General features: G+C 43.2%; 6 protein-coding genes and 1 pseudogene across 7 annotated transcripts; 5 read left to right on the top strand and 2 right to left on the bottom strand.

Annotated features, from left to right (window-relative positions):
- The first annotated feature begins 2,298 nt into the window (after positions 1-2,298).
- Positions 2,299-5,786, top strand: LOC6541833 (protein toll). Its single transcript, XM_001969581.3, has 2 exons — positions 2,299-3,344; positions 4,404-5,786. Exons 1-2 carry the CDS (start codon positions 2,299-2,301, stop codon positions 5,743-5,745), a joined length of 2,388 nt encoding a protein of 795 aa, XP_001969617.1. The 3' UTR covers positions 5,746-5,786.
- Positions 5,787-10,309: 4,523 nt separating this feature from the next.
- On the bottom strand, positions 10,310-12,041 carry LOC6543322 (very-long-chain (3R)-3-hydroxyacyl-CoA dehydratase 3). The gene is made up of 4 exons (XM_001969580.3): positions 11,861-12,041; positions 11,427-11,778; positions 11,019-11,364; positions 10,310-10,952 (listed from the first exon to the last, which is right to left on the bottom strand). The coding sequence occupies exons 1-4, from the start codon at positions 11,939-11,941 to the stop codon at positions 10,616-10,618; spliced, it is 1,116 nt and encodes a 371-aa protein (XP_001969616.1). The 5' UTR covers positions 11,942-12,041; the 3' UTR covers positions 10,310-10,615.
- Positions 12,042-13,950: 1,909 nt separating this feature from the next.
- LOC6541646 (heat shock protein 60A) lies at positions 13,951-15,897 on the bottom strand. Its single transcript, XM_026978603.1, has 2 exons — positions 15,834-15,897; positions 13,951-15,767 (listed from the first exon to the last, which is right to left on the bottom strand). Exon 2 carries the CDS (start codon positions 15,735-15,737, stop codon positions 14,055-14,057), a length of 1,683 nt encoding a protein of 560 aa, XP_026834404.1. The 5' UTR covers positions 15,738-15,767; positions 15,834-15,897; the 3' UTR covers positions 13,951-14,054.
- Positions 15,898-16,627: 730 nt separating this feature from the next.
- Positions 16,628-17,066, top strand: LOC6542235. The gene is given in 2 exon segments (XM_015159465.1): positions 16,628-16,999; positions 17,001-17,066. Coding segments are annotated over 2 exon segments (438 nt in total).
- A 1,707-nt stretch (positions 17,067-18,773) lies between these two features.
- Positions 18,774-19,205, top strand: LOC26527015 (eukaryotic translation initiation factor 2 subunit 1). The gene has a single exon (XM_015160101.2). The coding sequence runs from the start codon at positions 18,825-18,827 to the stop codon at positions 19,188-19,190; it is 366 nt and encodes a 121-aa protein (XP_015015587.2). The 5' UTR covers positions 18,774-18,824; the 3' UTR covers positions 19,191-19,205.
- Positions 19,206-33,674: 14,469 nt separating this feature from the next.
- On the top strand, positions 33,675-57,571 carry LOC6542033 (mucin-5AC). 2 transcript variants are annotated; one of them, XM_015159466.2, is made up of 6 exons: positions 33,675-35,598; positions 55,000-55,107; positions 55,702-55,900; positions 55,964-56,142; positions 56,199-56,358; positions 56,416-57,571. In XM_015159466.2, the coding sequence occupies exons 1-6, from the start codon at positions 34,366-34,368 to the stop codon at positions 57,504-57,506; spliced, it is 2,970 nt and encodes a 989-aa protein (XP_015014952.1). In that variant the 5' UTR covers positions 33,675-34,365; the 3' UTR covers positions 57,507-57,571. The 2 variants fall into 2 exon arrangements, with proteins under 2 accessions (XP_015014952.1, XP_001969610.2); XM_001969574.3 differs by lacking the exon at positions 33,675-35,598 and adding an exon at positions 43,682-43,838.
- On the top strand, positions 42,358-43,215 carry LOC113564071 (annotated as a pseudogene).
- Positions 57,572-60,587: the final 3,016 nt, after the last annotated feature.

The raw sequence follows: 60,587 nt of genomic DNA, 5'->3' as shown, positions 1-60,587 counted from the left end.
ATGCACTTGCATAGATAACCCGCATAATCGGATAATTGGATTTTATTTGATCGCTTTGTGGTAATAAAGTTCCATTTAGTTATAACTGAACATTTGCAAATCGGATTTATTTTGCTTAATTGGCATTACTATTTGCGAATGTGTTTATTTCCAATCGTTTACAATTAAAACAAGATAGAAAGCTATAGCCCAGTTACCCGACTATCAGATAGCCATTACTCAGCTGGTGGAAAGAAAAATTGCAGATTTTTTTATTGGTAAGAATTACGACTGAAATTAAGAAGAAAAAAAGTGGACGTGGCAATAAGAATTTTGGCAAATCTATAGAAATTTACAAGATAACAATAATCTATAATTAATATACGTGCATAAACATTGTATATCAAATTTATAGCCTAATTATTTTGTTTGTTGTAACATATCCTTGTGAACTTATTTAGCAACCATTCAAACCGTTTAAATAGGTTTCCCCACGAAATAAAGTTGAACTAGACTCCAGTTAGCTAAATGCAAAAGGCACAGCCCGCAAAGAGCTAAAAACACAACATTTTCAGCAATTCGTAAGAGCACCTACTTCCATCGTCACAAGCTCATAAAACAGAATGTGTGATAGCCTATGTAGGCGGACAAAAAGGTGCACCACGCTGCCTATGTGTTTTGCGGACCATGGTGCGTATGCGTAATACGCTGGCGAGTGGCATGGGAAGTCCTTTGGCATCGTTGACTGCCGCTTGTGTAATTGGGCGTGTAATTGTGTTTGCCTTTTCACATTTAGTCGGGCCCAAAAAAGGTCACTTTTGATGTGTGTCCTGTGGCGATGCTGCACTGCATGAGTAGAGCGGGCACACCCAATTAAAATGTCGCTCAAAACTTTTGGCCACTTTTGGCCCAACGTCCCTGGCGGGAGCGAAAAACTGTTAATTGAGTTTCTGTCCGCCAACGCGAAATGAATTATGAGCAACTTATAATGAAGACGGCTCAACTTGAGCGCAGCAACTTTTGGCAACTCGACAATGGGCCAAAGTCCATAATGACGGGTTGTCCTTGGCGCGTTCAAGGCCGCATCCTTCGACGCAGCGATTGAAGTGATTGACTTGGCCCAGCACAGCCCTTATTTATTTTTGAGCGTCTGGCCGACTCTCCAGATGTCGAGGCTCGATAAGCTCCGCGTGGCATGCCACACACCTGTCAGGATGTGTCAGGATATGTTCCATGCGTGACAGTTCAAGGCGCGGCTTAGGGCGAAATATTGGGTCCTCTCATCGAATATTCATAGCGGGCACCTTCTTTAATGGATGAAAACAGTTTAATACCCATGAGTTATTTATTTTCCTGTTAAGGCCCCACGACTAATATCCCGAATAAAGGATATTAGCGGGTTACGCTTCTAAGAGTATCAATTCTAGAAACTGATTAGTTTGGGATATAGTTCTGTAAATTAAGAACATAAAGAGCCCGAAACTATGCCACTAAGATAGAATATACCCAAAATCTTTTTTTGTTCGCTGACTCACGAAGATTGTTTTCTGTGAACGTGCAAACACTTGAAAGTTGCCGCTGAAAGTTGTCACTACGAAATACAAAAATGTATAAACACTTCTTATCGGCGGATACGAAATGCAGAAACAACGAACATGAGCGTGCTATTAACATTATGACATTTGGGCATAAATAAATTCCGCCAGATAGCCAAAGTATGGTATTAAAAATACGTTATCGTTAAATTTATGTGTCTTGGAAATTAAGATGAATGTCGACTTAGTTGTATTGAAATGATTCATGTGGTGCCAAATACCCATGATAGTGCCAGTGATGGGTATCTGCACGAAATCGGCGGAGCTTTAGTAATACATTTTTTTATATTTTTAAAGTACAAAGTCCATTTTGGGAAAACTACCCTCGTTTTTTTACCAAACCATTTTACAATGGTCTTGAACCTTGCGACCCATAATTAAGATACTATCCAAGGGTGAAAATCGTCGAGTGATTGCCGTCTGCCATCTCTATTTTGATAAAGGCGCCTCACATTTCGGCCATGTCAATGGCGCTCTCAACTGCGATAGAGGTCGTGATAAGAAACCACAGAAAAAAATAGAAAGCCGTCTGCAGGCCAATTGGCTTGGCCTGATAAGCGAGTTGGCTGATTGGCGGGGACCCCAAACAGCTGTGATTCAGTCAACGCCGAACATTTGTTGTGTCCACATATCCACGTCGCAATTCCAGCTCGTCGCGAAACCAGAAACCCAAATAATCATAATTGCTAAATGCCAAGAAACGGCCAAGTGAAGTGTCCGCGACATGTTAAGCTATTTGCCGGTAGCGTGGCTCTTTCTAGCCCTCCTGGTGCTCCGTGCCGCCACGGGCCAGATCATTCCACTGCCCACCTTTTGCTTGGGCCTTAGTCCACAGTGCACTTGTGCCGCCGAGGCGAATGTGGTGCGGTTCCACTGTCCGGATGAGTATGCCATGCTGCTGGAGGTTTCCGAGCCGGGAGCCTCGCTATACATGAGCTACTACTCCTGCACCGATTTGCATTGGCTGCCGCGCTTCAACATCAGTTCGCTGGTGAAGATCGAGTTCGATGCGTACATCTTCTGGCCGGAGGAATTCCTGAGTGGCTTACTCGAGGCCTTGGGTGTGCAGACAGTGAAAGCGATTATTTTCCGCGACCGAACCTTGGAAACGGTAGTCACCCGCGATGTCCAGAACTCGGCCGATGGGTATATGGAAACTTCGCAGCCCAGAAACATTACCACCTGGCACTTTGGCTCCGTTTCCGGCCTGAAGAAGTTCAAGTTCTACAGCCAAGTGCCCATGCTGCAGGAGTCCATATTCCACGGATTCGACACCCTGCGGGATCTGCAGCTCAGCGTGAACGTGACCACGCTGCCGGAGAAAATGCTGTCCACGGTGAATGGAACTCTGAAAACGCTGACCATCGAGAGTCCGGGCATCGTGTCATTCGGGAATCCACTGCTCTGCGAGCTGCAGCAACTGCGCAACTTGAGTCTCGCCCTCGTGGCTCCGTCTCATGCACGCGATAAGCAATTGCAGCCGCACTTTTTCGGTTCCATGAAAAATCTGGAGGAGGTGCGACTGGCGTCCGCAACCAGTAGTGTGAATCGCACCATGTTTAAGGGCACCAACAAGCTGCAGCTGATCAAGATGAATGGCAACGACGATCTCACGGAGCTGCCCGGGCTAATTTTCCTGGATCAGGTCAATCTAAAGACCCTGGACCTATCCTGCAATGCGATCGGCACTCTGCACGAGGATGTCTTCAAAGGCCTGGGGAATCTAACCCTGCTGGATCTGTCCAAAAATAGACTGACTAACTTGTCGAGGTGGGTGAAAAGCTTGCTTGCGCTGATTAATAGATGGCCCACCCAGCGATAGTCTGCGGACTGGAGAACTTGCTTCTAGCCAAAGTAATTAATCGAAGGCACTCTTCTCAGCCTTATCGCTGTGGTTTCCCTTATCAATCCGGGCACGGTTAATAGCTGAACGAGTGTTCTGTGTCTCCCCTCGCAGACAAGTGGGGTTATCGGTCCTATCGTTCAGATACTAATTGCAGTATTATTATTACAGTAATGTGCCGCTTGGCACCAGAAAGTATGCCGAACATTATTAATTGATTGATCCCCATCTAATAGTGGTAATTTATGCACCTTTTCGGAATCTCTAAACCATTTGTTTATAAACACTGTCTTTCTGAGAACCCATAAGTAACGTAAGACGTATTTTATTTATAGCATTTCTTGTCTGTGGCAATCTTATTGTCGTTTGATAAGATGTGGTCGAACAGAAATTAATTAGATATTTTTCCGACTGATAGAATGATAAAATGTTCACTTTTAATATAATACTGATAATAATATTATATGAGTAATATAGAAATTTACAATCAATTTGATAAAAAACATAATTTTTATACTGATTTGCTTTCCTAACACTATGTTGTAGACTTTATTTGTAGTTCCTAATTGTTTTAGCAACATTTTAATAATTTAATTAAGTAGAACATGGATTTTAAAAGGGGTTGTATATTAAACATTCATGCATACTCGATGTGGCAAACATTTACGCTTTAATCGCCTCATATGTTTATTAAGGCATACCACTTAAAAAAGAAACGATTTTCATATGTTTAAACAAATTGTAAATAACATGTTAGAATTACAAAAATAATTGCATTAGATTTATGTAAGCTAGCACATTTTGTAGGTGTTTTTTTTACCTCCAACTGGTTGAAAAGGCTTTACCATTTTGTGAGCGTACTTACCACGAATTCAAAGCATTAGAACACTTCTTTCGGAGTTGTAGATTACGGTAGCCCCACTTGGATCCCGGTACTCCATGACTAATGCCAATCTAATCCTTCTGCGCTCTCCTCCATCCTGCAGCACCATTTTCGCCCCATTGAGCTCGCTGAACGTTCTGCGTCTGAACAAGAACTCGCTGACCGCAATGTCGCCGAGTGTGTTCCAGGATGTGGTCAGTCTGAACTACATCGAGATGGTGCAAACCCAGTTCTACGGGGCCACGCTCCAGATGAACTACGAGGCGGTGGTGTGCACCAATGATGAGACCTGCCAGTACAAGTCGGCGGAGTGGCAGTGCGATCCCCGGTGCATCTGCTGGGTGCAGCGGAGCATCGGCAGTCTGATCGTGGATTGCCGCGGAACCAGCCTCGCGGAGCTGCCCGATTTGCCGCGCACCACGCTGCTGAGCACGGTGCTCAAGGGGGGCAACAATAGCCTCACCAGCCTGCCCAGCGTGAGCGAGCACAGGGGTTACGCCAACGTGAGTGGCCTCTTCCTGTCGGACAATAACCTGACCACCCTGGGAACCGGCGACCAGTTGCCCGAGAATCTCACGCACCTGGACGTGCGAGGCAATCAGATTCAGTCCATCAGCGACGAGTTCCTATTATTTCTGCAGCAGCCGAAGAACACTATTACGCTGTCGTTGTCGGGAAACCCCATCTCCTGTGGCTGTGAATCCCTGCAGCTTCTGTTCTTCGTGCGCACCAATCCCCAGCGGGTGCGGGACATCGCCGATATTGTGTGCACCAAGCAGAGGAAGTCCTTCCAGCAGATGGAGGCCTTCGAGCTGTGTCCTTCATATGTGCTGCTAATCAGCTGCGTGATCGGTGGCCTGGTGATCATCATCTGCCTGATCACCGTATTCTACCTGATGTTCCAGCAGGAGCTGAAGATCTGGCTGTACAACAACAATCTGTGTCTGTGGTGGGTCTCCGAGGAGGAGCTGGACAAGGACAAGACCTACGACGCCTTCATCTCGTACTCGCACAAGGACGAGGAGCTGATCAGCAAGCTCTTGCCCAAGCTGGAGAGCGGTCCGCATCCCTTCCGCCTATGTTTGCACGATCGGGACTGGCTGGTGGGCGACTGCATTCCGGAGCAGATCGTGCGCACCGTGGACGATTCGAAGCGGGTGATCATCGTGCTGTCGCAGCACTTCATCGACTCGGTGTGGGCCCGCATGGAGTTCCGCATCGCCTACCAGGCCACATTGCAGGACAAGCGGAAGCGGATCATCATCATCCTCTACCGGGAACTGGAGCACATGAATGGCATCGATAGCGAATTGCGGGCATATCTCAAGCTGAACACCTACCTCAAGTGGGGGGATCCGCTCTTCTGGAGCAAGTTGTACTACGCAATGCCGCACAATCGCAGGGTTCTGAAGGGCCAAAAGAAACATGCGGGTCCGCTAATCTGAGGCTTGAATAAAATTGCAGATATTTTAGTTGAATATACTCACTCGTGGTGAGGCAAAAAGCTAACAACGCCTTAAAAGCTAATCCACATGCCTTGCTTAAAATTCTAAATTATTTTAAATATTTAAAAGTATTGATACATACTTGTACACATAAGTAATTTAACTTATTCTTAAACAAACTGATGACTACGATTTCGTTCCAATTTTTCGGAAACAATATATTTACAAAATAATTTTAAAAGCAATATTTACAATATCAGCATTAAAATATCAATTCACAGTTTCTAAAACTTAATTAAATCATTCTATGAACAAACTGGCAGTTAATCCTTTTGTTTCGACAAATTCGATTTTGCTTTCATCTTTGAGATAGCAAGAGCCTTAAGTTGAATAATAAATTGTCGAGGTAATTAACTCAGCCGTTAGCATCAACATTAATCGAAGACACAATCGCTCGATTGCCTATTAATCAATTAGCTCAATTAAAATGATGATTAAGTGATTATTGCAGCTTCGGATGAATTTATGACACTTACACGTATGTATTATACGAATTTTTTTCCTCCAATGGCATAGACTGGTTAAGAAAGGTCAATAGAAGTGTATATACAAGTTAGAAACTGCCAGACACTGAAAATACAATTATTTCCACATGCCTTAGCTGCTTTATAATGCAAGTTACACAGAACTCTAAAGAATATCAAATTAATCACGTTTAAAAAGCTTTTCATTCGTGTAAATTTTTAATACACCGAGGGACCACAAAGTGGACACAGTTTGAGCCCTCGCCCAAATATCCCAGCTGGCTTAGGCTTTTGATGAGCTGGTCCTTGTTGGGGCTTCCTTTTGTTTCCAACAATGTATTCTGCCCGGATTGTGTCATTTTTCGCATGAGATTTTAATTAAATTTTAAACTTCAAAACATTCGGGTGCTTTGGGTGGCGAGATAAAAAGCCTATTAGCCTTAAATGAATTGTAACAGCTGATGTGTGCATAAATGAACATGAATTGCTGCTCTTCTGCATGACTAAAAATTAATTCTGCCAGCGCTGTATGCTTTTATACCACATTAATGTTTGCCAAAGTCACCACATCATAATCATTGGCATTCGTGGCAATAATATTGGCAATTTATACGCACAAAGAGGTCCGTTCAATAAACTTTCTTAAATATTTATTCAGTCACATGCTCAAAGCAGCCCCCATTGCCTCCTCTTCAAACTCTAATTATCCACTTCAGTAATTGCGCTGGCCTTCATTGCTCAGTTGAGGCGCGCACTGGAACCCTTTCCTCAAACAGGCCGTTTCGGCCCAAAGTGGTGAGCCAAGCCAATTCCCAGCCAGATATAAGTGAAAGTATATGTAATGGCCAAAAGGGCAGAGAAAAACATTTGGCCAACTTGCGCGCCATACACTGTCAGCCCTTTTTCTGCCGCACGATTGCGTGGCCTTTTGTCCACCCACCAGCCACCTTCAATGTGGGCGGTGGGTGGTTGGGTGGTGTTGCAGGACGTCTTTGAAGATTCATTGCCTGCTGGCCCGCTGGCCAACACTTTGTGGGCGAGTCGAATAAAAGAGTGAGGGTCACAGGGCAAGGGACAGAGCTAAAAACACTTATTTATGACGCTCAGTCTCTAAACTTAAAAATTGAAATATTTGCACTATCCTTTCTGCAAAAAATATCTTGGAGGAGTAAAAAACATACAAGTTAAATTATATCTATAAGCGAAAGGGCTTAAACTACAACTTTATCTTTAACAACTGCGCTCTACGATAAATTACTTTTTAAAGCCAACTGAAAGGCAGAAATTCAATCTTTTTGCAATTCAACATTGTGATTCGCTGTGAGTTTCAATTTTGATTGTATAAATGCTCAGTTGCATTATATTTCGCTTTGCCATTGTGCCCGTCTATAGGTTCGTAAGTGATGACATTTGTAGCCGCCATTGAATAATCATCTGTGCTCATTTTTCATAAACTTACACTGAAGGTTGAGTCCTGGAGTCTGGGTAGTTATCACAAACATCTGTTCGCCACTGCTTTTCATTTATCACGAGTGCTGCGAAGAAAACTATAATAAAACCGATGCTGCCCGTTCCCAGGGCTTTTGGCTACGTGATTCAAAGGCCAACCGTTGCCCACTTTACTTTCGCAGTGGCAGAAACTCAAGCCGGGATTCCCTGGCGTTGAACTACTTAGTAGCCATAAAGCAAGGATGTGTGGCTCACCAGGGGCTGGGATGGGATGGTGTGTGTGCCATCAATGGATTTCTGGCCTGGCGCCACCAGCAGCAACTCGAACCGAAGGCGGATGCAAAATGCTAAATTGTTGCTGGCTCTGAGTCAGCTTTTGGTGGCTCCATCGACGATGTCCCCAGCCATTTGAGCACACAAATCATTGCAAATGCATGCGGCATATAGTATTTGCTGATACTTGGCCACAGTCATACACGTACTATGCATGGCTTTATTACATTGCATTTTATTGCCTTTCATTGCCGGCTTTCTCGCCACTTTCAATGTATGCCGATTGTTTAGCTTACTTTTCAATGCCCCATAAGCGCCCAACATTTTCAGTAATAGCCAGCAGCTCAGTTGGCAATGACAAAGTGCCAGAAATCCACTCGAGTTAATTATTTGTTAATAAGCTTATACATGTAATTACTGCGAGTTCCTTGACGCACATTTGAAATCCGGCACCCGTTGTGCTTCTTTAAATGCAATAAACTTAGTGAAGCTTTCGGCACTTTGCTGTGCGGTATGTGGCTCCAACCCCGTTGTGGTTATGTCCTGCAATTAGTGGAAGTTTTATTGCACACTTTCGTGCCATGTGGCCCGGCCAGGAAATGCATTTCGATGTCCGACACAAAGAGGTCATTAACAAGTGCAGAGTTGGTCGGGTGCGGTTTCCTTTTCTTCGGTTTCTCTGCCCTCCACGCGCCAACCGATGCACTCATTATATATTGACAGGAAATCACACCATTGCCCTGGGATACAGATGGCCTACAAAACAAGCATGCGAATAGGTTCAAGACTGCACTCCATTCTGCTATGTGAGCACAAAGAAGTCTCTTTGCTCCAAGTCAAGTCATGTTTAGTAGAAATTGCATTTTCTAGAATGATTTCCCATGAAAACCCAAGAACTTATACTTAAATGAGTATAATTTGTTAAATCTATGTTTCGAAATGCTGCAAGCTATTTGGTGTAAGTATCGTAGGCGTATACGTAATATACTCCTAAATACGAGCACACTTCCTAATTTACACCTATTATTTGGCTTAACAGATTCTATGTCCACTGTCCTCTTGCTTGCCGCCTGACTGGTTGGTATTGGATTTCCCCCATCGCCTGGCAACCAGGCGCACTTATCTTTGATTGCGTGCAATTTACGCTGGGCCAATTGTTCATATTTTTGGTTTCGGGCGCGTGGCTAAGCTCCTGACCTTGCCCAGTGGGCGGCTTGGTCAGAGGCGCGGTTGATAAATGACCACCACGAAGGGGGGCCCGAAATGCAGGGGCGCAGGTCCAGTGAAAAACTACAGAAGGCGTTAAATCATGAATGCAGGCAACTGCTGAAGGCTGCACTGCCTCATCCCCCCACCCGAGGAGTGCTGTCAGATGGGATAAATCCGCACATTTTTCAGACACCGATGGCCGGCTAAACCGCTGGCTCCACTTCGCTCAGTGGCCGAAAATCAATCGCACTCGGCATTAATCAAAAACCCATTTATCAGCAAGTGTGCAGGCCTTTCTCCCGGAGGTTTATTAGCTGCCGGCTGGCCACGGTCGGTGATTAGTTGAGCGTTAACCCCGGGTCGGCACAGTTCCATACGGGAGCCACAAAAATCGAAGAATTCGAACAAGAAAAGTGCAGGCGAGCCGCGCGAATGTGCAAATTGCAATGAATATTTCACGCGAAATGGGACTTGATGGGGATAAATTTCGCTGGCTTGTTGGACGAATTGGCCGGCCGGTCGGGAATCATTAATATCGCCAACTGCGGGTGACAACTGCCAGCTGCACTATCGTCAAATCCATTAGTGCTCCACTTAGTTGGAGTCATGTGAAGAAGGTGTCAGCACGCTCACTTAGCAAGCCACAAACGCTATTCGACCGGCTGCCTGTCCACCCAGTTTCAATTTATGTTCGGAACAGAACGGGAATACGGATATAGTCAAAAGGGTATCCACGTAATACTTTCCATAAATAATATACGCCTGCATGCGAGGCGCGCTTAAAGAAATGACTAAGTTGGGAGCTGCCAGTGAGCTTCCGCTGGAATTCAAAGCCAGTTCCGGGTCAAGTGGATCAGCAGCTAGTTGTGCATCGTCCTCGTGTGCAAATTGGATTACCCATCAAACGGGAAAGGAGGCACAAGAGCCAATGCCTGACAGGATGCTTACCCTCAGTGCGCGGGGTCTTTTGGTATGTTGAAAATCATATGAAATCCACTTGGTTGTTGGATTTGCCTCGACTATCAGATACATTTTCCTCAGCCCAAGGTAGTGCTAAGGAGTTTGAGAACAGATAAACTTATTCCAACACTTCCAAAAGTTTGCCAATATCAAGTTTTCATTTAAATTTATACTTATGCATATTGAGTAAAACTGCCAAACCACGAAGAATGGCACTAGAAGTATGTAACTATTTTAGATGGTTAAACACTCCTAGGCTTAACATAAAAGATTATTTTCTCGAATATGAGTGAAATGGAAACAACTTACATTCGCATTATGATAGAAAATTTTAATGAACGTCAATGATTCAAAGTGTGGTGGATGTAGATATTTCTTTGGGCTTTGGGCTTACGCTAATCGAAAATAGGAAGTCGTACTGCCAACCGTCTACCTTAAAGCAGGCAGTGTGTTGACTAGTCGGCGTGAAGGTGCTGGCGGCGCTTGGCGCGTCCCTTTCCGAGCTTTTTGGACCTGAGCTTGGCCATGTGCGACATAACTAGGTAGCTGCCCGGCAGGATCAGCAGCATTATGTATATTTTCAGGAAGAGAACCATGTCAAAGGTGATGTTCCAGGAATTAGGCATTTCCACGGTAAACCGCTTCGTCTCTTCGATGTAGGGAATATTACGTAGTACGATGATGCCCTCGCACAGGATGCCCATGGGATAGAGCGGTATCCAGATGGTGTACCTGAGCCAGGTGAGCAGGCCCACCTCGCGGCCAAGCAATTGCGCCAAGTAGTAGGGATATCTAGTGGGGTTTAGTTTGGTTGATAAGACGTTTATCCATATGCCAATTAACTCGCTGCACACTCACCGCACCAATTCGACCAGCGACCATATTATAAAAACGTAGAAAACCACGGGCTTGGCGTACATGCGCGGTTCTATGTCGATCATGAGAAACAGGATGAAGTTTCGTCCGGACACCTGGAAGAACGGCACCATAGGACTGCCCTTGGTGTAGCCGAACATGGGGTGCATCACCTCCAGATACTGCAGCAGCTGGATAAACTTGAAGGCGTTGCCCACATTGGCGTAGGTTTTGGCAATGCTATCGACGCCATCGCGGTAGTAGAGTACTCCCATTACCACCATGATATACAGGTAGCCCACGAACATGGCCAGGTTGTAGAAGATCATGTACACCTTCTTGGTTTTCTCTGTGGGATGAACGGGAGTTGTGATTACTCAATAAATGCAAATGGCGTACAATCGCTCTAACCCTTGATGTAGCCCAGCTCGTGCTTCTGGAGATCGGCGTACTCCTTCTCGTAGTCCTGGCGCACATCGCGCGGCTTCTCCTCCACCTCGCCGTCGTCCTCGGTGCGCCAGCGGTCGAAGTCGATCTTGAGCCAGTGTGGCTTCTGAGGAGTGGCCACCAGGCGGGGCCACCACTCCGGCTCCAGTTTGCGGATCTGCAGCTCGATCTTGTTGTCGCTGACCACGAAGGCGGCATTCTCGTCGTCGATCAACGCGTAGAAGTGCAGCTCGAACTTGTAGGCATTCACTCCACGGGCTCCGTGCCCGTTGGCACTGAAATTCACCGAAACCGGCGAAAAGTCCGCGATGGCGCCCTGAAATGCATTTTCAGTTACCATTATTGATTTTTCGCTTCGCTCGCTGCTGTTGTAGCTATGCAAATGCAAGCCCACTTACCTTGGCATCTTTGAGGTCCACTTTCAGTAACAGGGTTTGCTTGGTCTGCGACCAGTAGACCAGCGGACTGAGATTTGTCATTTGGTCTTATCAAACAAATAATAACATCTCCAAACCGAAAATAACCTTTGATTTCGCTGCGAATGCGTTTTGCAGCACTGCCTGTGTGACCGCACAACGGGTGTTGGAGAACCCTCCAATCTGGTATATTTCAGATACCAACAGCATTTCCCGGCTAGCTGGTGGGAGACTTTGATGAAAATGGTGCGGAACTTAGCTTGCTTTTCGATTTGATTTCTTATTGGAATTTCAGCCGTTATGTTTTTAATTTCCCAACGGAATTTTAAACACAACTTAAATACATTCAAAACAAAATATGTTTTTTGTGAAAGCTAAAATCAGAATATTTCGAAAAAAGCTTAATTAATTTTATTGCAATGCAAAGTCTCTATATTAACTAGTCATCACATATTTGCTTATACCGTAATACTGTGAAGGTTAAAATAAATAAAAAATTGCAGTTGTATTTAGAAGTTTTTTGTTTTTTTTGCCATCCTTCTTCACATGTGTAATAATAACCTATTACATTAGTTTAAGCTGTAAGGTAGTTCTAATTTTCAGAAAAACAAGTCTAACATATTGCTGTGTATTTTTCTTTGGTGAGAATTTCGGGTCATTTGATTTATGAGCCGCCACCGCGAAAGTCGGAAGTTGTCAGACAACGGGCAAAACAAAGCCGAATAAGTGGGAAAGTCCTCGGAATCGCCGAGGGTGTGTTGGAGTATCGGGCATATATATCTATATACATGTATATATACCTTCTGTAGTGCCAGACATGGGCGCACTGCTGTTGTCCTGTGAGCTTCCTTCCTTTTTGGGCGGGTGGCGTTGCTAAAACAAAAGGCGACAACTTGTCAGGCTTGTTTTGCCATTGGATTTTGTAACTGGAGCAAGCACAAATGAAAACGAAATGGAGCATACGTGAGCTAGGCATAGGAATGCAGGAAGTGCCCTTGCTAATCCCGATGGGTATTACTATTTTCTACATCTCTTTCACAGCCATCACAACCAGCACAATCCCATATCATTTTGCACAGAGGCGTAGGCCAAGAATCGGGCGGCGGAAAAGAAAATGCTGCGGTTTCTCAAGAACCGCTAGACACGGCGTCTGCCCAGGCACCGCTATCGAACCGCCCATCTATCTATATGTATATGCTTAGCTGTATCTGTATCCGTATCCGTATCGGTATCTGTATCTTCGCGTCAAGGTAAGTCTACTCAGTAAGCTCCTTTATAAGATTACCGTTCGAAACATCGTAAGTGTTGCAAAGTTCTCAGGCACCTCGAGAGAAAAAAAACAAACTCCTATTTTTCTTATCCGTGAAATTGTATTGATTTGGCTTTTAAGAGGGCCCGCTGTGCATTATTGATGAATGCAATTTTGTCGCCAGCGAAAACGAACAACGACCCTTTGTGGCACTGACCCTAAAATATCCCATGCTGTTTAATTATGCATGCTCGGCCTGTATGGGAAGGTCAACCTCCTAAGTAAACAGATGTTTCACTTGACCAGTCCATCGTGGCGTATACTTGATGCGAACTGACGCACTTAAGCGCCCCTAATCACCGTTAATGACAACGCTGTATATGCGTGCCCAAACGACACATAGAACCTGTACGTAACGCCCATATATCTTGATAAATAGGAATACGCTGACATTTCCTCCCCCCCAAAAAAACACACCCAAGCCACAAATGCTTTCATATTTTGTTTGTTGTCCATTGGCGCCCGAACAAAGCGCAGCAAATGGTTAAGGTCAAGTTGAGCCGGAGTCGGAGGACGTCAAGTTATGACTGAGTGTTTGTGGATGGCAAGGAGGCGGATCCGGAGTCGAAAGAGGGGGTATATTGAATGTGGCATGCGTGTTCATATATGTTCTAATTAGGGATTCGACAAGGAAACAAGTCATAAATGGTAGGGCATCAGGAAATACACTGCAAAAGTTATCAGCTTGATAATAATACTAATACGGAATACCCTTTCTGAAATGTATTTATATTCTGAAAAAAAATGAGCATGAGAAATAATAAACATTCTAGTAACATATTAAATTTTCTATTCTGTAACAGTTGCACAATTGTTCTCCTAGGTTTCCGAAATGTGTGCATTCTTCCTCAAGATGAACTATCTTAACTACATTCCAACAAGTTTGGCCAGATCGCGTGTCACCTGATTGTTGGGAATTTTCGATTTTGTGGGTTGCCTAGTGATGAGCACCTCGGTGGTGGCCAAAAGGGAGGCAATTCCGGCGGCAGCCGTCATGGCAGATTGCATGACTTTTGTGGGATCCACGATTCCACGGAGCACAAGATCGTCAAACTCGCCGGCGGCTGCATCATATCCGTAGCTGCCACTACTCTCCAACACCCGACGCAGAACCACATTGGGGTCCACTCCAGCATTGCGGGCGATTGTATAGCAGGGTAGTCGTAGAGCATCCTTCACAATCTCCCTGCCCACCTGGTGCTCCACTATCTCAGTTGGCGGCAAGCCTTCCAGAGCTGGAATGCACCGTAGATAGGCGGTGCCTCCTCCGGGAACAACGCCATCACTGATGGCCACTCGAACCGCATGAAGGGCATCATTGAAGCGATCCTTTCGCTCGCTCACCTCCAGTTCACTGGTGCCGCCCACAAAAATGGTGGCCAGGTGGCCCTGCAAGCGTCCCAGTCGCGTTTTCAGCCGGTCCACTTCCTCATCGGTGACAGCCTCATCGATCAGCTCACGAATGTGCTGGATGCGGCACTCCAGCTGCTCCTCGTTCACATTGATCGGTTGCAAGAGGTGCGTTTCCTTGGCGTCCACCACCACCTCCAGCACTTCACCCAGATCCTCCTCTCTGAGATCCGTCAGCCTGGAGGCGTCCTCCAGGAGATCGCCGCCCGTAGCAAAAGCCAAGTCCTCCATTTCTTGGCACTGCTCCTCACCGAAGCTTGGGGCCTTCACTGCACAGACCTGAACACGACCTTGCAGATGATTTAGCACCAAGATCTTTAGCAAATCGCTGCCAAAATTTTTGGCAATGATCAGAAGGGGTCGTTCTTTCAGTCTGGCCAACTCCAGAGCGGGCAGGATCTGTTCCACTTGATCAATCTCTGCCAGTGTGAGCAGCAGCATGCAATTCTCCAGTTGCAGGGTATCGCCATTCGATTGTTTGGCAAAGAATGGCGAACAGTAGCCCGTGGCGAGGGTTACACCCTCCTGGATCTTAACCTCATCAAAGGGACTATGGGATTCCTTTAGCAGGATGACGCCGCTTTCGCCCAGCTCCAAAATCACGTCTCCAATCAGCTCCGCCAGCCGTTCGTCTCCGTTCAGGGCCACCTTCGCCACCGCTTCCACCTGTCCAATGGTATCCACCGACTGAGACATCTCACCTAGAGCCTCGCAGACAGTCCGCGATCCCTCGAGAATGCCCTCCCGCAGCAGTTGAACGTTCACCTGGCCCTGGCGCAGCACATGCATTCCCTGGCAGGCTATTCCACGGGCCAGAATAGTGGCCGTGGTGGTGCCATCGCCCACCTTATTGTTGGTATTGTTGGTGGCCTGGCGCAGCAATTGCACACCCATATCCTGGCGGCGATTGCCCAGCTGCACGTTGTTGGCCACCGTGATGCCATCCTTGGTGATCCGCGGCGATATCAGCAGCTGTTCGATGAGCACGTTCCTGCCCTTCGGGCCCAGAGTGGTGGCCACCGCGTTGGCCAGGACGTTCATGCCCTGCAGGAGCAGGCAGCGCGCCTCAGCTCCAAAGCGAATGTCCTTGGCGTAGGAGCGCACGCCCGCCCCACCACTCCGGCCCAATCTGCTCAGCATCCTGATTCCAGATCCTTGATACTCACGTTGCTTGTCGCAATTTTTAGGGAACTTCTAATTTACGTTTGTCAAAAGCTTTAACTGAAATTTAATTACCTTTCAATCGGTAAACTGGGGAAAATGCCACTCTAGGGGAGCTCTGTCATTTTCGACGTGTAACTCAGCGAAATGTAATCAAGTAACTACTTATACAACTGAGACCACAAATATTATTTAAAGGGTGTACAGAAGTCGCCAGCGGCAATATGGCGCTTTATTATGTTCCAACTTGTTTTCCGTTTCGTCATTTTATTTTAACAACAAATATTACATTTGCGCCATGTTTCCTGCTTGTTTTTCGGCTTTCGCTTATTAAATGTGGCGTGCACGTGTTGGTAAACTGAGGCACACAGACGCGGCACTCACACTAGCGCAGACACGACAGTCGCCACACCAACACAGGCGCAGTTCGGAGTCGCACAGACACGCTCGGCAGACAATGTGATTCCGCCATTAATATTAACGTTAAAGGACCAACAACAAAATGCTCATCAAACATGCGGCGTTTAGTAGGCGCACACACACACATACACTACACACACGCTTATAAAAGGACAACTGCCTGCGCGCGTGTGTGTGTGTGAGAGAGTGAGCGAGAGCGCTGTCGGGCATTTCCTCTCGTCTTTCGCCTCTTTCCGGTGCGTTGAATGTTTCGCTTTCCGTTTTCGTTCGCTGCTTGTTTTTTCTTTTTCCACTTTTTTTCGGTGTCTTTCAGTTGGCGTCGAGCGTTTCCTTAAGGCAAACGCAGCTTTGATTTGCCCGCCGCGTGTGCTGCTCCGCGCAAGGAAATATATTTCGAAAATAACTGAATATTCGTGTGTGTGTTTTCCGATCACTGATACCTGCTGATAATGGCTCTGGTGGCCCATCGGATGATGCTGCCAGCGCGGCATCGACGCAGCACCACCCAGCAGGTGGCCCGCAACAAGGTGGGCGTGCTGCTGGTTCCCAGTGTGGCGGATTACTACGGCGCGGAGGTGGCACCCGGCATGGCCACGCCCCTGCCCACTCCGGCCGCCTCCCAGCTGCAGCTGCCACAGGATGCGGCAGAGGCATCGGGCGATGGCAGCGGCGCAAAAGTGAGTGCAACAAGTCGGTGCAACGACCCACATTCGGTTGACTGTGCATGGAAATGGCAGGAATTTCCTCCGGGGATTTCCCCCAAAATAGCAGCCTCGCTTTCTCGTTTTTCTTTCTCCTACGGCTTCTGTTTTCGCCTTCTGCTTTTTTTTCTCCGACTGGCGCCAGCTTTATTTGGTCAAATGTGTGCTGTGCGATTTTGGGGCATAGTTGTGTTGTTCTTGGTCATGGTCGGGATTAGAAAAAAACACTTTTACTTAATCAAGTATACGACATGTGGCCGTCAGGCCATAAGGAATATTAAAGTGGGCCATATACATAGGCTCGAAAGATGAAAGATAGTTGGAAATACAAAAGCCATGTTCTTTTCCGCCTCAAACAATTTTGAATTTAATAATTGTGATAATTACATAAATTAGGCATGTAACATCCAAAAACCTGGTACATTTGGATAGTGTTATATTTTATTAATATTCGGGTTGCTTTAAGAATATAAAAAACTGCTTAAAAAGTGGTTAATTGATTCTAGAGTATACTTACTGCTTATATGCCAGCAAACCAATTAAAAACCAATTGTATCTGATTGTACGCCCGGTATTTGATTAAAAGTTCCGAAGTGCGTGACGCTAAATTGTTTTTTACGCCTTCGCCTGCTCCACAAATGGAATTTTTAATCCTTGGTGGCACTGTCGATGTCCTTAATTGAATGGGCTGTACTCTGTGGCTTTGGGTTTGGCTTTGGGCTGGCTTTGTTTTGGTTGTCGGACGCAATGGCACCTTTCATTATTCCGATGTTACCACGCGTGATGAACTTGTCGCCGACCACCACTGCACAGTAGTCCATAATTTATTTAGCCCAAAGGCTGGTCGCGGGGTGGTGGCACTGACACCGGTTATATTAATCAATAATTTCAGCTCTAATGCATGGCCTTGACATGGCATAAATAGAAGCAACCAGCTTGAATTAGCCAAGTTCGTTAGCCATTTAGCCTGCATAAACTGCCGATTAATACAATTAGGTTAACTGGATCCTTTCGACCTAAAGCTGTTTTCTTAAAGAATTTGAGTATTTAGCTTTGACGAGCAATTGTTTGAAGATATTCAAAGGTGTTTATATACCCGTGGATACTTTAAAGATGTGACATATTATATAAAATAATTATTTCAATGCACCCTAGCACGTGCTGATCCTTTTGGTCAAAAGGGAGTAAAATCCTTCATAAACAGAGCCTATCCCAACAATACAGTTGCAAATGAAAACTCACCACAATGAAGACAAGAACCTAAAAAGCTTTTCCAGTTAGCTTACAAGGCCCAAAGCACCGTAGCTTTCCAGAAAGCACCTACTGTCCCTTTAGCTCCATTTTCCTGGCTTCCTACCCGAATAATAGAACCCTGGGTTGCCAAAAGCACTACGTGGTTATTCGACAACGAACAGCTTACACTGACCAACTTGTTGATGCCTCGACAAAATGCACATTTGTTTATGTTTATTGCGGTTTGTCCGCCGTCAATTATTTGTTATGACGGGAAAATATACGTATAGAGTTGAGCAATCCCATGAAGAAGTATAAATCCGCTGGCAGCCTATTTCTGTTCGAGCCATCGGCGGAGTAGGCTGCTGCTCCCTCTACTTCTACTCAGCCAAGCTGGCTTCCCATGCAAGTAAGGATTTCGAGCCAGCTGCCTATGTGGAAGTCAGCAATGGTAGTCGACACAACGCGGAAAAATCGCCTGGCGGCCGGGAAAATGAGATCATCAGGTCGGCTGCGAAGGAGCACGAAAGGGAAATGCGACAGCGATTTGTGGAGAGCCCCAGCTGTGATCGTGACCAAAAATTGAAACAAAAAAATTAAGACGACTAAGTAAACATGGAAAAATTTGTTTTAAATATAAGTGGCATTGGGTAATATTTTCCATATCAGTAGACAGTCGGCTTGTTTTTGACCTACTCGAATTCTTTCCGAAATGTTTTCCACCTATTCGAGCATTGATGTGGGCGCCAACGAGGAAGTGGATCATACTCAGCAGGAGTTTTCTTCAAAAGCCGAAGAGGATGTGCAGTCAATCATCCGTTTGGCCCACCAGGAGCACGAGGCTCTAATACAAAAAAAGGTCATGAGCGCGATGAAGCAACGCGAAGAGGAGTTGGCCAAGCTGTGGGACAATAGACCGTCATCATCAAGTTTGGCCCAGATCAAGGCTATTCAGGATGAGGAACTTAGAGCTCTCTTGGACCAAATCGTTACGAATGAGGACAGTAGCGATGAAGATGAAGATGAGGATGAGGATGAAGATGAAGATGAAGACGAGGACGAGGAAGTCCCCTTTTAATGTCACTCAACTAAAAGACAATAACTATACCTATGTTAAAAATGTTGGATTCAAATTGATTTGAAACATATCAAGGTAGAAGACAACATAGTAATTCCTTCTCTTATTTAATCCAAGTAAATTAATTTGGGTGTTGACGTCTTCATCTAAACTACACTAGTCTGAAATCATCAAGGACAATTCCATCGAGACAAATTCCAGCTTAAACTGAGATTATAGAGTTTGCTTAATGCTGACCGATGCCTCTGAAATAGCTATGCGATATTCAGATATTCAGAAAGACATAAAAGCTTACACGGATTAATGTATGAGCAAAGTGGGTGGTGTAAATAATAAACCGACTTAGGTGGCAATTACGAGGATGATGATGACGATGGGGCGAAACTGGCAAGGTCTCGTGTGCATCTTGTAAGCCGCATGGCCAATTGTCATAATTTATGCAACAAGGAGCCCCAAAAAACCAAGCAGTCAACGTTTTGTCCCCCACTGAAACTTTAATTAAGTTGAACTTATCTATGCCTTACACATGAGACTTGAGCTTGTGCGGCATCCCTCTCCTTTCTCCCCTTCCCTCTCGCCCCCTCTCTTTCGCACTGCCATAGCCGTCTCGCTCCCTTCACGCGTAAGCCAGAAAGCGCTCTCAAATATGCAAATGAATGTGGCACTGGGACGTCAAATGTGGCTTTACACCCGCACACTCGCCCACACAAATACGCTGGCACCTTGGGGAACATGCATTTTGGTCATGTTTACAATGTCAGCTAGGATAACACACTGCGGATTGCAGCGGCTGTGTGTGTGTGTGTGGGGGGGCTTGCGAGCTTTCACACTGAAAAAAACAGTGAAATTGAAAATATTTCTTTCTATTCTCAGGTTCTAAAAGAAAAATATTAAATATGAGTATAGCCAAATGTCTGACAATCTATACAAGGTATTAAATCATATACATATCTGTATATACATATGATAGATACCCAGTTAGTCTAGTTATAATAGCCAAATGTCTGACAATCTATCAATCTATACAAGGAAATGTGTATTTCGGCACAGTTTGATGATACCCATTTAGTCTAGGTAGTTTGTTTCAAATAAAACATAAAATTCACTTAATGTCATACTTGCTTAAGACAGATTGTAAATAAAAAGAGAAGAAAAAAAAATGTTTGTTTCAAAACTATAATTCATTTAAAATTAGTAATTAGTAACTATTTGCGGTATTAAATGAACCCAAACCTAAAATGCACATTTAAATTATTGTTATATTAGGCGCACCCAATTTGTCCCAGTGTCTAAGCCATGTCAGCGAATTAGGCCAAGAGAGGGGTCGCTGAGAGAGCGCTGCTGGCATCAGCTGTTTGCAACGCCCACGCACAGCTGAGCGGTACGCCGCGAGAGCGAGCTTTCGACGAGAGCGCGCCGCTCAGCCGGGAGCGGGAGTCCTTTGGCTCGAAGGACTCGGTCGTCGGTGCTGGGCCAAGTCACGGCTCGGCTCCGCATCCCTACCTGGCGGAGCTTCGTCCTGGCTTTGTTTACATGCCTTTCAGGCGCTCCCGCTTCAGCTGCTCCTGCTCCTCCTCCACCGCCGCTCCTCCGATCCTGCCTGCATTGCAGGACGAGGACTAGGACTAGGACGAGGACGAGTGAGTGAGCCAGCGAGCAAGCGAGCGACCCACTTCGGGCGGCGGCCAGGCGCTTTCAATTTCGTTCAACCTGAATCCTGTAACACACGCAGAGTCCTGGAAACGAGTCCGATTCGAAAGACGAGCCCATCCATCGGCTGCGGACTCGGCGCTCGCTTTCAATTTCGCCTCGTTATTCGTTGGTGGCCGTTGGGCGGCCTCAGTCGTGTTTTTTTGTTGTGCCCGTTCGCGCGTGTCCTGCTGGCTGCTAAATGCCAGCTGCCTCCTGTCCGCTGGCACTCCGTCGTCCTACAGCCGAGCTCGGGAGCTGCAGTTCGTCCGCGCCTATAAGCCATATGAATTTCTACCATTTTTCTACTCATCGGTGCATCGGTGGCTCTGATAGCAAATAATAATACGAAATTCAAGAAAATATGCAACGCGGTTCGCAAGAAAGGGGCGAGTTGGCAAAGAAAACTTAGGACTAACGCCCACCCGAGAAGATGTTTGTGTGTGCAAGGAATGCGGTTAATAATTGATTCGGTCCACAACTGGCTGCGGCGAAGGGAAATTCGTATCGTTTCGTGCAGAATAAATAATGCAAAAATTACAGTGCAAATGTAATATGGAATTACAATCACAACCGCACCAAGGTGACCACAACAATCCTGCATTTGTCACTGCGACGTCGCTGGGCGCCCTTTGCTTTTGGCCACCAGGTAAGGAGCTCCTTAGGAGCACCAGCCCAGGAACTGCTACTGGAACTTGCAACTCGGATCCATCAGGCACGGCGGCGTCGCCCAAGTGACAATTGCAAATATGCAAGCCTAACGCAAACAACAGCACTCAAAGGCAAATCAATCAATAATAGAATGCAAGGAAAAGCAGATACGACCAACGGCAGATACTTTTAAATTCCACCTTCAATTATTTCGATTGACATGTGTGTGCATTGCAAGCCAAATACAATGGCCGGAAAATTAAATATTCATATGAATCGCATTATGGCGACCCACATATAAATTAAATTTCAATCATAAATGTTAGAATTGGTCCAACGAGCATAACAGATTAGCAAAATAAAATAAAACTCAATAACGAAGCAAAAAATATATAACATAACAAATAGAAATTCTTCTATTAAACTCGGATTCAATACAGTTAACGAAATGAATGCCATAATAATAATAATAATGTTACAGAAATTAAAAGCAAACAATTGAATTTGTTATTTATAAATGGCACTTAATGTCATATTCATAAACAGCTGATTGTTATTGCCAACATAATTTGCTATTTCAATGCAATTTGCATTGCAAAATCCACACAAATAAAACACTGCAGATAGAATAATTGTATTTATACTAAAATAAATACGTTTTCATCAAATAAACGATATATTCAACTGGCAAACAGTAGGTAACAAAAGCGCAATCTGCGAATGCCAATCTCAAAAGGGCCTTATATAATCAAAATAATTCATAACGCATAAATAATGATAAATTGAATTGCGAACCAGTAATAATAAAGGGAAACCTGAGACCAGCAATAGCAAGTCCGACAACAATTGGGCGAAAAAGGGCGGAATGCCCATAAGTATACACAGCTGCTAAAGTAACCAAACACAATTTTCATGCCAGGCAGCATGAAAAATGATAATGACAGGCGCCGCAAGCCAAACGTGAAAAGTGATTACATATATACCACAAGTATCTGCAGTTCTATATGCCATATCCGTAATAGTCGCCGCTTATCGATGGTGAAATATTAATTCAAGTCGTGAGTTTTGGTTGTCGTCCTAATGCCGATAAATCACAAGTCCTTGCCAACTGGCTCTTGGTGTTGTTTACCTGAAGGGGCTGCTAATTTGTTGCCACAGGAGCGTTACTCATTTCCGAGCAATTACATTAACGCCACAATCGCTTTAATTAGGCCAGCCACATGCAGACACACAGTGGGCCACGAAAGTATCTCTTCAGCTCGCATCTTGAACGCGATATGAAAAAAATGCAAACGCAAAGTTTCCCTGCGAAAAGTTCACCCTTTTTCGCTTTTGCCATTGGCGTCGTCATCGACGTCGTTGTCTGCCAGTCGAGACAACTTTGTTCAGGTGTTGTTGGTTGTTTGCGGCACACGTTTCTCGGTCCTCGGTCCTCGTTCCTCATTCCTCATGTTTTCACCAGAGTGTTGAGGGTTGCCTCCAGGCGATCCCACCTTTGACCTTTCGTCGTTTGTTTTTGGCAAGCGAGGCGGCCATAAAGGATATGATATAATTTTTAAATATTTCACATTATATTAAGACATTTACTACACAGAATTCTGCATATGAGGGAATCAAATCTCCACGATCCTTCCTTACGATTTTTCAATAGCTTATCCGTATCTAATACTTGGATTTTGAAATTTACATGAATTCCTTCTCTTGAGTTGGAATAGGAAAAGGGATTCTTGTTTAGCAATATAATAGGTATTTGTGTCAAAATTAAAAGGCACAAAATATTACCTATAATTTTTTGATATATTATAAATGCTCAAATTTCCAAAATATGTTTCAGATGGGCAAAGAATTTTCAATACTTAAAAGCCTTCCAAGAAATGTAATTTTGAATCTTTTGAAAGTTTTGGTTCGCTGAACTAAAACTAAATAAAAATATAGATATTCAAAGACCGAGTAATTTCCTATAACCATAGTTTGGCATTCTTTCTGTACAAAACTCTCACTTTCCTGTGCGGACGCGGCTTTTTCATAATTTAAGGCTTGCCAAGTGGCTTTTGCACCTAATTTCATGTTTCAAATTGGTTTTCGCCATAAGCACGTTGAGCTAGGGACCTTCTTTGCTCTCCCAGTTGACCTTCAGGGAGCATTTTGGGCCCCATTGGTTACCTTCCGTGTCTGGTAACAATTTTTCAGAATTCAGTTTTAGCCGGGCTAAGGAAGCGAAAGTAGTGCAAAGTGGCCAACCGGCAAACGCATACGAATTAAACGTTAGCGAAAAACTAGAACTTGGCTCAAATTGGGTGGCAGGAGGTGCTTACCACTCATCGCACAGGCTGCCATCGGCGAACGTGGCCATAATTCAAACGACGGCGCAAACTACTTAATGTTATTAGATATGTCTTTTTGGTCCTGGCCCCGGCCACGCCCCCTCCTTGCAGCCGTGGGGGCGGCAAAAACTTTTGCACGGATTTTCGAGCAGTGTGTGTGGGCGTGTAGCTGTGTGTGTGGGCCAAGTTTATGCTGATGTTGTTGATTACATCTGCCGCTCCTGTGGTCGGCCGCCTTTTGGCCTCGTCCTGCCACAGGCACATCCCCATCCCCCTCCCCCTCCACAGCCACTGCTCCTTTTTCTTTTTAATTTTTTGTGTGTCCTCAACTTTCCCTCGTTGACATTTCGTTTTCAGCATTTTTCATGTGAGCAAGTTTGTGCGTATTTCGCCATTTTTTTGCGTGGCTCGTCTAGCTGCAGGTGCTGCATTTAAAATGAAATATGGTCGACTTTTTGCGGTTGAGATAAATGCGGCTCAGTTTGTTTGCTCCTGCGCTTTTTTCTGCTGGCTAACTTATTAGATTTGTTACCCTGGCCCATTTCACTCTATGCAAGTGGTTTACTTCTGTTTTTCAGACAGTTGACGTGTTTTTTTTGTTTTCTGTGGAATTACACGGAGTTTACTAGCTCAGATAAAAATAATTTGTTGGGGTCGCAAAAAGCTAGAAACAATTTATGTTTGGTTTCAGAAACCGCCGCAATTGAATATGATCACAACATAAATATATTTTATATTTCCTATAGAGTAATGCCCATTTCTACAAAGATTTCCGCTTTTGGTAAATAGAAATCCAATTTATAGTTAGGTCTTAAAAGCCGCGCTGCATTTGCACTGCAACAAATAAAGTATCTGCAGACCAGGTTTGAGTTATCCTTGGCGCCCGTTTCCAAGATTTCAATTAGCCAGAGCAGCCAATCAGGCAATGTGCGCCACTTAAAAGTTTTAGCCAACTTGGAGGGTCAGTGGAGTGCTGCTACCAATTTGGCGATGAAATGGATGGCTTACAGGGGAATCATGAACCGGAAAGCAGATTCAGACAACTTGGCAGCGGAAAGCAATTGCCATTATTTGTGAATTTCCATGCGAGCCGTGAATAAGTCGACTGAAATTTCCATTTGCTGCAATGAAAAATCGACGCATTTAGTGTTTGTCAGGTCTGCCGTGGAGATTTTAAGTCGCTGGGCTTAAAGAGACAAAAAAGGAAGCTTCATTTGTATATGGCAAATTTACGCTTATTGCCAGCGGATTGGGTGGCGCTGTATTGGCCCCGTTTAGGGTTGTCTATTGCCTAGCTAGTGTGGCCATTTATTTACTTAAGTTTGCATCTAAGCTGTTTGCAATGGGGAAGATGGAAATGGCGAAGGCCTAAGAAAACATCAGCTAGGACAACAAATTAGGCACAGCGTGTTCAGCATGTGCATCTCAAAGATATTAAAACACACAGATTTATCAAGATCTGGGCTGAATTCCGTCTAACCCTTAACACTCACTCACTGAGTAGCTAATTTGAAGCGGGCTGAACTGCTGAGGAGACCCTAAATTATGGGCTCTGATTTGCCAGCTTGCTTCGCCAGCACGAAGCACACACACTTTTCCGTTTGCTTTAACTTTTAAGTGTTGCTTTGTTTTCCGCACCAGCTGCCTTCCCTGCCGCCCTTTTTTTTTTGAGCTCTGAGTTTTGTGGGCCATAAGCTGTAGCTGTAGGATCCTTGTGAAAGGACCTCAGACTCAGACTCGCTCGACGAGCTGTTGACATTGTGTGCGGTTATTGCTGTGCTGCTGTTGTTACTGTGCGCCAGGAAGCAAACACTCAGCGCCTACTTAGGCAGCTTTTTCGCCTTTCAGCCGTGTTTTGCATTGTTTTTGAGCTCCGGAGGCTGCAGATGCAGTTGCTCGGGCCTCCAGCTCGAGTGGATGTCCTCGAAAAAATGCCTGCCAGGGTCATTTGTTCATTTGCATTCGCTAGACTGGCATCTTTTATGCATTTAGCATTCCGCTCTTCTCGCTTTGTAGCCCTATCGAAATTCCGCTTTAAAATAATTAAAAAATGTGACGCAAATGCAAACGCAAATGCAAATGCAAATGAAGAAGGGACCCGTGGGCGTCCAGTGGACATGTCAAACGAATTGGCATGTGTCGTGGCAAAAGTCTAAAACTAATTGGGTTATGTCCTCCCCAGACGCTCGTTGTCAGCCGACTTGCTCCGTCCAGCTGAGCCCATCTCATCTGAGAGCCCAGCTCGTTGTCCTCAAACAATCGCATCGCCCATGACGTTGATGGCTCTTAAACTGCTCTTCATTTGCCCCACCAGCACCACCACCCATACTCATGCAAACAAAAGTGGCAACACGGATGGGATACAAATCTAAGCCCTCACAGTTGCTGTTCATCTGTTTATGGGCTTTCTCATCTGCTATCTACAAGACTCACAGACACAGATTCCGCGTTCGTGTTTCGGATTTCGGATTACGGATTCCGGATTCCGGAATCCGGACATATACCTGTGTCCGCATCCGTTTGTCCGTCCGCTCGGACTGCATAATTTAGCAGGCCTTTAGTGCAAGCCCAGTTGGCCAAATTTCTTGTTGCCAATATTGTTTTGCGGTCGACATTGGGCATTGCCAACTGACAGTTAAATGGAACTTAATTTGAATAGTTGTTAATGTGGCTCTTGGGCAATGCACTTTAAACTTTAATGCTTAATAATTGGATTTATAGATTTCGCATTTATTGGTTTATTTTCCATATCAACTTCTTAATCGTATTGAAAACCTAAAATCGGCAAAATTTAAATAGCGCTGGGAAAATGGTGTGTTATATTTTGATAGCCTGCTAAAAGACATAATGTTTCACATTAGGTTCAAAATAAGTCAATTGAATCGCTAACTCAATCAATAAAAAAAGAGTTATATTTTCGCGGTTTTCGCATTCCCATACAGTGGTTAACCATGAGTTTGATCAGACCCATTTTCCGCGAATGGCGCGATGTCAACAATGTGTTTTGTGCATGTTACATTTTCCATTTCCAGCTTGCATTTGCATAACGCGTTGCTCTTTCGATTTCCACCTGGCCGGATGGCTGATTCAGCGACTGGGTGACTGGGTGACTGGTTGACTGGCTGTCCTGCCAGAGCCACCTGTCATTGTCATGGAATGGGAATGGGAGTGGGAATGGGAATGGGTATGGTTAAAGGGGTGGTAACGGGCGACAAGTTGAGTAGATAACAATGACAATGACGGGCTCTGGGTCCTGTTTGTTGCCATTCGATGTATTTACCCAGCCCTATTTGTATATATCGCAGAAGTGATTCCATGCTGCACACACAAAGAGATACACACAGACACACACCTCCCGCCAGAAGCCCACAAACACACACCTCAATAAACAACGGCCATAATGGGCTGTTATCATTGAGGGGGCGGATCCATTGTTTCTGATTCGATTGTGTGAATAGGGCACAAGTCACTGGTGACCGCCCCTGTGGTGCGTTGAATCAACAAGTCACTAACTTATTATTTAACTGAGCGGGGAGCGAGGAGAACCAACGAAAATCAATCATACGCCAAGTGTGTCAATATGTCAGGCACTTTGTGCTTGCTGCTGACCCAGCCATTGTCTTTTCGTTATTCTAATATGCGATTTTATATATATTATACTCTGATTTGGCCCTGAGGTCAGGTTGTCTAAACAAAGCTAACCTCATTTTGTTGCCGCCCTTTTTGCTTGCTGTATTTGCCCTTTTGCTACGGACAAGCAAAGCCTCCTCCAAACAAACTGACCCCAATAGGGGGAAAACAATAAATTGCGAAATGGTTGAGAATGCAAAGATGCAAAAATAAATTCAGAGACTTCGACACCCACACACAAAGAGGTCAGCTGAGTAATGCGGCTAGTGGCTGCTAGATGGCAAAATAACAAAATGCCAGTGCAACTTTCAAGTGGGATGGTCCTTCCACTTGGTGGCAAACTTCCTCGGCTAGAACCTGAACTGAACTGAACTGAACTAAACCGAACTGAACTGAGCAGTCCAGCCGTGATATTTTATGGGCTCTGTGGACGGGCACAGCTAGTAAATAAAAAGTTGCCATTATAATTTTGAGCCACCAGGGGGATGGCTGAAGGCGGAATACGGAAAGATAAATAATCCACGCGAGGGAAAAAAGATAGAATGTTGCTTTTGCTTAGTCAGAAGTCAACTGCTACTTTAATATGGTAGAATTTGCAACTCGAAGCTTACAGCAATGATAAATGGACTTCTGGTCCTAGAAAAAACAGTTTATAATAAATTAAAACAATTAAGGGACAGGAGATTTTCCCTTCTGCTTAAAAAGACTCAAAGTATTAAGTTAAAGGCATTTTCTTTTTATTATTTGTCAGGAATGTGGTTGTCAAATATGGAATATTTGTTTAATCTCTACCAAACTCCGCCTTGGGGAAAATGGGCCAAACTTTAAGGCTTAGCACTTCTACGCAGGCTTTTAAGTACTCACTCTGCTCCATGGAAGGGTCAAAGGGGAAACCACTCCGCCGGCAGCTATTTGCGAATGCAGTCATTAAGCGGCACCATGAAAAGCAATAAACACGACGGGCTTCACATGCAGTTTATGTCATTTGCAACGGGCTGCATGTGCACTTTAAACGAACCGAATGGTCTCGGCCTGGGGTTCTATTTTTTCCTTCCAGTTTAAGCCCTTTCCTGGGGCAGCCAGTAATGACCAACGGCTACCGGCTCAAAACCACTCGGCCACTTTATTGGAGTTTTTCCCAGCGATTGCATTTTGCCTTCACCTTTTTTTGCAGTACCCCCTGTAATTTATGGGCCAGAGAGGTGGAAATGGCCAGTCCTGTTGCCTGTGGCGCATTGGTGGAGTACTGGGGTACTTTGTCTTAATCTGGGGCTCATTCTACGCAACATTGCCCTTCGTCCGGCTTTTATGGGTGCAATTAAGCGGAAATTATGCCGTATGGCCATATTACGTATACGCCGGGTTAGTTGCACCACTGCCAACATCTAGCGGATTACGCATTTTATGCAGAAAAATTGTTTAGTTGTATGGTTGTAGCAAAATCTGGTCTAAAATGTGCACAGCCTTTAATGCTCGAGCATATCCATTATGAGTCTTATCTCTCCCTCGACCATCGAGCAGTTCAAGTTCAGCCATCGTTATAAACTGACAAGAAACCCATTGCGAGTGTCAGAGAACTCCCTGAACTTAGTCTGACATGCAGTTCTCCAATGGGTTTTCAGGCATTTTGGGCAAGTGTCTGTTGCCAAGGCGGCGACCCCTGCACGTCAGTCAGTCAGGGAGTCAAGCACACGAGCCTGGTGTCAGTTAGTTCGCCTAACACTTTAATTAAAAATCTCAGCAGAAGGAGCAAAATCGAAAGTTATGAATGCTCAACTGAAAGTGTCAAGGAAGCAGAAACTAGACAGCCAGCTAAGCGGCGGAAGGAGAAAAATGTGAATGGGTTTGCTCACTTCTTCCTAGAAAAAATTGAATAAAATCGTATGGATAGGGAAAAAGTATTTGTCCCACTTATATAAAAAGGCAAGTGAAGGCTTCATGCCCAAAATAGGTGATGTGAAAGGAGGGGCTATCAAATGAAAAAGTTATTCCCGCACAGCCAACGCGGTGGAACCCTGTGCATTATATTGAAATTGAAATCGAGAAAATAGAAAAATAAAAAATAGAAAAATTCCGAACGAAAATAAACGCTTATTGACATTTGCTCCAGCGATAATCAATAATAGTTCCGCTCCTACTGGCATCCGACATATCCGCATCCCTCTCCATGTGTTCGTGCCTATGCAAATCGTCCGCATTTGTACAAAATTATTTTATTGACAAATTTGACTGGCAATGGCGTTGAATTAGTACGAACCTTTGCCTTATTGAGCTACTTTCCTAACAGCGAACATGCTTTCATGCGTGGATGGCGCTAAGTGTGTTATTAAAACGATGCAATCACCCATAAGCGACACTAGATGTCAGTACTCATATAAAGTATCAAGTTATGGAATAAATGGCATTATTATTGATCAGTATTGCCTTGCATTTAATGGGCAGAATCATTGGTGGGTGAATGTATCTGTATTCAAAAGCGGTTTTAATTGTCTACTCATTTGATGGGCTCGCTCTGATACTGTAGTTTTAGATACACATTGGCGATAAATACGCTTTAAGCCAACTGCTCGAAATGTTTTCCATGTTTTCCTAGGCCGGCTGAATACACACCAACTTATTCAGCTCGAGTACGTTTAATTAGCAATAAAATCAGTAATTATCCTGCGCAAACACGGTGGCACTGACCAAAAATAAACGAAAACGGGGCGTGGCAAAGCAGCCATAAACGCGAAACAATCCAAGCCCATTGACCATGCCACAGAAGTCAGCTTAAAATAAATTTAAATTTTAATTTTAATCTCGGTTCCGCTCGATCGCTCCGCAGCGTCACACACAAAAGCCAACTTTGTCGGCGGTGGTGAAAGTCTGTCGCCCCACCCCTTTCCCTTTTGGCCATCCCCCCTGTTCAGCATCCCTGTTTCCATCCATCCCAGCATCCTTTGCCAGGGAATCCGTGCCACTGCTGCGTAGACAACTTCCAGTGGCCCATCTGCCATTTCTGTGTGTCCCTGTGCAACTGAGTGTGGTCTGATGGAATCCTTTGGCATGATGGTCCCTTCGCTTCCCGAGGTGCTGTGTGCGTTTGGTCCTCACTTCACTGTACAGTCTTTCCTCATCTGTTCGTGTATCACAAACTTATATGGTCCCAAGAACGAATGGTAAGCATTTTGCTTTTAAAATAATGAACATCACTTTTGAACTGAGCTATGCGATGTTTCAATAAGCGGAATATTGGAACCTGCCTTTTATAAATTTTAACTACTCCAACTATTTACAACTACTCACAATTCGAGAGTAATTTAAATAGGAAACCGCTCTTAATTTTAATTGAAAGGGTATGAAATACTTCGCATATGGTTACCAGTAAAACAGCTGCTGTGGGATTTCTGAGCGGCTCTTTACACATGCATGCAGGATGAATAAATAAAGCGCAGTGCTTCGCTCCGGCTCATTTCTGCCTTCATTTTCTACCTTTTGGCTGCTGGGCCACCGAATTGCGATATGACGTATACGCCACGTTGTCTGACACTGAACGGCAGCTCTTTGATGCAATGTCTCCTGTGGGGCAGTCGGATCCCCCTATTTGCGTAACCGAGCACATGTTGAGTCATCCAGTGGGCGTTGTTGCTTTCTATATGCGATTTTGTGACCGCAAAACAATTTCGCTCCTATAAGCATAATGGGCAAACGGCTGAATGCCATTAGACTGTAATTAGCGTACTTGGATAATTCAGCAGCTTTTTTGGTCTTGATCTCCTGATGGAACGCCTACGACATGGAACTGTTATTATTTTGCAATGCTATCGATTTTCAGTGTGGCTTTCATACTGCAGCGTTAATTGGTATCATCTAAATTCATATTTCCTGGCCCGCAAAGTTCTGGCCCAGTTTGCTAGCCAACCAACATACATGCATACAATAGGCGTGTGTTGACCTTTTTGGTTACAAATGGTCAATATGTAAATAGGTTGGCAATTAAAATGCTGGCAGGGTAAATTTTGTTAATTAGCCAAGAAAAAATGTGTAATTGGCTTTGGGTTCTGCAGGTTTGAAAGCTCTTTACACTACTAAAATATATTTTTTTCTATATTTTTTTATAAAAGCCTTCAATTTAACCTTTTAGATATAATGAAGTGCAAAGGGACATTTTTTATACGTATTTAATATAATACTTCTATTATTTCTCGTTAATTATCATGTGCTTGAGAGCAGTAAATGATATTATACTTGTATGCTAAATTTTAGAAGAGATATTTTCAAAGGTAGTTTTAAACAAGCTCGTTTGCTATCTGGTGCCCTATTTGTTTCAAATCGTTGTATCTCGTTGCTTGCCATTTTGTTTGTGCCAAAAATAAAATAAAATGCAGAGCCAAGCAACACGTCAGCGTCAGCACATTTGGGCCAACTTTCAACTACACTGTAAATATAGCCGCGATATATTCGCTATATACCTGCCAGCTAGCATGGTTGGTTCCTATGTGCCTTATAGTTTTTGCTATTTCTTGCCATTTTACGTTATTTTTGGGGCGTTGCCGCGGCTGGCTTTTAATTAGCACTGAGTGCGTGCCGAACTGAGCCAAAAGCCGTACAAATTGTTATATAAACACATACACACGCCCAACAAAGTGTTTTGAGGGCCTAAAACATTGTCGCCACCAAATGAAGTTGGCCAGCACGAAAACTACGCAGGTCACGAGGAAATTAGTTGCCCATGGTGCTGTGTATTAAAAAAGCTGGCAAGTGAAAAGTCTTCAAATGGCAGCGGAAATGAAATCAGGGGAAAGTGGGGAAAGGACGTGCTCGCAACCCTGAAGTGGAATTTTTACTAACCCCCATATCCCTTTTCTCCAAGGCTTAAGGTTAAATGTCCTTTGGAAAAATAAACTTGTAGCAATAAGCGGGCGATGGCCTGCCCCGCTTATTTTGCATTTTTGTGTGTTGTTCCCCATTTTTAATTTGCATGTTTACGCCAATATGGCATGCAGACGGTAAAGGGATGGCAAAATATTTGTAAAATATGAGAGAAGGAAATTCCGGTAATTTATAATTGCCCAAAAATATTTAAAGTAACATTTACCAGAAATTTCGGTTGGCAGTGATGCATGTGTTTATTCCGACGCTATAAAATTCAAAGACTCGTATTTTTCTATATTATACCCCTCCACAAAATGTAACTGGCATTTTGGGTTGTCTGATATCAGCCCAAAAAACCTGAACTTTCATTGCACGAACCTTTTAATGAAGTGGAATAAAATGGTCGAAAAGAGATTGCAAGTTGAAAGTTTGGGGGGCAAGCAAAATACTGCAAAATTTCTTCTGATAAAACTGTTTACATGGGTGAAAGCCACTTTACTCTATTTAACTGCATTTTCGTTTATGTTTGGAGGTAATGCCATTGAGAACTTTGCAACGCAGATGTTTCACTCATTATTTTTAAAAGTCATTAATTAATATTTCTCTCTACACTGGATACATTTTGCAGCTTAGCATTAAAGTTGTAACATTTGTGTATATTCATATGGATTAGTCATAAGTGCGGCTATGCATAATATGTTATTCACATGTTCCTTGCAGTAAATCCGTCTCTGAACCTAAGTTAAGATAATGCTGTGCAATGAGCGAGTAAAAGCGAGAAGAAAAGTGGGAAAATGTAGCATTGTTGAAATGATTAGCTGATTTATTCTATGGGTGTATTTTAGCAGCAGATGTGCATGTATAAAAATTAAGAGATAATAAACGAGGGAGTATTTACCACAGAGAATTCACATCCAAGCAAAGAACAAAGAAATCAAGAGCTGCAGGAAATCATAAGAAGATCAAAAGAAATTCAAACAAAATAATATGATAAATGTATATGTGTGAGTTTAGAATTTAAATGCTTTTTGATACCCCAAACGGACATTAGCTAGGCGAAAGGCAAAATATGCATTGAAAATTTTATAGAACACAACGCAACTTAGGCAAAACATATATATAATCCAAATACTTTGTTTAAATTGTCATAATCCCACAAGGAATTCAAGCACAGCTCCAACTAAAACATGTCGATGGATACACCCAGACAATACGCCCAAAAGTATGCAATTTGATTGTGCAGATAGAATATTTTTTAAATGTTTATAAGCAGAGATTGAAATATTTGTAAAACATATTTTAATAGACACCGAAAACCAAAGAACAAACTTTTTGAAACATATTTTTTATATACAAACAAGAGACGACAAAGTTGAACACTGCGAGTATGCACAAAACATATATCTTTCGGATAACCCTAGCCTAAGTTAAACATTTGTAACATTTTCATTTCGGAGTTCACATACATTTACTTTCGATGGTTTCACGACAAGTTATTTTAGGCCTGGCATACAGACATTCGGTTCAAGCTTAAGCAAGTAATCCAAAGTACAATCATTTATGTCCAACGGGACAACACCACAGCACACCAGATATATTGGGCAAGGATAATTCTGAAATAGAAATACAAAGCGATAAGGTTGAACAGTCGTTTTTACAGGGACAAACGAAATCGAAACACTTTTTGCTAACAATTTTTTAAAATTCGTTTTACACACTCGCTTTATAAGATTGCTAGGGGATTTCAGGAAGGCCGCTAAAAATAATATAACAGCAGTATAGTTTTCAAACTGAAGAGAACACGTTAATGCAAAACAATTGAAAGGAAGATATTAAAGATATTGAATATTAATTATTTAGACTAAACTTGAGCTTAGGTCTGTCGACAAAACCACTCCAAAACCGAATGTAATCCCTGTACTTAGTTTGTAACTAGAGGTGAAACCCAAACCTCCCCAAACCCGAACCCGAACCCAAACCTAAATCCGTAACCGCATCCAAGCGCGAAGTCCCTCTCCTCGAGCAAGATGTATGCAGCTGCTGGTGGCGCCTCGCTGGCCTCCCGCCAGGCGCGGCAGCGCCAACGCCAGCAGAAGAAGACTCAGCAGCTCCAGGCGAAACTGCATCCACCGAAGGCGGCCGGATTGGCATCCGATCATGCCGCCGAGGGCGCATCCACGCCCACTCGCAGCCAGTCGCGCCAGTTCCACCAGCTGCCCCAGAACTATCTGCGTGCCCCGCAGCCGCATGGACGGAAACTCAGCGCCACCTATACGACGCAATCGAAGCTCCTACTGCCAATCGAGGAGGGTGACACCCAGTCGGTGTCGCAGCTGCGCATGCACACCCACGCTCATTCCCATGGCCACGCCTACGCGCACGCCCACTCCCATTCCCATGGACCCGCCCACGCCCACGCCCACACGCCTCAGACCGCACCCGCTCTGCTGAGTCATCATGGGCAGACGCCCTACCAGCAGTTCGCCTCATCCCACGGACGCGTCTCACCGAAGCTGGTGCACCGGCACTCCGGCAGCAGCAGCAGCGCCGGCTTCCATCCGGTCATCTCCGCCGGACAGCTGCACAAGTCCGCGACGGCCACGCTGCCGCTGGTCTCCCACATGGAAGCGGAGGCGATGGCGGTGTCGCCATCGGCGGTGGCCGGCGTTAAAACGACAGTGACCTCGTTGGAGACAGCCACGCCCACGTCTCCGCCGCTGGCCAGCACATCCGCTGCCGCTGCAGCCGCAATGGCGGCCGAGGCGGAGGCAGAGTTAGCTGGCGCCGGCGCCATGTTTGTTCCCCACCATGATGCCATCATTGTAACGCCGGCCACGCCCATGGCCTCGCCAGGCCACGTGGCCAAGCTGCGGCGTCCCGGGCCCGAGGAGCTCCTCTTCGAGTCCTCCGCCGAGCGACAGCCGCTGACCGCCGGCGAGGCACTGGACGACGAGGATGAGCCGATGCATCCGCCGGCGCCGGGTCAGCTGGAGCGCAAGTGCAGCGTGTACAGGATGCGCAGGAGCGACGCCTTCGAGCAGGACACTGGCGGTGCCAGTGGTGCTGCTGGTGGTGCAGGCGGCGGCCTCAAGCGGCAGCTCAGGGAGCTGCAGTTCAGCACCGGAGTCCAGCAGACCCAGTACGAGCCACTGCTCGCCGATGAACCGCAGTTGATCTTCAAAGGATTGGGGGTCAATGGGCGCAAGATGCAGATATGCGCCTACTGCGAGGAGGGCATCTGCGTGTGCGAGCATCTCGAGGTAATTCCGGGCCGATCCTGGCCAGCCCTCATCCCGTTGACACGTCTATGATCCCCATTCCCCGATTTTGGTGTACGCTAGCTTATGTGTCTTGTGCATGCTGAATATTCCTGTTATCCTTGTATGAGTGTCGCCCTAACATACGTATCTTGTCCTTTAGCTATATATTTCCAAGTTGGGAATACCATTATCCTTAAAAAGCTGAATGGTTTTGTATGATGGTTGGGTACAGAGCAAATTTCTCGAGGGGCTACTTTGTTATTTGTATACTTTATGTGGAAGCATTATTTCAACAGCGTGTATTAAGTGGTTGTTTAAATCAAGCACTATTATTATATACCTTTTACTTTTAAAACGAGCTGCGCAGTTCTGCACATATTAAGTTATTAAATGATGAGCGGAAAACAAATAATTTATGTGATACCAATTTAAATGCGAGTATATATCAGCTATATGGAAAGCATCTGAGGTGTCCACACGGATTTTATCAGCACACATTACACATTATCAGCATGATTCATTTCCAAGGAAGTTATCACAAAGAGAGTGTACACTACGAACTTCGAAATATTCAATCGAGGCTGTGCAAACAGCTCTGGCAACCCACACCCACACTGTTTTGCACATGTATGGCATTTAAAATAAGGACAAGTAGCTTTTGGCAGGAGTCAAGCCGCTCCATGTGTCCGTGCAGCTTTCCTCTCGACTAGCCTCGTTTTTGAGGCGATGCCATAACGGCGGCATCGACAAGGAAAACGCTGAAAACGACGACTGCAAGTGCATGCATAACAACAATCCCAGAATCGGAAGTGCATAATGTGCCTTTGTATCGGCCTGATAATGCACCCTGCCCGACTTAAAAAAGAGCTTGGCAGGCTCGGACCACCCACCTCGCCCACTTTGCCCAGCTTCCCAGCCAGGTCACCTCCTCCGTGTGGCGCCACTTGCCAAATGTTGTGTAAAAGGCTAATGGCAACACTGAATGTGTGCCATAAAAGTGCAGGGTGGCCGCCAACGCGACTTTAAGTGTCGTCCTTAAAGTTCCAGGATCACGACTCACTTAATGCGCCCTGGATGAGTGGATGGGTGGTAAATTAAAAAACTTAGCACTGCGCTATTATTTGAGTTGCATAGGCAGCGAATCAACCATTTGTACATTATACATGGGTACTTTTTTATGGGGAATAAAGCACTAAGCTTGCGCAAATTAAACAAAACGCGCGCACAAAAGAAAATCTCTGGAAGACCCGTTTTGAAGGCGGAAGCGCTGAAAACCATTTCAACAAAACAAATAGATTCCACTGATTCGACACAAGTATACTCATTAGCTGATGGAAAGCTTTACAACTCAGTTTAATCCAAGTAAAGTGGGAACCCATTCGAAAACTCGCTGGCAGGACCTTTTTAAATATGATATATATTTTAAAGGCGCGTATCAAGCGAACTTTGAAATAAAAGATAAATGCTTAAATGGTTACTTTCACTTAACGATTCTTCACTATTCTGGGTAGCAGATAGCTGCGAAAATGTCATAGTCATAACAACAAAAAATATAATGACTCCTTAGACATGTTTAAAACACAAGTACACCCATATAATTTAGCATGATTCACATTGACATGAGAGGCAGTTCCATGCGATGATCGTGCATCTGGGGATTCAGTGCCAGTGCACATCCACAATAAGTCTGGGTAGTCCGCGTTTTGCCAAGAACTGGGTGTAAGAAAATAAAAGTGCCAAAGAGAAAGTGCAAAAAGCGAGGAAAGTAAACAGCAAACGCGACTGGCGGCCGCTGAAATTTATTATATTCCCAGGGAACCACGCCAGCGTCATTTCTAGTCTGCTTTTCTGCCACTCGAATCGCTGAGAGAGACATGGATTTTCCTTTGGGTCTGTGTATGCGTTTCCGCTGTGTATGTATGTGTGTATGGGTATGCATGTATGCAACGTGCACAAAAACAACAGCTAGTAAATTAGCTGGAAAATAGGGAAAAAAGTACGCGGCAAAATGGCGGACGCCAGAAATGCGAAAAAATATCATCATCGCCATTTGTCCCACCGCCCGCGCCGCCGCTTTCCACTTTCCGCCCGGGAAAAGTGTAAAATGAAAATGGGCAAGAGACTTGTAATAAAGGTGAAAATAAACGTGCCACGTTCGCTGCGATTTTCGCGGGGGTAGAGTGTCTAGAATTTATGAATAAACAAAATGGTGACATTGAGATTAATAACTGCATTAGCAGTTAGCCGTGAGAGCTTCTTGTAAAGGCAATCAGAAAAAAGAATATGGTCTTCAGACCACCACCTATCTATCTATCTATATCTATCTATCTATCTATATTTTAGACACATCTTTTTAGGTGATTTTGAAACTGTCAAGGATTTAAGTAGTATTTCCTAACGAAAACCTTTGGCATCCGTTTCAGATATTCAAAGCTATTCCAGCTTAGATTGCTTAACTATCCATCCAGCTTAGATAACGTTCATATTAATTGAAATCCACGTCAAGGACGGACTATTAGACGGCTTTCGAAACAGCAGTATGCTGCAATCGGGAATTCGAGGCCGTTCGATGGTGATTATTTCAGTTTGATGAATCAAATCGCTTACGCTCAAACGGACAAAATGCCTTGATTTACGAACAAGTCGTTCGTCGTGCTCGTAATTTAATTTCCAATTATACGAGATGTCTGCCAAAAAAAGAAGTGCGACACTGGGGACTGTTGCTGCCTCAGAATGCAGCCTCAATAATTACTCAAACTGTCGCCCAGATCCGGCGCCATCCTTGATGCTCACTTGCCCACTTTATATCGGTGCAGGGACATCCTGATGGCCCATTTTTCGCAATTCTCGGCGGTTGCTGGTAATTGTTTGTCAGGCACGTCGGTCTTGGCCAGTTCTCGTAATTGTAACTGACATATTGCCAGTGCACAGCCGCACTCGCCACTCCATCCGACTTACCCAAAAGCCATCTCGCAAATAAAGTGGTAATCATGCCCGGGCACAAAACGAAAAAGAGAGATCGGTATTCGACTATTGGATACCCGTCAGCTAGACGGCAGGATTTGGAAGTAGTTTGTTTGGTTATATCACTTTCCCATAACTTTTAGATTAAATAACTTTTTAACAGGTCAGTATTGGCAATTGGCAATGGTCTAAAAGAAATTTGAACCTGCTGGATATCTGATATCTCCTGGATACATCTTACTCTACGAGTAATGGGTATTCAAATGGATGCGACCAAAGCAACGACAGTTGGTTATTTATTGCACATTTTGTGGCGGCTTCATTGAATTATTGTTGCATAATTCATTCACATCAAACAAATACACACATGGAGCCGCACGAGAAGCAAGAAACTCTTCTCGTTTATTACAAAGCCGCATTTAAATTAATTTTCGATTTTGGCTCGATGCTTTTTTGCTCCGTTTGCTTATCCACACTCGCCAACATTTATCTTCGAAGTTTGGACAGCGTTGTTGTTGATTGTAGCCACTGCCATCGACAATAAAAATCATTTAAAAAGACACAAATTATTCTGCACACTGCGCACAGTTTCAAAATTGCTGGGGCCGCTTTATGGTCCCAAAGGGGTATTTATTTGCTTTACGAAAATTGGCAAATGGCTTTATGAAGAGTTGAGCTTTATGATATAAATGCATCGATTTGCTTTCGCTTAGCTGCCACACCAATTGTGCAATATTTAACTTGCTATGATATGTATATTATAAAATATAAGAGGCATCCTATGAACTGATTTCAAACCTTAGGAATATCTGTGGAACTCACAAAGTCGATTATTTCTGACAACGAAAGCGCTCTAAATGACAGCGAGTCTAAAACTTAATTTTCCGTACACAACATTCCACTATATCTTAATTATTGGTTTTTTTGCTTAAATAATAATAGCCTACGTTGCCACAAATCAAGCCTTCTCCTGCATCGAAACAGCTCAATAACTTATGCTCAATTAACACCGGTTAGTGGTTGGTCAGGGTAAATTTGCCAGCCAGCTTGAAGCAAACAGCAACTGGCAAACTGGGGACACGCAGACGACACACTCACATATTCGGTCGCCTCAATGCCTGTCAACAATCAAATAACATGACTCGCCACGAGGACAGTTGCCATTTCTCACGGCATTGTGGCATATGCAAATTCTCGCCAAGGGGCGCCTCGCACGCCTTTAATTACCTGCAGACAAGGCGACCGTCGAGTGCCTGAGACAGGTGAGCACCAGGTGAACACCAGGTGAACAACTCGGCGGGCGTCGTGCCAAAAATTCGCCAGCAGGAGGATTTCGGCATTCACATTAATTAACCCGAGATATATTCACTCACTAGTGTTGCAACGAGGCAAGAGTCGATTTGCTATGTGGTTGGCTACTTGGCTGCGGTTTCATGGGCCACATTCGTGCCTCCTGTTTGCCATCATGGTGATTTGCGGGGTCTAGCTGCATTTTTAAGCTGCCGTCGAAATGTGAAAGTTGAATTTGCATAAGTTCAAACATTATAATGTTTTATAATAGCCTGCGACGTGAAAACGAATAAAGGTTAAAGGTACAGCGTTCTGGTAATATATTGTACGTTTATTTTGGCTTAATTTAGATTTTCATTTTTTCCAAAATGATTTTTCTTGTAACGTTTCTCCACGGTTTAAGTTTAAGCTGTGCTATTGCACTATTACAACAGCCATTTACAACAATTACCTTGCCTGTGGCGAGTGATTGATGACATTTTATAATTGAAAGTATAAGGTTAAACTATTATCGACCATCTTTCATTGGGGCATGCTGATGAAATTGTAGTGCCCTTGGGATAAATCTCTTGAATATCCTTCAAAGGAATATCCTATCCGCAGAGCTGTATAAATTTTCCCATAATGCACTCGACACAATTGGCCATAAAATGCATGGCACCCAGCAGACAATTTCTCACAAAAGAATAGGGCAATTCAGTGTTAATGAAATTTACAGCAAAGCGTCATATATTATTTCCACTCTTCCGAAACCCATTATCCTTTCCCCATCCACTTCTGCGCCTTTATCCTGGCAATATGGCGAAATCATGGTGCACAAATTAATTTTCATAGTATACTTTTTATGCGCTTATGTTGTCAGCATGACATTGTTGCTGCTCTGTTGGCGACTAGCTGCCAAAGAGCAACATGTGTAGCCCGACGCACACACGCACACAACGCACACATTCCGATTCTGCGAGTGTGTGTGTGAGTGTGCCGCGTGTGTGTTTAATTGCGAAAATGTAGCAATCTTTTAGGCGCTGCAACCAGTCAGTCGGAGTCAGCCAGCCAGCTTTTGTTATGTCAGCTGCGCTGTGTCATGTTTTTCTCCATTAACGACCACGAAGCCTGCATTGTACGGATGCACAGCAGGGGTCATCACGCTAAGTAGTTTTAAAAAAAAGTCATATTCATAATCTTGCTCGGATCTACGATTGCATGCCTTGAATTTACATAATGCCTAACCTGCCTAGGCTTATTTGCTTATTTGAAAGTTAAGAAATGTAACACTTGTCATTGCTGCTATGCTCTTGAACTCTGCTGTATGCTGTGCAAGGGTGTCTGCGTTTGAGAGTGTGTGTGGCTTTTGCATGAATCTGTATTTCATTAAAATTTCATCTGCATCGTTCAACGAGTGACTTTTTCCGCTTTGCGCTGTTGAATTATTGAAATTTTCGGTTCGCAGTTGCCAGTTTTGCTTAGGTCGCTGTTCCACTTGCCCAACAAAAGAAGGCATCCCCGCTGCGGCACTGCCTCCGCTGCAGGATTTGCATATGAATTCCAGTTGCAGCTCGAAGCTGGCGTAACTTTTCCACGGCCTTCCGTTTCTTTTCTCATCTCAGAGCTGCCATTTGAATTATGGCATTGCAGTGCAGCTACATGGCTTATATGCCATAAATATTTTCCATGTTTGCATTACTCACCAGATTTTTGCAAGTGATTTGCAACGGCCTGGAAACTTTGCACTCGCCATGTCTTAGCATTTCATTCACGAGGGGCAATGGCAATGAAATTGATTCAAGTCGAATATGTGCCCGAGTGCATTGGGTGCGTTCAAGTGGAGCTATCTTCATAAATGAATAATTTGGTTTATTGACATGGGCTCCATTGTTTGCAAACGGATTCTCGTTTATATTCATGGACAGCAATCGATAACTTAATATGCATACTCGACACAAAAACTACTTAAACAAATTACATTTATAAAAAGACGAGCCATGGCTTTCCATTGAATATATCAATCAATAATAAATGAACAAATACAATTCACAAGTAAATATTATTCGTAACAACTTACAATATTTAACATTTCGGCCATTGATTTAAAGCGTTGCCAATGCACACAGTAATAAAGCCGCCAACTTAATCCAACTCATAATTGAAATCAAAAGTTATTTATCCATTCAACAGAAAAATTTAAATGGAGCAACAGCAAAGAACATACATATAACAGTCATATGCAAATAAAAATTGAGTCAAACAACCGAACGCCATGAATTGGAAAACTGCAACAAATGTGATATGATCAACTAATAAAATATAAATAAAGACACTTTTAGTATAATTCAAATCAACGTTAATTATGCCTCGGAAAAAGGCAACTGTGAACACAGAACGATAAATCAAAATGAGCATATATTGCGTGGGCTTGACCTTTATATAGCTAGCGATAATGACACTTAGTGCTACAGCAAAGCAAAAGGAAAACAAAATAAAAAATGAAAGCTTTAAATATTTTTTCTACTTACTAAAAACTTAAATTAATTGCACCAAATGTGATCGAACCGAAATAATATATATTGAACAACCAATAAGAGTTACTTCAACAATAAAATTCGACAACGACATTGCCTTCTCTCATTGTAGCCTAAACGAAATGAACTCTAAAACTCAACTTCGTAGTCACTAACGTTAATTACTAGTCTAGGCCGGCAATGGAAACGGAAACCAAATGAATAAGTTGGTCAACTTATAACTAAACAACTCAAAGACTTTTCTACGTGCAACAAGGAAAAATACAATTAAAATAATTAAAATAGAATATGCATAGACTAAGTCGGGCAATCACTTACATTCTAAACGCAGTGCGCCTACGTTAACGCTGCGCTAACGAAAACGGTCAATTCATAGATATAAATAAATGTTTATAGCTTTCAATGCCAAAATCCAAACGAAAATGAAATCTCCTACGAATACAAAGCTGCGTGACGTGAACGCTACGTAGCAAAAGGCCAGGCGTTGCGTTACGCCTCGCTACGTAACGAGTAACGACATAACCACAGTCGAGTCCGCGTCCGATCATCCGATTCCCGTACTTCACGCCGTTTATGAGCCAGGATTCGCCGCAGGAGCGTCGCAGGACGAGTCGCAGGCGCAGTCAGAAGCATCACCGCTGGAAAGAAACACAGCCTATACGAAACACACAGTGCAACAGCATCAGCAACAGCAACAGCATCAGCAACAACAGCAACACAACCAACCAACAAGAACGACTTAACGGAGCTAGAAAAGCAGCCGACCACTGGCGATCAACGCAGCCCATCCTCAGCCCGCCACTCAACTGCGCCAGCCCTTCGATTCCGAGGCTGACGCAGTTTTTCAAACGCCACAGCTACAGAAAAACCCCCCAAAAAACCAACCACCACAAGAACTACAGCACTACACATAGGGATCTGTTTTGAAGAAAACCAGATTCAAGAATTAACATAAATATTACTCTTTGCTTCTATTTCTATACTCCTCCTCTTTGTGCCTATCAGTACGTTCTCGTAGTTGTTGAGAAAGTTGAGAAAGTTACCGTACCCGTAAACGGACTGAAAGCACGCCTTTTTTGGATGCTGCCCTCACGATCGACGTAACGCGCAGACTTCGTGACATTTAGTTTTGGACGTTATTAAGCTCCTAAACCTGTAACCTGTGTCATCCCATTGATTTCGAACTGTGAACGCAACCGCAACGGATACGCAATCACTGACGTGACGCATACGCACCGTTGTACAACGGACAACTGACGTGTAAAACAAGAAACTAAGAACTTTAACCGTTAACCGTTAACCAAAAGAACAAAAAACAACACCAAGATGCAGGCCGCATTGATGCTAAGATCGAAATCTCGGGTGGCGAGAAGAAGAAAGCTACGAAAATTAGGTGGAAGACTTGAGTTGCCTAGTAATGTAGCAACTAAAGAAATAGCTCCATTTCCTCGTTATCCACCTGAGTCATGGGTAATAATATAAAATACCAAACAAAATACCTAATTAAATTTAAACCACATTCTATGAATCTCTCTATCTCTCTGTCCACCTCTGAACTGAAGAGCCCCCAAAGTAAACCAAAATAAAAGTTCAGTAAAGCAAACTTATAATCTCTGACCCTCTAAGAACCCAAACCTAAATCAAAGAGCGCAAGTTTCTTAAAAGTCGTCAAATGAAAATCATCAGCTTTAAAGAAATTCTAATTTCCAGACCCAATCCAAACCGAAAACCACCACCCAATACCACCCAAGCTATTTGACTATCTGACTATCTTTCTGATCTGTACTTCTCTATCCCCAACTATCTATCTTTATGTACCTGTCCCCTTCTCTATTCGAGCCTCCCAAGTTTCGAGCCCACGACACAATATCTATTTTGAGTTCAGAAACACCCCAGAGTTTCCCACCATCAGAGCATACTTTTTTCTTAAGTAGTGTGGCAACTCTATGCTAGGTTAACTAAATAGAATTCAACTTTTTCTCCATCTATTTACTTCATATTGGAATTAACTTAGCGTGTGCCAACTATACCCGATTCTAGAACGTAGAGACGCTTTTGAACGAGTCTTGAATTAACTGTTAACTCAGTAGACAATTTAATAATATACGATATATCCATAGATACTATATATTTCAAGTCTAAGAGCTCTGCCAGCCAACAACTAAATGCGCTGTACAACTAGCTTAACCACCTTTATTCAATTCTCAGCAAACTATTAGTGCTTTTGCTCAACTCTCTACCTCTATCTCTCTCTAAAGCTATCCAACTATCTCTCTCTTTGTCTAGCTCTCTGCCTAACCTTCTGTCTCTATCCCACTAAGTGTAACTCTCTATAAACCAATAACTATCTGTCTGTCACCCAGTCCCTCACTTAGCTTCAACTGTAGTTGAAACATTGCACAGACCCCGCCTTCTAGCCAATTACACCCCACTCCACCTCAACCCACCAACCCAACAGAGGACCCCTGATCACCCAATGCAAATCTGAACCACTTTCGCCTACTTTGCACTTGCTTAAACTCTATGTAACGTATAAATAAAAGTCAGTATAATCAAAGACGTGTGTAGTTCTTCACCCACAAAACCACTAACAGATCAGACATATCTAGTGCGCTCTCCCCACTCACACGCTGCACCCTATTAACTAGTCGAGTAGTACTCAACAGTATCCAAAGCAAGTGCTTCTAACTATTCTTCACTAAACCTAACTCAGATAAACCAAAACCAAAAACGAGCTATGAAATATCAAATACAAATTACCTACATAACAAATATAAAGCACATCAACTAATTTATAATTTGAGACACATTTTTGCCATTATTTCAAACAATTACACGGATTGTACTTTAGTTGTGAGAGATTGTTCCGTGGATCTTTTGAGTTTTGCAGGATCCACTGATCAACGAAATTATACACTTTATTTTGCTTAACACGCACTAAAACAAACAATTTTCCACTACCTTTTAATTTACTCACTTCGATCACTCATTCTACTCGAAACTACTACTCTTTCACCCTGTAAATTTCGCCTACCGATTTTTGCATACGTTTTACGTAAAACAGATCACACAAATTATGTATCTTGTATCTTACATTTTTGATTTTTAACTTTCGCCAATCTCGATGTAATCCAATTGCGTAACTAGAAAAACACATACGTGACCACGCCCCCGGCGCCGCCGCAGCCGCCGCCGCCACCGCCGGAAGTAAGTGCCAAAGCATCCATTTTGAAAAAGAAAACCCTCATTTGCATACCGAACAATATGGAAGCAAAACTTTTATTTCCGTTCTATCGTTCGTTCATCACGTGCAAGTGTCCCACGTGTTTCTTTGTATATGTGTAACGTAATGATCACCTACGTGATTGCCTCTATGCAATTGCGCTGTGCCGCTTACGTTGCCGTCTTGCAGTTGGTTGTAATTTGAAAGTACAATGAAAATGCTTGTAAATAATTCACTTTGCTTTGCATTTGATCTCCTCTCTTCTCCCAACTTACCTAACCCACTATCCACTATCTGTCTGTTCTTCGCTCCTTTTGTATGCCAATTTTGTTTCATTTTTTATTTCACAATTTTTCGCTTAAGTTCATTACGTTTCGTACAAAGCCCAGTACGCATTTGCACATGAAATATTAAAAATATTTTTCCTGGTCTGCCATTGGTGTGTGTTTGAGCATTATGCCGAAGCCAATAAAATATTTTAAATATTTTATTAATTGCAAAGCAGGGCTAGCGAGTAAAACGGTTCCGACCAACAGAATTGCATTGAATATTTACAAGCATTTTCATTGCTTTGATTTGAACGACCCCTCCATGGCGTTTTGTGTAAGGATCCAGCGACTATACTGCAAGAACAGCCAGCTTAGCTTGAGCAATCGTGTGAACTGAGTGCCCATCCACATCAAATATACATGCCTAGGCGGAGAATGAGTGCCTACGAAATGAAATAATTTGCGCTTTAATACCACCAATTTAAGGTCTAACGTTGGGCGCCACATTTGAGTAACTTCAGGCCCCACGTTGGGCGCCATGTATGAGAAAAATCATAAATTGCATAATTAGTGGCTCTTGTAAAATTAGAGCGGTTTAATTAACATACTATCGTCAAAGTAATTAGCATAAATCAGTGGCTAAACTCAACAAGTTTGCCAAACGCCAAATGACCTAAATTTACATATAGAATACATTTTGTGAGCTCTCATTCTCTGCTTTTCAATTAGCTCAACAATCAATTAGTTTCTCGAGTTTTCATTTGGTTTCTTACTTGATTTGTTGGCTTTAGTTTTTTAATTTGTAGTCATCAACAAAACAAAAGAAAACAACAGACATATGAAACAATCAAACGATAAACTAAAAGAAAGTATGCAACATTAACTAACAACCAAACACGAACCACCAACAGCAACCACAAAAGAAAAAACATAACACTCAAACGCCAAACAAACACTCAAGCAAAATGCATTAATATAAAATAAACAAAATGGTATCAAGTTTTCCCAAAAGATTCTGTAAAGCTTACTTGCCTCTCATTCCCGTTTTCGATCTAGGAGCTCAACTTGATTCAATTGCGAAATTTGTTCCACAAAGTCAAACCAATCAAGAAGTCAACAAAAAAAATACGCTTGGAAAAAAAAAAGAAAAACCAAAGAATCCAAATGAAAAAAATCAAATTGAATGTTTTACAAAAACGGCAAAATGCAAATAAAAAAATGTTTCCCTTTGACAATGCCGACCGATTCGCGTCGAGTCGACAGCCAAAGTGAAACTTTTGCCTTAAATTGAAATGCACATTTTAATTTCGGCCCGAAACCATTTTTTTGTGGAACATTCACATGTTGAAGCAAGCGCTAAAAACAAAAACAACCCAAGAATACAAAACAAATAAGGCAGCAGAAAAGAAAAGCAGAAAAAAGAAAATACCAAAACGTGTACACAGCATATATTTTGGCTGTGGGTTAAAAGGCTTTTTGGGTGGGAGTATTGTCGTTCTTTCGATTTGGGTTCTGTAAGTCAAAATACAAATACATTTCCAGCGGTCTGGGTAAGTCAGAGTTGGCGTGATTCCTATAACAAATACCATTTATAAGTACAATGTAAGGAAATGTTTTATCGTAGTTTAGAAAGCCTTTGAACTTAGCTATGCCGGCTAAAAACCTAACCAAAATTAAAACTAAATTTCAAGCCCCACTCAGCCCAGCCAATCAAGCGCATTTCATCACCATGCGAGTACAACAAAAGTATTTATTAAATTTTCTGAAAATAAAAGTATTAAAGTGATATTTTGCCAACGAAATCAACCAAATTTGGCGTATTACTATGCATACTTTTGGGGCAGACTTAGCCTTGAATTACAATTATAAAGGCCCTTAAAAGTATGTATAAAGCCAGTACCGAAAATGCTAGGTTACACATTAAAAAATCATTTGTGTAAATTTATTTATGATTTTTTTAATCTACGTCGACACATGTGGCACTCTTCTGGGAATATATCCGCTGCGAGCTTCAATCGTTGCTTTTTATAATTTATTTTAGCTTGAATTTAAGCCCTTCTTTTCACACACACACACGAGACAAAATTTCTATGGTTTCCTTTCTACTTTCTCTCCTACTTTCTCTTACTCAATGCGAAGCACGCACTAAAACTCCAAAATGAACACAGGAAACACAGCTACACCCACACCCACACCCACACACACACTCGTACTCCTGTTAAACACTGTTTTCTATTCATTTCTTTCAAACGCAGGTACGCGACATTAAATTACACCTATTTCACCCCAAAAAGAAATCAACCCAAAAGTATGCAACGCTTGCTAAAATGAAAATCAATGAAAAATTCAGATCGCCAATTAGGTACAGTCTAAAATTAAGGAGTCTAGATATTGTGATCCATTACCGATTCTATTCCTCTATTGGTGTCTAAAATTGTAATCACAATGCTCTCTCTCTCTCTCTCTCTGTATCTCATTATATAATATGTATATCTCTCTCTCTTTTTGTGCTGTGGCCCGTGCTCTGTGTGACTAAAAAACTTAGTAGCGTGCTAGGTTTAGTAGCTTAAATCCATATAACTATGTTTATCTATGTAACTGTGTGAGTGTGTGTGCGCGTGCAATTGTGTGTGTGTGCGCCAAATTGAACTCTAACATATTGGGACGTAAAAACAGACGGAATTTCAACAACAAACAAAACTATCGTATAATTTTCAACATTTTTTCCTCGCATGTTTGCATTACCTTGCTCGTCATTTTTATTATATTTTCTGCTCTTTTCTATCTGTAAGTCTATCTATCCTTCTCTATCCGTACTCTCTGTCTATATATATATTTATATATGGAATGCAAATGTTATTCCGCTGCGTGCATTTTAATTGTCTTGTCGGTCTCGCTCTAATTTCGCTCGGCCAACTCTTTAATAAGTTTTTCTTGCAGTCTGTGCGTTTTTCGCATGCGCTTAATTACGAACAAGAAAAAAACATTATTTATTTTCCACTGTTTGTTTTATTTTCCACATGTGGGTACCAATGGCCTGTCATTTAAAAGGGATTATTTCACTGACAGCGGCGTATCTATCAATATCTTTTTGTACAAAAACCAAGCCCAACACCCTTTAAAATGCCTTTTGCTGACTAACCGCAAGCCAAAGCACAAGAGTGAGTTAATCAACAAGTATCTTTGAACCAAGCACTGCAATAATGCCCTATTGACTAACCCTCACATGGCTTAATAATACTATACTACATATTTTCCAAATATTTTTAATGGCTTGTGGTCATGGCAAAGTTTCTTGGAAGCAGCTTAGGGATAAATATCCTAATACTATTTCGTTCGTGGATTTAGCTTATGAAATACTTACACCTAGAAAATAATTAGCATTAAAGCAAATCCGTCATAATATTTATAGCTAGCCAGTTATTTCGAAAACCTAATATTTTTTTTAATGCCCCCTGAAAATATCTACAAAGCCAGGCTCAAAGTATGTGTATCATCAAACTCCAAGTCTTCCATCCCTGAAAACCCATTCGCCGACAATATCCTAAAGCTTTTCGATGTGATTCTTCTCGCTCGCAACCTGTATACGTTCGTGTGGTAAGCTTAGCCCGAATAAAGTAACATAAATGGTGGCAGTAAGTAATCAATGGTAATTTGACAAGGACTTAATCAATTTTCGGTGGCTAATGAAGGCCTTGGAATGTGGCAGCCGAGAATTGCAGAATTTGTGGTCAGCACTCATGTGTGCACTTGAAAGGCCCGACTTAAACTTGGCTTCTTCTGTCAACTTGACTTACTGCCATTTGTGGCTAAAAAGTTTCCCAGCCTGCCATAGACTATTTCCCCATTTTTTGCCAAGAACAACAACTGGAAATGAAATGAAGGGAGGGCAGCGGGAAAGAAGTGGAACGTAAGAGCTCCGGAAAAGGCGAAACTTTGCAGCGCAATGAAATGCAATCGAACGGAACCGAAAACCAGCGACATGCATTTTCCGTTCGTCCCGCTCCATTGTTTTCCACCCAAAAAAAATGAAGAAATGGAAGAGGAAAATTTGTCGAGTGTCGTTCGAGTGCCTCTGTGCTTGGCGCAGCACTTTAAGCACATTTTATTGCGAACAAATTATGTAGCATATTTTTCAGCGCTTTCTGCACAGCCCTTGGGTTGATTTATAGTGTCGTCGCTGAAATGTGAAATTGAGCGCAGAACAGACTGCTGATCGATGGCTCTTGCTATTTCCTTGACTTCCACTATCCCCCGCCCAAAATTATTTTTTCAAAGTCAAAGTCAGACACATGCATTCAATTAACCCGGGACTCTGGCAGACCGTTTGACATTTTCATTAGGCAAACAAAGGCAAAGAAACGCGGCTGCGACGTTTACATTTCATGGCCGGATATCCGGCCGCAAAAGGAAAAACCCAAAAGAAATGTCTGCTTCCGTTTGAAGTCCAAGTCCGCAAAGCCACACCACTGTTCACATTTAGCCGCAAAACGACTTTAATTTGCGGTGCCACTGGCGTTGTTTCTCCCCTTGCCTCCCTCCTATCGCATACATATTCTATATGGTCTGATTTCATTACACAATCTGCGCTTAAATGCTAACTTTTTCGGTTTCCCGGGTTCCGTTTGGGAAAACTTCGCCACTGTTCTTTGTGGCTTTGCCTTTAAATTGTTTTGTTGCCCAGCCGGGCTGCAGATCTCTCCGGTTGGTTTCCTTGGTCCTTGGCTGCGGATTTTCACTGGCTGCCTGACAGTCCTGGGCCCCATGTGTTGCATGTGCTCCTCGCATCGATTCGTGCGTTTTACGCGAATTGAATTTAAAATCAAATCAATTTTATTCGAAGTGCTTCTCAAGTTGTGGGACAAACAGAATGAGCCAAGCGTATTTTTAGTAATTTTTTGCAGGCATTACTTAGCTGTGCGGAAAATGCAGTTGGAAAATAGTGATGCTTCTTAGCGTTTTGAGTAATTCGATTTGGCATTTATACCTTTTATAAAACTAAGAAATTATCATTCCTGATGCATTGAATTGATTGCATTATTTTGGTCTTCCATCCTAATCGTATATCCATATTTACCTTATTGACCTTTCAAACTGCGGTCTCTTTGAAGTGTCCACTACGAAGTGGAGCCCCGGGCATTACTTGGCCTAATGAACTGTCTGCGGACCTTGGCTTAATGCTGATTTGTGTACCAAGAGCGTAAGGCAAACCCGTTGCACATTCGCCCCGTGGCCCTGGCCATGTGCCAGTTTCGGGACAGCTCAGCCGATTCGCCGCATAGGCCGTGGAGCACCTTGAGCCCAGTCGCCTCAGGATTCCGGACACCAAACACCCGGACAGCAGCCGGAAACAAAGACACATACACATCAGGCTGGACTTGCACTAGCTGAAGTGTGAGAAGGGCAAGGGCTCGAAAGCTGTGCCTTTCAGTGTCGTTTAGTGAAATTGCCTGTAATGTCTCCTCTCGGTGCCCTGCATTGTGCCGCTGCTGCTGCTGCTGCATTGTCTAACCACAGTGTAGCATTAGCTTCCACCTCGTTCTTTACGACCTGGTCGTGTGTCAGCTCCAGCTGCGGCTTCTCCTGCATTTTTCATTAGCCTGCGCACTTTTTCTTTCCCAGCCACGTTCCTTGGCTCGCGGCCCACCTGTCCGAACTTGGTGTCCCCTTGCCCGCCTCCAGTTGATTTTGCAAGTGCATTTTCCACTCGGCTCAAGTCGCTGCCTTCCTAGCAGCTGCATAATAAAATTGTACACGCGCCAAATCGCCGGGGCTGTCGGCATCTGCCTCCTTACGAGTCCTGTCACAGATTTGTTTTCAATTGTCGAAAGCGAACAGATAATCCTGACCGTGCAGCAAACATATTCGGAACTTCGCATCAATTTAATCGCTTAAATTAGTACTTTTGTTATTGAAGTCTGAGCAAAATCCGGGTTTGGTCCCTCAAGCCGGATACCTAAAAAACCCATATGGGCAGCACAAATTAACCAATTGGACAGCATTAACGATAAATATGTTTTAATTGATTCAACGCATTATCGACATACCCAACACAGCTTTACAGCCAGTCAGGGTCGGAAAAGCAAACCAAGTTGTGCACTTGAACAAACAATCAATGAGCACGAATAAATTGCTGTCATTAATGGGCTACACTTCCTGTTCGCCAGGCAGAAATTGTTGACGAGTACATGTTAATTTTCGACGCCGCCAGGCAATTGCGGCAAAACAATTTATTGTTATACAATGGAAACAAAAATCGATGGCGATAATAACAATGGAAAGCCCACTCCTCACTAATCTCCGTATAAATGTGGCCACTCTGCGGATAACGCTTGTGAGACTTTCAGTCACTAATTATCATAAATTATAGGGGCATTATTGCGACGGCGACATGTTTAATTAGGGATCTCGTTGTGAGCCAGAAGTATTACCAAAAAGCCAGAGAAGTGGCACACTTCATAGGAATTCCAGTTCCACTGTCTAACTTTTTGTTCTTTAATACAAAATTTACGGAATTTTCGTGGACTAAGATAATAAAGTATACTTAATTATCGACGTTTCTATGCATTTAAAAGTGCTATTTTCAGCCAATTTTTGGGCATCTTTCGATTTTCCATTAAGCCCTATACACCCTAAACACCCAGCTTTGCCCACATTCCTTGGGTAGCTTCCGTGTGCGGTGTTCATTAGCGTTTTGTCGCCTTCATAAGCCAGGTCCGATTGAAAGAACTTTCGACGCTTTGTTGTAGCTTTTACAACATTTCTATTTAACCTTTATTTCTGGCATTGTTTGTGCCCTCGCATTGCGTGAGTTTCAACACACGGAAAGCCGAAGCCTCTTGGTGCCTGACGCCCATATAAATAGCAAATCCATCGAAGGAACAGAGATATTGGCCAAGCTGATGATTACAAATTGGCTGTGCGAAATATCGAACATTGGCAAAGGTGAAAGTTTAATGAATACATAGCGTGTGCGTAAGGGCAGCGTTTTTTATCAAATTAAATATTTGCTGAAAACATACAAAAGGCCACGTGTCCCAACAGGCGTATGCGCAATATGAATAATTCAACGAAATCCTATGAATATTAGATGGGCGTCCGTAAAACGATTGCTTCGGGTATAAAACAAAGCAGCTGACTGAAAATAAACTATAAAAGAACCCATTTAAATCAGGGCGCAATGAATTAGATAAACATATTTTTTCTTAATTTATATGTTAATCCGATCAATTTCAATAGAAAAGGCAACTAAGGATTAGGAAGCAACAGCATATATGAATATATATTTCACTCACTGGCTTCCACACGTAACTTTCAATCGGCAAGCTAGTCAAATATTTTGAAAACTTGCCACCTCGGCACCTTGCACCTTCAACGAAACTCCTCTTTTCGTGCATCGCCATGCGTACGTGCGTTGCTTTGCTCCTGGGTGGCCTTCGGTTGAGTCTGCTCGGTGTTCGTCAATCAGCGTCGCAAATTGTTGATTACACCTACATTAAGTCAAGGGCAGGACAGCAGTTACAGTTCCAGTTCCAGTTCCAGCCGTAGTTATGTGGAGCAGCCGATCGATACTTTCTCTCCACTTTCGTTCCGACAGCTTTTGGTTATTTTTTCCTCTGGCGCTCGCTTTGTGTGACTGCGATTTTGCACACGAAAAGCAAACGAAACCAGAAAACGTGGCACTACATACAAAGTCCATCATGTTCACTTATATACTCAAACACCAACTATATAGTCAGCCATACATACACACACACATACATCTATATCTGTTGGGGCTTCCTTGCTCCTTCGAATATATAGGCCAGCCCGTTTGTGTGTCGTTTTATTTGCCTTATTACTGGCACGCAGCATATTTAGTGGCTGGCTTAGTGACATTGCCTTGTTTATAAGGCTCCACGGAGCAGGCAGGATGGCTCCAGGCCGGGGCTATAGTCGCTCATTAGCCCGTCTACGTGCTGGCCAGTGCACGTGTATCCAAAAGCGGGTGGCCAGCGGGTGGCCAGGTGCATGTAGATGATGGCATCTATGACTCGCTGTCTGCGCAATTTAAGCTGACATTGACTGGTGTTTGTTTAATTTGCGACAAGCTGTGGGGACACAGCCTTAATATGGCACTTAAATATTACGTATACGTATTTCGTTCACTCCCAATAGGTCATATTTATATAAATAGAGAGTAACCGTAAATATAGATCTGAATTTCCATGCCTAAAAGGGGAAAACGATCTTGTATCTAATATTTCAAATTGCAGGATCGATGTAGTCGGTCGGAAATTGTTGGGTTAATTGGGTTAACTACAAATTTAATCCCACCTTATTTTACATATTTAGGTTTTTATGGGGTTTTCTCATGATTTATTTTTCTTGCATGGGCGCGCTACCAAAATAATACTGTCTTAGCTGCTTGTGGAGCTGCGATGAGGCATGCTGATTAATTTGTATGGAAAATGTTTGACTTGTGTCTTGAAGTGTGCTCCTTCATCTGCCATCTAAGTGTTTAACTCCTTTCAATGTTCTCGTTTTCAGTTGATGTTCCATAATTTCCGTACCTAAGTCTTCCTTCCTCTCTATATATCTATGTGCTCCTTTTATTGCTGTTTAACTGTTTTTAGTTACCATTTCCTAATTGTTAACTACTTTACTCCTCTAACTAGCCAACAAAAAAAAAAACCAAAAACAAGAAAACAAAAAGTATATGAAATTGGCAACCAACTATGTTTCCCATTGATGTTGTAATTGATGACAAGATATACTCTTGGAACCAAGTGTTCAGTATTCTGTTTGACAACAAATTTGATTGCTTTTGCATTAGACGTTCCTCTTGTGATGAGTTGTATTGTATGCTTTTGGAAATATGTATTTCTATATTCTAACGATATGTGTACTCCCCTTAACCACAAACGAGAGACGATCTCACACAGCCCAAAACTAATCACTGAACTGTATATATTTTCTATGCATCTGCCCCACAACCACCACCGCCAAAAAACAATTCAAAACCCAATCGCCACCGCAACCGCAACCGCAACCACTGTGTGTGTTGTTGTCGTCGTCGTGCTATCCGTGCTATCGTTGTCACTCGGTCCTGGTCATGGTCACGATCTCACCTCTGTGGCCGCCCGATCTCCTCGAAAAGTGCGCCCAAGGACGTGCCGCCTGGTTGGAGCGGGGTCGACGCTGCAGCGTCCAGGATCAGCAACAGCAGCAGGCCACCTGCCACCGACGCTGGGTGAAGCGCAACCGAGTAAGTGCCACCACGAAGGACCGCCTACCGCCGTGTACATACTACCCGTAATCGTAATACCGCCTCTAATTGTAACCCCATATTTCTATCACCCACTCTCCCAGCCGTCACATTTCTTTCATGCACCAATTTCTCAATGTTCAGCGCATTCTCTGTTAGGTGAAGCAGGCTACCAAACCGAATAGTCATCATTTTTATTGCCTAGATCAAACTGTTTACTTTGATGTTCATTGGAAGCCGATTGATGTTAGCGTCATTCTTTTTCTAGGGCCCCTTAAAAACTCATGACCCCAGGAAGACTGGCTAAAAAATGTTTTTGTTTACTAACCCTTTCATTTCATAATTACTACTGATGAGTGACTGGAAAATGTATAAGTACTTAATATATAGATTAAAGGAGATTTAAAGAATGTTAAACAGGAAACATGAAGTAATACAATTCACTACCTTTAATAATTTTTAAAAAATAATTGGATTCCAATGAATCCATGAACGAAAACATTTAGGTTTGTCTTCCTTGAGTTGTGTTACGATAAAAATACCCCTTTGCCATTTATTAATCCATGTACTGACAACGCCCATTTCCATTGGCAGATCCAAGACGCCTCCTTGGGCGGCTCATCGGACGATGAGGATTTCCTGGGCGTTCTGCGGGGTCCCAGCACCTTTGCGAATGCCTTTCTCTACGTGGGTCTGGGCACGGTGGCGCTGGGACTCGTCATCGCGTTCGTTGGCACCGGCGAGAAGGGCTTCAAAACCACGGAACTAAGACTTATAGGCCCCTCTCTCATAGGCAATAAATAGTTAATCGCCAGTGTCAGTAGAGCATGTACTAAAAGCGTTCACTTCTCTGCAGGATTGGGCCTGATTTGTTGCATTTTACGCATCCTCTTCTGCATCTGTCCATCGCACTGCATCTCATCTAGCAAAAAGACGCGGAAGAAAAACGGCAACAAGATTGATGCGGATCACACGACATCGTTGCTCAGAAACGAGAGCAAAAGAGTTTCGATAGCAAGAGGACCTAGTTTTCAGGTGGTAATTGCTACATTTTTTAACAAATTATTATGGTAACTATTTCCGTCTTGCAGCCCAAATACCCCATAGCGCACAAACGCAGCCAGAGCAAAATGCTCAACGAGGGAATGGAGGCACTGCGACAAATAGCCACCACATCCTTGTTCATGCAGAATGAGCAGAAGACGGCCACCAATCGCGTGGTGCCGATCATCAATGAGCCGGAAAGCGGTGGTATATACAGCAAAGTACAGGGTAGTCCAAGCTCTAACGATTTGCCATTCCTCCTAGATGCTCCACTGGAGATGAAGAAGCTGCAGACGGCACTGAATGCCTGCGAGATGAGTGACGATGAGCAGGACCAGGACCAGGATCAGCAGAAGCAGAAGCAGCAGCAGATTGCCAAACGTACAACAGCCACAACTGCCGTTACGAGTAGTACCACCAAAGACCCAACATCAACAGCAGCCACATCGAGGATAACGAGAGCCACCACCCTGAGCACGGTGGATGAGAAGCCGGACAGCAAGCTGGTGCGCCAGCGGGTGGCACTGCAGCAGCAACGCCAGCAGCAGCAGCAACAGCAGCAGGATCAGCAACAGATGCCGAAGTCGCAGTCCTTGTCCTCCTCCTCCACGGTCAAGGATTCGCTGGAGGTGGTGGCGGAGACATCCCTGATAGATGCCAGCAACGAGACCACAACACCTGTTGCAGCGACAGCCGCTCCTACAACTGCTCCAATGCCCAGCAGCTGCAGTACGGGTGCGATACCTCGACTGAATCGGCCGGGCATCTCGACTGGAGCCACGCCCAAAACGACGACCACGACGACTACGCCCACCATCACGGCACGGCTGCCCACGTCGCAGTCGCATCCGACGAGCTATGACCTGCCACCGGCCCTGCCGCACACCTATTCCGCATCGGCGACGGTACGCGGACCCCTGGGCATGTCCATGAGCAGCTCCGCTTCCGGCAAGGGAACGGGCACTGCCTTCACAATGCCGCCCACCACGACAGCAATTAGCTTGCTGCCGCTGCCGGCGCCTTCGACGGTGGCCACCGCCTCATCCACCAGCACAACGATAGCCAGTATTCCCGGCCAGGTGCTGGAAACAAGCGGAGTTACGAGTCTGAGTCTGAGCCTAATGCGACCGGCCACCGCATCCGGTGTGGTACTGAGCGGCTTGACCACCTCATCATTCACCACCGGCACGGATCATCAAAAATCACATCCGTCATCCGCCGGTTCGGTAATGGGGCGTGGCAGTAGCCTACTCCTCTCGCCGCCCACAGCGGCAGCGGCGTCGTCGTCCGCGTCCGCGTCGTCGAGCAAATTCGAGCCAGAATTGGTGCTCAGTCCGGCTAACCTTGGCCAGTAGAATTAAATGGGATTTAGTTACGATTTTAGTTAGCCATCAGGTCTATATATGTATATGTCTAGGTTCTAGACGCAGTGTGCATGTGTGCAACAGGATGAGTGTCTGTGTGTGTGGTGAGCCTTGTGTGAGTGTGAATGGTTAAGATCGACTAGAGTTTAGTTACCTCTGTACCCTAAAACTATCTTTTGAATGTGCCACAGGAACCACTTAGAGAAACGAATACGCCCCTTAACTGCATCTCTACCAAAAAGTCATGTTCTGAAACAGAAATCAAGCAAATTAAATTAAAAAAAAAAACAAGCTAAAATTAGGTACATCAATTGGCTAAAGTTTAATCAGTAACAGACTCCGTATTTACCATCGCAATGTCGCTATTATTTCCCTTTAACCGCAAATAGCTTTCAATGTCCAATCCAGTATATTTCCCGAGGCATAGCTCCTCTATTCTTCGCGAGCCACTTGATTTCCCTGCTCATCTTTCGGATGTATCATCCAATCTATAGCTATCGAATATTTTCTTAACATTCTAGATCTGTGTGTCAGGCTTTAGGTGGCATAAGAATCGCCCGTGCTCAGCAAAACGTTGCCAACCTGCGCTGTTCTAAGCTATCCCAAATTAATAAGAAAAACTAAAAACATAGCCAGGGTATTATAAAGTTTGTATACCAAACATATCGTTAACTAAATACACAAAGCAAAACTAAAAACCAATTATAATATGAAACAAAGAAAAGTAAACTTGGAGCGGCGTCCTAATTAATAAAACTAATATAAACAAACTAAAAACCCAATTAGATATGTACGAAAAAAGTTTGGGGAAAAACTAAATGGCAGTAGTATCTGGTAAATGTGCGGGTGTTTTCAAAAATACAAAGCAAACCCAAACAGTTTAAAAAGTATTATGCAATCGCTGAGAGAACTCTCCAAAATTCGATTTCAACGCAAAACTCAAACTATTCTCGATATTCTTAAAGTCTTTCCGTTTCCAAAGCACTTTTTGAAGATATTGCTAAATTCTAAAGAATATAGTTGCTTGCTCTTTCAACCCCAAGAAACGTGAGCCGAGTAATAATAAAAACTAACATAAACCGAATCCAATAGAATCGAATGTGGCCGTTAAATTATAAAGAAGCGAAAATAATTAAAGGTAACAACCCTTAAACAAAATGTGTAAGATGCATGTACAGCAAACCAAGCAGCAGCAAGTCATAGAAAATAATAAAAAAACTTTATGAATTAGTATGTATGTATACTATATGTGCAGAAATAAAAATGAAATATATAAGAAAATTGTGTATAATGTTGTTTATGGCATTGGGAAAAACGAAATCAAAATGGACTTAAATTGGGGATAGGCAGAAAAGGTATGCATACAAATTTAAAGGTTGTTGTAAAATCTTTTGCAAAAAAAATTTAAAGTTAGTAATTGCCTAAATAAACCTTTGTTTCGAAATCATTTGGTATATATTATTTATATGTATATTTTCATACTTAAAAAGTTGGCGGCTAATGTTTCAAACGGTGTAGAAAAATCAATTTACATGGTTCATACTAGTTTTTTATACATTTGACATCGGGTTCCCACAATCAGAGCTAGATGTCGCTTCATTGGATTTCTCATTTTATGAAAGATGTCAAGATTTTGCTATTTTTTCACATTGATGTTTGTCTTGCCAATTTTCTAACTGCCTCCAGTTACAATTGTACTAAATTTAACCACCACTAGGTAGCGCTAGTGAGCAATATCGGAAAGAGTATTCTTTCCTCGCAATCCGATTAACAGGTATGTAATAGTCGATAGTACCCACACCACGAAAGTAAGATGCGAGAAACAGTTTGAAAAGATATTTTAGTTTATTTCACTTGTATGGGCTTAAACATGTTTTCCAAAGGGAGTTTTGTGTGTTTGTTAGCAATTTCATTTTATCTAGGTAAATATAAGTACAACGTGAAATATAAATTTGTATGCTAGACTTGATTGGGTCTCCTCAGCTTGAGTTAATTTGTTGAAGTGAGCTGCCTTTACTGAGGTCGTTAAGCTGCTGTTAAGCAGTGACTTCGATTTGCTCTCATACGTTATTTTCCATGGTCAGCGCTTAGAAAAAGATCTACTATAACAATTATTTCGTATCAGTTTTCCTTAGATTTGTTATTTCAAGTGTGTATTCGTGTACCCATTACCAAACAATTCATTAGAATTCAATTCGTTTCAATTTAGTTCTCATCTTATCAATTCAGTCATGCCAAGCTCCATAGCAGGGCTCTTCTAAAATATCGATCAGCGTTCAGTTCCAAAAAACATCATCTTTTTTCGTGAATACCTTAGGTTGGGTCTTTGTTTCATTGTTCGGGATCTAAAAGTGCTACAAGGTTATATTTTTCAAATTTATGAATATATTTTTTAAATAGTTGTTTATCTATATTTGCTGCTGTGTGGGCTCTACTGCTTGACATTGAGTTTCTAATTGATTAATCGTGTGTGAATTTCTAGGGATTAACATAGACACCAAAAACATGATTACTTAGTTCACTTCATCCGTTTCCCTCCTCCGCTGCTATTAACCATTAATTTCTTATTGAAATTTATATTGCTTCACTATAAGCTGCAATAAAGTATATCAAAGGCCTGTTCGGGCGGCATTCTGGGGGCTTGAGTTCCCTCCCCTTTCAGTGCAATCTTTCGTTTGTTCATCCATTTCACAAAAATTCCTGATAATGCTTGGTTTCCATGACATACACAAGTACGTGTATGCATCCGTTTTAGTAGTGACTATATTTTACTCTGTTTAAAATAAATATTACGTGAGACGCTTGTTATGTTACTGCCCCTTGATTAAAACATCTGAATTTCTAAAATGTAAGTTTCGCATATCTGATAGATATTTTGTGTGTGCTGCCCCAAAAAAAATTTAAAACTCTAAATATATTCACAATATTTTGTGTTATAAATTATTATGCTGGCGGGTGGTTACTCGTTAAGTTATTGCTATATCTTTATCAGTTATCTGCAAGCACAGATGATATACTTATTTATAACACAAAGCTGATCTTGAAGAGGGCAAAAATAGCTTGAGTGCGTTG

Source organism: Drosophila erecta, unplaced genomic scaffold, assembly GCF_003286155.1.
Source record: "Drosophila erecta strain 14021-0224.00,06,07 unplaced genomic scaffold, DereRS2 tig00000055-arrow-pilon, whole genome shotgun sequence".
NCBI classification, from domain to species: domain Eukaryota; kingdom Metazoa; phylum Arthropoda; class Insecta; order Diptera; family Drosophilidae; genus Drosophila; species Drosophila erecta.
This window is presented reverse-complemented; position numbering and strand designations above follow the sequence as displayed.

Coding starts and splice junctions, on each gene's coding strand:
- LOC6541833 (XM_001969581.3), top strand. CDS start 2,299: ATGTTAAGCTATTTGCCGGTAGCGTGGCTCTTTCTAGCCCTCCTGGTG. Junction 3,345..4,403: donor AGACTGACTAACTTGTCGAG/GTGGGTGAAAAG, acceptor TCCATCCTGCAG/CACCATTTTCGCCCCATTGA.
- LOC6543322 (XM_001969580.3), bottom strand. CDS start 11,941: ATGACAAATCTCAGTCCGCTGGTCTACTGGTCGCAGACCAAGCAAACC. Junction 11,365..11,426: donor CGAGCTGGGCTACATCAAGG/GTTAGAGCGATT, acceptor TTCATCCCACAG/AGAAAACCAAGAAGGTGTAC. Junction 10,953..11,018: donor TCGCTGGTCGAATTGGTGCG/GTGAGTGTGCAG, acceptor AAACCCCACTAG/ATATCCCTACTACTTGGCGC.
- LOC6541646 (XM_026978603.1), bottom strand. CDS start 15,737: ATGCTGAGCAGATTGGGCCGGAGTGGTGGGGCGGGCGTGCGCTCCTAC.
- LOC26527015 (XM_015160101.2), top strand. CDS start 18,825: ATGTTTTCCACCTATTCGAGCATTGATGTGGGCGCCAACGAGGAAGTG.
- LOC6542033 (XM_015159466.2), top strand. CDS start 34,366: ATGTATGCAGCTGCTGGTGGCGCCTCGCTGGCCTCCCGCCAGGCGCGG. Junction 35,599..54,999: donor GCGTGTGCGAGCATCTCGAG/GTAATTCCGGGC, acceptor CTCCTCGAAAAG/TGCGCCCAAGGACGTGCCGC. Junction 56,143..56,198: donor CAAGAGGACCTAGTTTTCAG/GTGGTAATTGCT, acceptor TCCGTCTTGCAG/CCCAAATACCCCATAGCGCA.